Source organism: Dendropsophus ebraccatus, chromosome 8, assembly GCF_027789765.1.
Source record: "Dendropsophus ebraccatus isolate aDenEbr1 chromosome 8, aDenEbr1.pat, whole genome shotgun sequence".
Classification (NCBI taxonomy): domain Eukaryota; kingdom Metazoa; phylum Chordata; class Amphibia; order Anura; family Hylidae; genus Dendropsophus; species Dendropsophus ebraccatus.
In genome coordinates, this window is record NC_091461.1 from 58627262 (window position 1) to 58699350 (window position 72089).

Below are 72089 nucleotides of genomic sequence, written 5' to 3' on the forward strand. Positions count from 1 at the left end.
GGGTGAGAGAGTGCAAGAGAAGAAAGGAGATAGGTAGAGAACAGAGAGCACTCATTGGTGCACAAATCACAGAAACAATAACCCTTTAACATCTAGTGGCAAAACTTGGGTACTACTTCATTACCACTATTCTCAGAAAGAAAAAAATGCTGAATTTGAGTAGCAAAAGTATTACTTATACTTAAAAAAAAAAAAAAAAAATTAAAGAGACCAAACAATAAAAGAACAGTGGCTATAATTACCACTACTACTTTTATGTATAGGCTTTTGTGAGGGGTGTAAAGACAAGTAACACCTGTAATATGGATATGGTTATATGGATGCATTTACTGTGTAGCCGCCTCTTAGCCAAGTGTGTTTTGTTTTTTTTGTTTGGGGGGGGGGGGGGGAGGGGAGGGTTTGAAGCACTGCCAGGTTCCTGCACTCTTCGCTGTTTTGCCGTTCCCGGCTATATGCACTTGGCGGCATTCTTTTGCTGTGCACTGACAATTGGCCTGCTGCCACCCCCCCAGTGTGACCATATCCCCTCCCCTTTGTGATGCAGCTCCAATGATTCTAATGGAGCTGCGTCAGAGGGGATATGGTGGCAGCAGGCCAGTTGTCAGTGCACAGCAAAAGAGTGCCACCAAGCGCAGGAACCAGGCAACATTTCAAACTAATGTGAAAAAAAGGCCATGTACCTCATGGTACATTCACTTTAAAGGGAAAAGATCAATGTTCTATGCATTTTCACAATTTATGATCCAATCTCTTGTATTTTAGGCTGTCAATACAAAGGACAATTACACAAAATAGGGACAGAGTGGACTTCAGGATGTGAGAAATGCCAATGTAGTTCAACTGGAATGTCTTGTTGTTCAACGTAAGTTATAATCTTGTTAAACTTTGGGTTTATTTTGGACTGTTACCATTTGATATGGAGATTATATCCAGGTGGTAATATGCTGCTTAGAGATGAGCTAAGCAAGCTTTGTATGAAGCAGAATGACTTTTGAATCCCACAATATTTACCGTTTTTTAAAGGGGTTAACTAGGATTAGAAATGCTCAGTAGCTGCATTTCTCCAAAAATGGCACTACTATTGTCAGCCTGGGTGTGATATTGCAGCTCAGTTCCATTGAAGTTAATTGAGTAGAGCTGAAATCCCACACACAACCCAAGGACAGGGGAGGTGTTTTTAGAAAAAGAGCTATGTCTTTCTAATCCCAGATTCCCATTTGAATAGAGTCTGGCTGCAATACCCTACGCAATACGCTGAGGACTTTGATGGCTACAACATCTGGTTCAGGTTCAAACTTATCATAGGCTTATAAGGGTACATCCACACATACCAAATTTGCAGTAGATTTCATGCTGGGAGTATCAGTGAAATCTGCAATACTGATTTCTATTACAGTCTATGGCACTCCATTCTTAAGGTGGATTTGTATTCCTCTGGAAGAATGTATAGTGCCATAGACTTGTAAAAGATAAAGCAAACTATTAACCTATTTCTGCCATGATTTACACCTGTTTGCAGGCATAAATCACAATAAACCAATGCACCTGGGACCCTCCAACTACAACAGCTGCAAACACTACAACACCCAGCATGTCCACACACTGACAGTCCAGAATATACTGGAAGTTGAAGTAAAAATCAACAGACACCTTAAGGTGTTGTCATCTCACAAACTACAGTATAACTTCCAGCATACCCTGAGAGCGTCATAAGTGTAGAGCATTCTAAAAGTTGTAGTGGTTATTTAAGGAAGTTGTGCTCCACTCGCTGTTTCCTTCTGAAGTGTCCCCCAGCATCAGCCCTCCCAGGAGTCCAGGACACATGTCCCATATAGAGGCACTCTGCAGTCTGTGTCCCACCCAGACCTCACACCTCGCTTAGCAGTGATTGATAGCTGCCCCCCAATAATAGGTGTGGGGGGGCTTTTTTCAGAGTTGCCAAAATGGCCTAGAAACTGCCCTTGATGTCAATAAGGATTTGGGTCCCCTAATCAGAACACACTGCCTCTCTAAAATCTTCCAGTTTTGCATGTTGAGCTGTGTATGTTTCTTTGCCGTGTCAAGCATACCCCTATATTGACGTGTTTTGGGATAACAATTACTTCCTTTCTTTTCTTTACAGGATTCAAACTCCAATCGTTGATGAGAAAACCTGTGAGAAAATCTTTGTTAAAGCAACCTGTAGTTACAAAGTGGTCAAAAAGGATAACCCATCTGAAACCTGTGAGATCAAAGCGATGGTCGCCTAAAGCATCCGGCATTCATCAGTCCAATGCAAGGGTGTATTTATGTCTGTCGTTTTTCTTTTTTTTTTTTCCTAGAAAATTAGTTAGATTTTAGATTTTGTTTCTTATCAGATATAGATCGAGAAACAGGAAATTATCTTGTTTCACGTGAAAACACTGATGTAGCAATTAATACATGCAATAAATTTCAATGAAGCAGTTTTTATTACTCATTAATGAATGCTTGAGTCTCTGAATGGCTGTGTAGCCATGTGGGCCAGTCCAACACCAAAAGGGAGTGTCACCCAGCGGTGCCCCCTTTTGTTGAAGGGGGGGGGTACAGGTCGCACACATCTAAGGCCAGCCCTGCTTACTGGGTCCAGTGATATTTTATGTAGGCAGGAACTGCCTTATTAAAGGTGTACTCTTGTAACAACTGAATCTAAAACAGTAGGTAATTAAAAGCTAAGAAAATATGCAATATGCAATTTGCCTTATTAGCTGTGTCTTCCTGCTAGGCACAAAGATGTGTATATCATGTCTATATTCCCAACCACCTTTCTGTGTTATCAAGGGGGACTGGGCTGATGACTGCTGATTCCCTGCCTGGCCACCCACCTTATCTGCAGTAATCCATTTTCAAACTGACAGCTTCCAGCCCTGTGGAGGTGTCAGAATGGGAGCCAGAAGAGCCAATAAAGAGGGGTACGTTTGGCAGATACTCCAGCAAAAATAGTTTTCTTTTAAATCAACTGGTTTCAGAAATTTATATAGAATTGTAACTAACTTCTATTTAAAAAGCTTAAAGAGTCACTGTCGTGGTGTGTTTTTTTTTTTTTTTTGTTTTTTTTTTTTTTTTTTTTTTTTTTGCAGAAATCAATAGTCCAGGCGATTTTAAGAAACTTTGTAATTGGGTTTATTAGCCAAATCTGCCATTATCTGCATGTAAAAAGCCTTTTTCCCAGGTCCCCCCCCCCCCCCCCCCCCCCCCCCCCCTCCTTCCTCTTTTTCATACACTCCAAAAAATCTGAAAATTGTGACTTGTTGCAGGAGTCGTACCCTGTCTGCTCTAGGGAGGGGGGAGGAGGAAGGAGGGAGTTAGCCGGCAGCAGAAAGCAGATAACAGAGGATTACAGGCACAGAGCTGGGTGACAGCTGTAATCTGAGCTCAGACAGGTCACTGGTGATGGTCAGAAGAGATAACGGGTGAGGGATTTGTAGATTAACTCTTTGTTGTCCTGTTTTGGTCTTTTCTTTAGGAGAACAATGAAGACAGGGGGGAGAGCTTCAAACTGCTTTTTCATGATAAAAATGCATTTTTCGGATAATAAACCCAATTACAACGTTTCTTAAAATCGCCTGGACTATTGATTTCTGCAAAAAAAAATTTCACGACAGTGACACTTAAGTCTTCAAGTACTTATCAGCTGCTGTATGTCCTACAGAAAGTGGTCTATTTTCAGTCTGACACAGTGCTCTCTGCTGACTTCTCTGTCCGAGACATGAACTGTCCAGAGCAAAAGTTAATCCCCAAAGAAAACCGATCCTGCTCTGGACAGTTCCTGTTTCAGACTGGTGGCAGCAGAGAGCACTGTCAGACTGAAAAGAATACAGCTCTCTTTGCAGGACATAAAGCAGCTAAGTATGGGAATTGAGATTTTCAAATAGAAGTTACAAATCTTTAACCAGCTGATTTGAAAGAAATTTTTGCCGGATTACCCCTTTAATCACCTGCCTTCTGTCACTTAATTGCTTGCACTTGTGGCTGTGCCTTTACAAAGACAGATTAATCTTGACAGATTTTTGAAGCCAAAGCCAGGAATGGGTTTGAAAAGAGAAATCTCAGTCTTTCCTTTTTATAACCTGTTTATAGTCCCTTCCTGACTTTGGCTTCAAAAATCTGTCAGATAAATCTGTGAAAAGGCCCTATTACACCAACAGATCTGACGACAGATTATCTGCCAAGATTTGAAGCCAAACCCAGGAGCAGATTTGAAAAAGGAGAAATCCAGTCTTTTATGACCTGTTCTCTGTTTATAGTCCATTCCTGGGTTTGGCTTCAAATATTTGGCAGATGATCTGTTGGTGTAATAGGGCCTTTAGACACTGCTTTGAACAGATTAAGTTAAAGCTTACATCAACATCTGTTTGTAGTGTCCCAGTACTGGTGTGCAACTAAGTCCTGTATACTACCTGGAAAAAAAGTATGTCAGGTGTCATACTCTGGGATGATGGGTGTTTTTACATTATCACTTGGTGTCTTGCTCTCCCCTATCCTAGATGAAGGTGAAGAGGGTTAAAGGAGATGTCCGGCCTCTGGGTTCTTTTTCTAACTGGCAGGGGCACAGGGGGAAAAAAAATAACAAAGGGCACTAACTTGCCTCTCCCTGTGCCTCCTCGGCTTTGGATGACAGACGGTTGATGGGACTGGTCGCTCTGTCGCTGACTGGGGTTGGGACAATGCTCCAGTCACTTATTGGGTTTTCTGTTTGTGATTGTGCACCAATGAGAGCCCTGTCCTCTTCTCTATCTCTTTTCTCCTGCTTTCGCTGCACTCTCTTTTCACCCACTCACAGCAGGTATTACATACCCTGTAGAAGGTAGTCACATGGGGAGAGGAAGTGTTAGGGAGTCTTTAGTCTGGTTCCTGTATGGAGAGGATGCAAGCCAAAACGGTCCCTACAGCGGTCACGGTGGGCCCTGGTTTATGCCAAGTCCAGTGTAGTCTGAGGTGTGGTAGTGAACAGATGCACATGGGAAACAAGGATACTCTTTTCTTGAAAGCAGCACTTCTACTCACTATGCAGTGCTAAACACTCTCAGAGGACAAGTCAGGAATCATCCCAGCCCACGCCGTTAAACAAGTGTAAAGGTGCAGGACAGTATCCTGAAGGAAGATGAACTGATCCGGATAGAACAAAGTTGCTAGAAGCCTACATACACTCAAAGCGTGTAACCAGGAAAACTTGGCCACTCTGCACAACCCAGGTAACAAGGTCTGGGGCTTGTCACCCTCTAGGGTGGGTCACCAGACACTGGTGAGCAATAGGTGGTTCAAAGACCAAAGGAGTCAAAACACTGACACAAGTGTTCTCTCTACTCAAGTATTCCGCTTCTAAAGTTTTGCAGAGCACAGTACTACATTGGGTTGGGACTCTCGACATCCTCCTCTCTTCTCTTCTGCACTTGCTCTACTCACCACACAACCAAGCCAGCGAGGCTGTTCTACCTCTCAAGCTCTCAGCACAAGTGTTGTCAGCAAAGTCCACTGTATATTTTTAAGTCGGAAGTCCATTGTATATCACTATCAAATATTTCTAAAGTAAGAGTTTATTTATGGTAACAGGACTTGTAATGTAATTATTGCACAGTAATAGCACCTTCCTTGAGTTGTCTCCCCTTTCTGTGGGTGGCAGTACTGAAAGTCCGGGTGGGTCACAACTCCACTCCAGACTATGTTGTCCAATCAATACCTTGGGTACCTTACATCTTCTCACCTCTCACACATTGTTCTTTCTAGCACTTCCCCTCCAATTGGATGTTTATCCCGTTCACCCCTACATAGGATAGCTTATTCCTGGTGGGAGGGTCTTTAGTGAAGAGAGTGAGAGACACAGTCAAAGCAAGAGTTCCTGCTGAAGTTTATACTCAGGTCTGGCCTGAGGGCCAGGACCCTGTCAGGAACCAAAGATTTCAGATTGCTTATGAAGACTTTCCAGTAACAAGTATACAGTGCTAAACCCAAAGGTGGGGTAGCTGTCACTGGAGATAAACCTTTCCTATGCCAGGGATAACAACTCAATCAGGTCAGGACTATCCAAGAAACAGGGAATAGTCTGCAGTGGAGCAAAGAGCATAAGCTAAAGTACTCAATTGGGACCTACTTGGAAAACCTTGAGGGGTTAGCGTTATACCCAGTCATTTAAACCTGGGCCTCATACTACAGCCGAAAGCAATCTAATGGCGAGCCAGGATCAGTGCCATTACGGCGCAGGTAACGGATGTGTGGATTACTCCTCCGGGACAACATCCTGGGAGGGGGGAGGAGGAGGGCATTCACCCCACTAGACACCAGGGACGTGGACAGCCTGCATTTTAAATACAGCTATCAGCTTCTCACAGCTGCGTTTAAAATGCTGATTAGCGGGCATGGCGATCCGACCGTGCCCGCTAATAGCCATGGTCCTGGGTTACATGCCGCATCCGGGACCGCGGTGGTTCAGAGCGGGGTGGCCACGCGGCCCTCCTCTGAAGTCCCCAAGGCGACCACAGGGTGTAAATATACACAGTGTCGTTAAGGGGTTAAATATGTGTATTTTGTGGGGTCTTTCCTATTACAAGTCTTGTGATTCAATATTTATCCATGAACCTGAAAACACCAAAAAAATGCACCATACCAGTAAAATGTGTTTTTGGAACATGGCATAAATGGGCACTGTCATTACCAGTAAATGTTTTTTTCCCTTTTCTATATAGAATACAATACTATAAAATAGCCCACTAGGTGTCTCAATTACTGGAAAACTGCAGTCGAGGCTTCAACACTAATGCCATTTAGTCTTTAATAACAGCAAAAAGGGTCAAAATGCAGTGATGTCAGCTGTTCCTTTAACCCCTTAATGACCCAGGGCACCGATATGCTCATCTAAAAAAAAAGTTGGGACATTCGCTTTAAAGCAAAGATGACTTTTATAAGGAACGAAGTGGGGAAAATGAAGGAGAGAGTGTGGTGTTCCACCACGTGTGCTGTCTATCCTATCTTCCCTCTATTACACACACTCAGCTCCACCACTCACAGGAGGGTTTAGATTTATCCTAGTAGGAGTTAGTTAGTTCCTGGTGGGAGGAAATTAGAAGAGTTAGTAGTTAGTGTGTGATGCTAGCTCATTACAAAGTTATAATACTATATGCTACAGTAACAGCAACTATGCAGTGCTAAGCCCACCTTAGGGGAGAGAAGCCACTTAGGATAACCCTTGCCCACACTGGGAACCTTTCTAAAACATACAGGGCAGTATTTTGACACAAGAGGAACTGACCCCAGTAGGATAAAGCTAACAGGGAAAAGGTCTACGTATCCTACTGTGCAGCGCAGGACGACTGGGGAGGCTCTGCAACCTGCTACACCCAGATAACTGACAACTGGGGCTCGTATTACCCACCTAGAATAAGTATCTTGCAATTGGGGGGCATAGGCGGTTCAGAGCCACAACTAGGCATCCGTGAGTACGAGTCTCACTCTTCTCTCTACACCCTTGTTCTGGCAGAGCACATATACTACATTGGGCAGGGCTTCCCTGGAAACTCCTCTTCCTTCTCTCTGCAAAGTACCAACTCTTACAAGAACTGGTTCTGCCTCACTGTCCACCACAGCGGACAGATCTGTTGCATTAGGTGTACTGTATCTCAAGCCTTCTTCAGGAAAGTATTCTATTTTTATTCTGTCACATCTGTCAGCACCTGCACCCACGCACACCACTGAACACTTGGGTTATTTTTTACCTTTCTGTGAGTGGCGGTCAGTGTCAGACTGGGGTACCTTGGGCCCACCAGGGAATTTAATTCTAGGGGCCCAACCAACATATACCAGATATAACCAAACCTTTGCACAGTGCTGTGTATGTGACCAGCAATGCTGGCTCACTGCTGGTAACTTGTCAGTCACTCTATGCAAACAGTATAGGATGACACATAAGTATCTTGAAAGGAGAAGTCCCATTAAAGGTTAAAAAAAAATGAAACTTCTGCAGAAGCATAAAGCATTACTTACCTATCTATTCCATTTTTGAAACTACCAAAAATCCATTTGTTTTGGGGGGTTTTGTTCTGTTTTGTGTATCTGCACTTCCTGGTTTATCAGTTATCACAGTACTACAGGTTCCAGAATGCAATGCTTTTCCTCAGCTGTTCATCACAGTCCTCCACCCTGCACATTCCCCGCCCAAAGCTGCTACAGAACATCTAGGCTGTGTCCACACATTGCAGTTTAATTGTGTTACTGAATTATTTGCAGTAATTTATGATTTCATTGTGGTCCCACACAGCACACTGTATTCTCTACCTGTAACACCACACAGCACTGTATTCTCTACCTGTAACACTACACAGCACGCTGTATTCTCTACCTGTAACACCACACAGCACGCTGTATTCTCTACCTGTAACACCACACAGCACGCTGTATTCTCTACCTGTAACACTACACAGCATGCTGTACTACCTGTAACACCACACAGCACGCTGTATTCTCTACCTATAACGCCACACAGCACTGTATTCTCTACCTGTAACAACACACAGCACGCTGTATTCTCTACCTGTAATACCACACAGCACGCTGTATTCTCTACCTGCAACGCCACACAGCACGCTGTATTCTCTACCTGTAACACCACACAGCACACTGTATTCTCTACCTGTAACATCACACAGCACTGTATTCTCTACCTGTAACATCACACAGCACGCTGTATTCTCTACCTGTAACACCACACAGCGCACTGTATTCTCTACCTGTAACACCACACAGCACGCTATATTCTCTACCTATAACACCACACAGCATGCTGTATTCTCTACCTGTAACACCACACAGCACACTGTATTCTCTACCTGTAACACCACACAGCACACTGTATTCCCTTCCTGTAACACCACACAGCATACTGTATTCTCTACCTGTAACACCACACAGCACACTGTATTCTCTACCTGTAACACCACACAGCATGCTGTATTCTCTACCTGTAACACCACACAGCGCTGTATTCTCTGCTTGTAACACCACCCAACACGCTGTATTCTCTACCTGTAACACTACACAGCACGCTGTATTCTCTATCTGTAACACCACACAGCACTGTATTCTCTACCTGTAACACCACACAGCACTGTATTCTCTACCTGTAACACCACACAGCACACTGTATTCTCTACCTGTAACACCACACAGCACACTGTATTCTCTACCTGTAACACCACACAGCACACTGTATTCCCTTCCTGTAACACCACACAGCACACTGTATTCTCTACCTGTAACACCACACAGCACTGTATTCTCTACCTGTAACACCACACAGCACACTGTATTCTCTACCTGTAACACCACACAGCACACTGTATTCTCTACCTGTAACACCACACAGCATGCTGTATTCTCTACCTGTAACACCACACAGCGCTGTATTCTCTGCTTGTAACACCACCCAGCACGCTGTATTCTCTACCTGTAACACTACACAGCACGCTGTATTCTCTATCTGTAACACCACACAGCACTGTATTCTCTACCTGTAACACCACACAGCACTGTATTCTCTACCTGTAACACCACACAGCACACTGTATTCTCTACCTGTAACACCACACAGCACTGTATTCTCTACCTGTAACACCACACAGCACGCTGTATTCTCTACCTGTAACACCACACAGCACGCTGTATTCTCTACCTGTAACACCACACAGCACTGTATTCTCTACCTGTAACACCACACAGCACGCTGTATTCTCTACCTGTAACACCACACAGCACGCTGTATTCTCTACCTGTAACACTACACAGCGCGCCGTATTCTCTACCTGAAACACCACACAGCACGCTGTATTCTCTACCTGTAACACCACACAGCATGCTGTATTCTCTACCTGTAACACCACACAGCACGCTGTATTCTCTACCTGTAACGCTGATATTGGAATAAAGAACTTTTTGAATTTTTTTTTTCTTTTCACTTTCACGCACATATTATGATCAAGCATCTTTTATCTTTGAAGTTGAGCCCCACAATAAGGCTCTGATCCTCTCTGCCATTTAGCATCATTTACTTGTGTTACTGCATCATTTTTGTGAATACGCTGCAGTACTGCAATGATACTCCAACATGTGTGAACACAGCTCTAATTTCACTGCACACTTCTGCACAATTAGAGAAATTAGTGCAGCAGCTGCTCCTGGCTGGTCAGAGATGGCAAATCACTCAGGGGATTGGGGGATCCAGCCAAGCCTCCTGGGACATCACGCCCTGCCCCCTGTCTGCATCATCAGCCTGATCTCAGCAAACACACACAATGTGAGACAGAGGCATGGAAGATTTGTCTCCTAAGGGAGGATAGCAGAAGCAGCAGGAGACAATGTGGATTTGCACAGGGGCAATTTTTTTCACTTCCTGGATTTCTATCAGTTACCAGTATGGCAGAACTGTACAGATACGGTAATATATTTTTTTCTTATCCGGAGTGCCCCTTTAAACTGACAAATCTCTGCCAGGCAAGAACATAATAACGAAAGTATACTTACCTGTACCCGTGCCCTCGTATATTTTTGCACTTACGCTGTTTACTGTGCATGATCAGGAATGTGATTGTTTAATAGTTCGGGAGAATATGCAAGCGGCGATACCAAATATGTTTATTTATTTGTATTCATAAAATAGGAAAAGGGGGGTGATTTAAAAAAAGCAAGAATGGGAGGTATTTCAGTATGAATTTTGGGAGTCTATGTAGAACAGATGGTATAAAGTGGCCTCCATCATAACTATATGGGAAGGTATGGAGGTCATGGAGCAAAAAGAATAAAAACGTGGTGTGAACAAGACCCTAATATGGTGCATTCTTACACTGTCTAGTTTAAAGGACAAGTGCCATGAAAAACTTTTTCCCAGTAATTAAAGCACATTACAAAGTTATATAACTCTGTAATGTGCTTCAATCACCTATCTGCCTCCCTTCCCTGTCTTTTCCCCTCTCCACTCCCCACCAGGAAGTGTCCTAACTCACACAGACCTGATTACTGTCGTCACCGTCACCAGGCAGCTCCTTCTTGTGAGTCATCAGCAGGAGGGCTGCTCTAGGTCCTGTTACACCAGCCTCCCCCTCCCCCTCCTTATCAGGTGACTCTGCTTGCTCAGCTTATCTTCTCTAGTGACATGACTCCTTCACTGAGTCCACGGCAGCAGGAGAGGGTATGAGGGGAGGGGGAGAGAGGGTATGAGGGAAGGGGGGAGCTGCCTATGTGCCGAAGTCAGTCTGAGGGAAGATAAGCAAGTGAGATGTGACAAGTGATGGCTTGCAGTTGTTCAGCCAATGGGAGCTGAGCAAGCCTGTCACCTGACAAGGCAGGGGAGGGGGGAGGCTAGTGTAACAGGAGAAGGAGCTGAGAGAAGAGCTTGGTGACGGTGACGGCAGTAATCAGGTCTGTGTGAGTCAGGACACTTCCTGGTGGGGGGTGGAGGGGGGAAAAGACAGGGAAGGGAGGCAGATAGGTGATTAAAGCATATTACAGAGTTATATAACTTTATTTTGTATTTAATTTAAGGAGGTACTCTGGTAAAAACTTTTTTCTTCTCAAACCAACTGGTGTCTGAAAGTTATATAGATTTGTAAATTACTTCTATTTAAAAGTCTTCCAGTACTTATCAGCTGCTGTATGTCCTGCAGGAAGTGCTGTGTTCTTTCCAGGCTGACACAGTGCACAGTCTCTGCTGCCACCTCTGTCCATGACAGGAACTCTCCAGAGCAGTAGCAAATCCCCATAGAAAACCTCTTCTACTCTGGACAGTTTGTGTCATGAACAGAGGTGGCAGCAGAGAACACTGAGTCAGACTGGAGAGAATACACCACTTCCTGCAGGACATACAGAAGCTGATAAGTACTGTTTTTTTTTTTAATAAAAGTTAAATACAAATCTTTATACACCAGTTAATTTGAAAGAAAAAAAAGTACCAATGTGATTCTACTGAATTCACTACAAATGTGAACCAAGATTAAGACTGTTGCACATCTTCCTGCCTTTTGGTGTTTTTTCTGGCACTTTTTCTGCCATGTTCTCATTTTAGTGTAAAGTACTATTAGCATTTTATCCCCTGTGGGGCTTTTTCGGTACAAATCATGTGATTCTTTATCATGTGATTACAGGTTTTATGTTGAAGAACTGGGGAAAAAAACACTTAATTTCCATATAGACATGACAATATTCCCCCCCTATAGAAGCTTGTGGAAAAAGACAAAAAAACGCAGAAAAATGTCCTATGGGTGTTGTGTTTCGATTTTCCCCACTGACTAACATCTGGTCTTTGTGTTTTTGAACCCCAAAAATGCCATATGACATATTTCTGAAAAACGCCTAGTCTGAGTCCAGCCATTAGTACATGAGAACATACCCCCCTCCCAAATTTATTCACAGGATAAGGGATAATAAGACCTATAGAGAATTAATGGAGCAATGGAGTCCCCACTGTTTATTTGAGGGGGATATGTTTCCCACATTCTCATAACCACTGGGACCCCAACCAATCAGCTTGATATCCCCTATCCTGTGGATTTTGCAGGGGGGGGCAGCTACGTAGCCCACACCTGCATGTATGGGTGTGGGGGGCACAATACTCTGCCTTGTATATTTATGGTGGTGTCCGTGTTGCTATGATTGGTGTGACCCTGTCACTTGATAAAACCTTTTGCCAAGCCTTGTAGATGTAGGTATAAGCCTTGTGATACATGTTTTTTCTTCAAGACTTGAGTGTTCCTTTAATCCAGGCACCTACAAGCAGGAGTTCCTCCAGTCACCGCTCCATCCTACTTTTGCACATTGTGCAGGTGATAGATCTGTGTAGCAGGCAGATGTCCAGCTTTATGACTCTGCAATATGTCATGGACCCCCAACTCCCCCAAGTTAAACCAAAGAACGCAAAATGAACACAACACATTGTAATCAGGTGTCAAAGGGGCCCAATTTTATTTAAAATTACATGACACTGAAAATGGCAGGCCCCCGACTCATGAAGAGTCACCCTCCAGCACTCAGGCGAGGAAAAACCCCCTGTGGGGGAAACCTCGAGGGAGCCATGGCTGGAGAGCTGCCCCTCCCCTGGGCTTAGAGGGTAATACCATACTATAAGTATAATAAACTGGATGTGAGAGAGATGAGGCTGCAATATCTGTCACCTTATTGATGGCTAGGCGGCTGTATCTCTTCTCCTTCACAGATCCAGGTCCCCTGCTAGAACCTCCAAATTTCATCAAGGGTAGGGGGCAGTAATGTAGTCAAGCTCAAGGTCCTCTGGCACATCCAAGATGGCACTGATCAGGGCGTGGTGCATTGCTTTATGGAACCTTCTTTATGACATAAGCGCTTGTCATCACAGTGCATGGTTGCCATGGTTACTGCAGGTAAACACATCTGAAGCATTAACCCATTAATGACTGGCGATGTGCTTTACTGCAGAGGTCACTAAACACACTTGTGACCAAGCAAACAGCCTATGGTTAGGCCACACTAAGAACACTAAATAATATGGTTTGATGTGGCCCATAGCAACCAATCAGAGCTCAGCTTTCGTTTCTCAAATTACTCTGGTAAAATAAAAGCTGAACTGTGATTGGTTGCCATGCACAATTTAGACAGTCTAATCTGCCCATAGCAACCAATCAAAGCTCAGCTTTAATTTTATAAGAGCTTGTTAATATATGAAAGGTGATCTGTGATTGGTTGCTATAGGCGGATCAGACTGTGTTTTATCTCTGGCAGGTTGATAAAGCTGCTCCATTGCTGTGAAATCTTATGATGATGATGATGATGATGATGATGACTGAAAACACATGACAGCAAGCTTCCCCATAATGCTTTGCAGTCAGCCCTTCCTCCATACCTCCCAAATTTTTGGAGGGACACTTGTGGTTCATAGACATTTCTATATACAGTTTAGAAAACCACTCGTATACAGTTATGTGGAGAGGGCAGCCAAAGAGTATTACTACATTTCCCAGGCTGTCATAGGAAATCAGTGATCACCCGATTAGTTGATCAATGGAGAAACTGCACTGACTGTACAAAAGGGGCTGTCAAGTTGTTTTAAAGTAAAATAGTCCACAGTATTAAAGGGGTACTCCAGCAAAAATTTCAAATAAACTGGTGCCAGAAATTTGTACTTTACTTCTATCAAAAAAAAATTCAGTCTTCCAGTACTTATTAGCTGCTGTATGTTCAGCAGGAAGTGGTTATTCTTTCCAGTCTGACACATTAATATCTGCTGCCAAAGTAAGTAACTGTCCAAAGTAAGTTCCTGGCATGGACAAAGGTGGAAGCAGAGAGCAATGTGTCAGACTGGAAAGAATATACCACTTCCTGCAGGACATACAGCAGCTGATAAGTACCGGAAGGCTTGAGGGTTTTTAGCAGAAATAAATTAAAAATCTAAATAACTTTGTGACACCAGTTGACTAAATAACTTTGTGAGCACCACCTTGGGCCCACCTGGGAATTTGATTCTTGGGGCCCACCATACCTTACACCAGATATAATAAGCACCAAACCTTTCACATTACTATAGTGACCTTGCACAGAGCTGTGTATGTGACCAGCGATGCTGGCTCACTACTAGTAACCAGTGGCGTAGCTATAGGGGGTCGCAACGGTCGCCATGGCGACTGGGCCCCGTAGCTAGGGGAGGCCCGCCGACGCCCCCCCCACCCCAACACCACTTTCTGTCACTTTGCAGCTCTCCCCTATTGGCTGTGAAAATCCCAGCCATCTGGGAGAACTGCACTGCTGCTCTCACTCCATGCCCGGACTTACAATCTGGCAGACCAGTGGGCTGCCTAGATTGCTATTCGATGGGGGGCCGTCTGGGCTGTAAAAGTAACAGGCAGCGCTGCAGACACCCTCCTTCCCTCCCAGGCCCCCCCTCAGGCCCCATGCTTCCTTAGCAGGCCTCTCTGTGCTGACGGTCCGACCCTGGTGCTGCTGGGGGAGGAGGAGGAGGAACATGCTGCAGGTAGAGATCTGCTGCTCAAGGTTTACTGTGGCTGACAGTCCCAGGAGGAACAGTGGGAAGAGAAGACAGTATACAGGGGGTTAACCGGCAGTCCAGGAGGAACAGTGGGGAGAGAATACCGTATACAGGGGGTTAGGGGGCAGTCCAGGAGGAACAGTGGGGAGAGAAGACAGTATACAGGGGGTTAACCGGCAGTCCAGGAGGAACAGTGGGGAGAGAAGACCGTATACAGGGGGTTAACCGGCAGTCCAGGAGGAAGCTCCGCCCACACACTGCCTGGCAGGAGACAGGAGAGGAGGACTATGTAAGTGCCTCAGTGTATAGTGTGTATGTATATGTCTGTGTATGAGTATATATGTATGTGTGTGTATGTGTCTGTATGAGTATATATGTATGTGTGTATGTGTCTGTATGAGTATATGTGTATGTGTCTGTATGAGTATATATGTATGTGTCTGTATGAGTACATATGTGCCAGACTGTATGTAAGTGCCTCAGTGTACAGTATACAGCATGTGTGTGTGTATGTGTCTGTATGAGTATATATGTATGTGTGTGTATGTGTCTGTATGAGTATATGTGTATGTGTCTGTATGAGTATATATGTATGTATGTGTATGTGTCTGTATGAGTATATATGTATGTGTGTATGTGTCTGTATGAGTATGTATGTGTGTGTATGTGTCTGTATGAGTATATATGTATGTGTCTGTATGAGTATATATGTGCCAGACTGTATGTAAGTGCCTCAGTGTACAGTATACAGCATGTGTGTGTGTATGTGTCTGTATGAGTATATATGTATGTATGTGTGTGTAGGTGTCTGTATGAGTATATATGTATGTATGTGTCTGTATGAGTTTATATGTATGCATGTGTATGTGTCTGTATGAGTATATGTGCCAGACTGTATGTAAGTGCCTCAGTGTACAGTATACAGCATGTGTGTGTGTATGTGTCTGTATGAGTATATATGTATGTATGTGTATGTGTCTGTATGAGTATGTATGTATGTGTCTGTATGAGTGTACAGTATACAGCATGTGTGTGTGTCTCTGTATGAGTATATATGTATGTATGTGTATGTGTCTCTGTATGAGTATATATGTATGTATGTGTATGTGTCTCAGTATGAGTATATATGTATGTGTGTGTATGTGTCTGTATGAGTATATATGTATGTGTCTGTATGAGTATATATGTATGTGTCTATATGAGTATATATGTGCCAGACTGGATGTAAGTGCCTCAGGGTACATCATGTGTGTGTCGCTGTATGGCTATATATGTGCCTGACTATATGGGCCTGTGTATATGTAATTGTATGTGTCTCTCTGTATGTATGTTCATGTCTGTATGTGTATATGGGACTGTATGTATTCACCTTTGTGTACAGCATGTGTGTATGGGTATATATACGGTATGTGCCTGTCTCATATACAAAGACATATTCACATAGAGACACACATGTATACACACACACACACACACGTGTCTGTATATATGAGACTGTGTATATGATTGGCTTTTCATTATTGGCCTTTATATAGTGGGTTTTATGTTGTAAGTATCCATTCACACAGAGCAAAAAAGGCGAAAATGCAAGTGGAGCGCCCTGCAGATGCCACTTGAAATTCTGCCTGTCCCATTGATTCTGTGGGATTAATAATTCACCTCCACTCCCATTCACTTGTCAATTCTTTGAACGGAAAGTGGAGGCGCAGAAGAAATCCCATTGAATCAATGGGACAGCCTATGACTGTGCCTGATCAGGTGGGATCGGGGGGGGGGGGGGGGCAGGGCCCAGGTTAAAATTTTGCACCAGGGCCCATCATTCTTTAGCTACACCCCTGCTAGTAACTCTTCAGTCAGTCTATGCGAACAGCATAACGTGCCACTTAAGTTTCTTGAAAGGGGCAGTCCCATGAAACTAACAAATCTCAGGTAGGCAGGGGGGTGCAGGAACATAATAAAGAAAGTATACTTACCCATCCCTGTGCCCCCGAAGCTCTTCCTTAATGTGCCCGCTCAGCCAATCACTGACTGGGGATGGACACCGCTGCAGTTATTGACTGGCTGAGCAGGCAATCCATCAGGCGAGTATGTGACATTGAGCTGGGGCCATGACCTACACAGAATCTGTTCAAAAATGACTGAAAAACTTCCAGCAGCTGTGGGAGAGAGAGCGGTCCAGGGGTACAGGGACTGGTGAATATAGTTTTTTATTATCTTCCCACACTCCACTGCCTGACTATCATTTGTTACAAGACTTCTGTCAGCTGTAATTCGTGTTCCAAACTGCTGACACTGTTAGATGCTGTTAGGTCAAGAAGACACATGGTACCTTACATATATTTGTCTGTGCTTCTATAGCATAGAAATAGTTTTTATTCTCTGGTAGAAAGAGTCAAACAGGGAGGCCCACCTCCTGCCAGGGGCCCACCAAGGGGTAGGGCCCACTGGGGGATTCCCCTGTTCCCCTGTAGGCCAGTCCGAGCCTGGTGGCAGTTCTAACATCCCGGGTGGGTCTGCTACTACTCCAGAATACCGTGACAAGTGCCCAAGTGGCCCTCAACAAGCCTGGAGGTTACCAACCATTGGAGACAGTAAAGCGGCCTAAGCAGGTACCTACATCACCTGTACAAAAACACCCAATACTGAGTTATCGCAGAAGTGTCCGAGTAACACAGAGAGAGGATAAAGCAGAAACTAGGATATCTGAGGTACAAGATTCACATAAACAACTAGCTAAAGAGGTTCAAATGGTAAAGAATATAGTAGAATCAAATCTGAAAAAATTACTGAAATAAAGGATTAAAAAGTTCTAATTTGGTGTTGTTTCCTGAGAAATGTGATAAAGACTGTACAGTATACACTGGTAACTACTCCTCTGTATTATTAACCCTTTATTGTATTTTCTATTTAATTTTTTTTTGTTCTTGTGTGATATTGTGGCATTTCTACTTTTCTGTATGCTTTTTTACACTCACCTGAACACAGTGTTACCTTTCCTGTGCTCCTGCAGTGGAATGTACAGTTACATCCTCTCCTCGGAGAAAGCTGCGCCCGTTCCATCGGTGGTGGGTCCTTATAGCCACACCTGCCAAGACCAGAGCCAAGCTCAGATAACAGCAGTTAACCCTATAGATGCTGTGATCACTGTGATTGCAGCATCTATAGGACAGATCGCACAGCCCAAATCGTTGTTTTCAGAATCGGCGACCTCCAGTGTCATAGCTACCGTGACTGATCAGGCTTAGCCCTAAGACTGAGTCTGATCAGCTTTGCCTGTGAGAGGCACATTTCATTGTAATGTAACGTGCCTATCATCAGGCAATCAGATAGTGAACTCCCCATGTAGAAAATGAATGTAGAAAAAAAAGTACACATTTAGTATTGCCACATGCATAACAACGTCGGCAATAAAATTATCACATAATTAAACCTGCACAGTGACCGCAGAAAATAAAAAATTTAAAAAATGCTAGTTTTGTTTCATTTTTTTCATGAGATGTGGGCGTTTTCACAAGAACATTGTACCTAAAGTACAATATGTCACAAAAAATAATTTAAATATTGTGTGGATAAGTTATAGCATCACAGAGCTATAACCAAATAAAGTAAGACAAGTCAGACTTCAAAAATGGGCCCCAGCCTTTCTGGATCCGTCTGAGTAAGTTAAACATATTGCCATATACATTTTGGTCACCAGGTGGTGGTAGTTCACCAATTATTGTTAAAGTCTGCCGGGCATTGTACTTTTTTTTTTTACATCCATACCTCCCCCTCCCCCTTTTCCCCATTGTTTTCCTAGCAACACCCTTCCTTCTTTTTTTTTTCTTTCGGCTGTGTGGTTACCTCATTAATTTTTATATTGGTATCTTTGATCAGGTTAACATTATGTAATAATAAGGAATGGCTTTGTATATGATAAAAGTGCATCTCAATAAATTAAATTAAAGTTTTTTTGTTTTGTTTTTTTCAGTAATTCAATTAAAAAAGTGAAACCCCTATATTATATAGAGTCATTATAAACAGTGTGAACTTTTTGTTTCTGTTAATATTGATGATTTTGGATTACAGCCAAGGAAAACCCAACATTCAATATCTCAGAAAATGTGAATATTATATAAGACCCACTATAAATGTTAAAACAGAAATGTTGGCCAAATAAGTATGTACAGAAAATGCGCTCAATACTTGGTCTATTTGCATGAATGACTGCAGCAATGCGGCGTGGCATGAAGGCGATCAGCCTGTGGCACTGCAGAGGTGTTATGGAAGCCCAGGTTGCTTTGATAGCGGCCTTCAGTTGGTCTGCATTGTTGGGTCTGGTGTCTTTCATCTTCCTCTTGACATTACCCTATGGATTCTCTATGGGGTAAAGATCAGGCGAGTTTGTTGGCCAATCAAGCACAGCGATACTGTGGTTAGTAAACCAGGTATTGGTCCATCACCCAAAAAGCTTGTTGGCAGAGGGAAGCATAAAGCGCTCTAATATTTCCTGGTAGACGGCTGCGCTGACTTTGGTCTTGATAAAACACAGTGAGGGAGATTTATCAAGTGAAACTGGCTCAGTTGCCCCTAGCAGCCAATCAGATTCCACCTTACATTTTCCAAGGAGTCTTTGAGGAATGAAAAGAGGAATCTGATTGGATGCTAGGGGCAACTGAGCCAGTTTCACTTTACACCATGTTTGATAAATCTCCCCAATGGACCAACCCTAGCAGATGACATGGCTCCCAAAACCATCACTGATTGTGGAAACTTCATACTAGACCTCAAGCAGTTTGGATTGTGTGTCTCCACTCTCCAGACTCTGGGACCTTGATTTCACAATTAAATTGTCAGGACTGTGCCTCAGTGCTCCTCGGTTCGGGCTGTGCAGCAGAGAAGGCAATGAATTTGGTGTTTCTATGCAGTGCCCTGAACCCTGTCTGAACACAGGTTTATTCAGTCCCACCCACCTTGCTTGCTATGCTTTTGGCAGCTTCAGAGTTAACCCTGCCACTGTTCAGGTGGTCTGTGTTATCACTTCACTAGATTTCTCACCCCTGGCCCAGGCCACAATATATTTTCATACCTAGGGGTGTAATATAGCCTAGGCCATACTATAAACCTGGGAATGGTCTAGTCCAGGCCACAATATACCCTGGGGGATAAACTCTATATTTGGGGGTGTAAAACAGTCTAGGTAAGACTATATTCCTTCAAGTTATCATGTCACTGGTTTTCTCACTTCTGGCCCAGGCCGCAGTATACCCCAGGGGATATATTCTATACCAGGGGGTGGGAAAATAGCCTAGGCCAGAATATATCCCTCCAGGTCATAATGTTATCACAGTTTTTTTCACTTTATTTCTAATTTGTTGAAAAGTGCGCAGATTTTTTTTTTATATCATACTTTATATCATGCTTCCTCTTGTTGGGAAATACAGTACAGTGCTTACACTGAACTGACAGTAGGTGTCGCTGTCCCATCACTGCATCATCTGTACTATTTAACCCCTTTCCTCTGCAGGACGTGCCGGCATGTCCTACGGGGGGGTAGGGAGGTTCAGAAAGGGGCCGCGCTGTGGCCCCGCTCTGAACCGCCGCGATCCCGGCTGCTTACTGCAGCACGGGACCGCAGCTATTAGCGGGTGCCGCCGATTGGCCGTGCCCACTAATTAGGACAGTTAGATGCAGCTGTCAAACATGACAGCTGCCTCTAACTGTCTCGTGTCCCCCTCTCCCTGGTGTCTAGTGGCCGGATTCCCCCCCCCCCCTCTCGGCTCGGCAATCTATTTAGATGGTCTGCTGCAGACCATTATAATAGAGCACTGATCTGATGGATCATTGCTCTATTATATACACAGCATTGATCTCAATGGGAGATCAGTGCTGTGTGTATAGAAGTCCCCCAGGGGGCTTCTAATTACTGTTAGAGAAAAAAAAAAAATGTGTTTTTAATAATAAAAAATCCACCCCCCCCCCCCTAAAAAAAGTTTGATCCACCCCTTTTCCCCATCTTACAAACAAAAATAAATAGATAAACATATTTGACATTGTCGCGTGTGTAATCGCCCGAAATATTAAATGATCACATTCCTGATCTCGCACGGTAAACGGTGTAAACGCAAAAAAATCCCAAAGTGCAAAATTTTGCATTTTTGGTCACATCAAATTCAGAAAAATTATGAAAAGAATCGATCAAAAAGTCGCATATGCGCAAGTAAGGTACTGATAGAAAGAACACATCATGGAGCAAAAAATGACACCTCACACAGTCCCATAGACCAAAGGATAAAAGCGTTATACGCATGGGAATGGAGCGATTTTAAAGAACATTTCGTTTTTTTTGAAAGGTTTTGATTTTTTACAAGCCATCAAATAATATAAAAGTTATTGAGGAAGCGCGCTGCGCATGCGCGTGAAACGGCTGTAGCTCAGTCACTTGTCAGCGTCTTCACTGAGCCGCTCTAAAGGCTTTTTAAAGGCTTTTAAAGCTGCTTTTTGGGGTGAGTGCCAAAATTTCTTTTTTGCATATATGCACAAAAAATAAGGGCTCATGTGGGTCTGTAGGTGAAAAAATGCAACTGCTATGGCCTTTTAAACCCGAGGAGGAAAAACCGAAAATGCAAAAACGAAAATATGCCCAGGAGGTGGAGGTTTTTAAGGGCTGTGCAAAATTTTACGGTTGGATACATCTTGCAAAAGTTATTGCACAATTTATGCCTAAGGCTGTGTTCACACTGGGTTTTCTGCAGTCTGTTTTGTTTTTTTTTCCCCATCCTATTTTGCATAAAAAAAAAACTGATTGAAAAACAGATCAATACGCATCTTTTTTTAAGTGTATACAAAAACGCGGTCAAACACGTTATTTGTGTACACAAAAAAAAGGATGCATTTGTATCAGTTTTTTTTTAATGGAAGTTAATGGGAAAACTGATCAAAATGGAGGCACACAAACACTTCCTTTTTTTGCAAAGAATGGATGGGGGGGGGGGGGAACGGACTGCAATAACACAGTGTGAACCCAGTCTAAAACAGCTGGGCTACAAAGTTACGCTAGAGGTTATAAAATGGCCTGAGGGGTATGAATTCGCCTAGGCCAAAATATACCTCGGGTATAAAATAGCCTAGGCCAAAATATACCCAGGGTATAATCTAGCCTAGGCCATTTTAACCCTTTGTATAGTCTGGGCTGGGGGTATACTCTGGCCTGTTATACCGGGTTTAATTAGCTACCTGATCTTCCCTTCTTAGTTTTAACCCCTTAACACTCTGCACCATCACGGCATTGAAATGGATTACAGACTTGTCAACTAGGTGTCCGGGGCCCAATCGGCACCCTGTAGCATGCTGATTGGTTGCTATGGTTGCCGAGGAAACCATTTATTATAACAAACATAAAATAAAATTATACTAGTGAGACATGAAAAGGGGGAATAATTGTTTATAGTGCATTACATATAAGTGAATACAGTAGACATTGATAGGGCTATGACACCCTCACACTAATTCTGAATGCACTCATGTATAAATAACAGTGCAAATAACCTTAAGTTATCAATCTGCATGCTGTGCGGAGCCAAATCTGTTTCATAGCCAGTTTAATCTTACAGTATTCCACAATTGTATACCAAGAAATATAATCCCATGTTTGACTGTACTTGCCAGCAAATCTATGATGGGAAGAGATTACAATGATGACAACACTGACTCTAAGTGTTGCTATATTAAATATTTGCACTTACAATTCATATACGTGTTTTCCTATCCATTGGCAAGAACGCATATATATATAAATTCTTCAAACATGTCGTTTTGCGTTTGGAGAAAAGACAGTCAGCAATGGTGAGTCTATTTACTACAATGATGAATTTTAACAGATAGGGCTCATGCACACTGAGCAAAAGATGAGGAATTGAAGTGGAAAGATTTCTGCTTGAAATTACTCCTCTAGGGTATGTGCATACTGAGCAATTCTTGAGGAATTGTAGCTGAAAGTTTTCAGGCAGAATTTAAGCCCCCCATTGACTTCTATAGGATTCCTCTAGCAGATATACAGCAGAAAATTCTGCTCGGAAATTCTGCAGTGTGAATGAACAGCAGAGCAGAAAACCCATTCAACACAATGGGACTTTGCTCTGTACATATTTTACGGAAGGAATTTCAAGCTGAAATTCCTCTTCAATTTCTCACCTAATTCCTCGCCTTTTCCTCAGTGTGCACATAGCCCAAAGAAGTAACATCTCACTTCTTTGGGCAGAAAGCGGATCCGCAAAGGAAATTTACGGGCAGAAATTCCACAGTGTGAAAAGCACAGCGCAAAGCCCAGCTCAATTTAAACGGAATCCGCTCGAAAATCCGCCTCTTTTGCTCAGTGTGATGAGCCCATACAGAGCATGTAAAGTGGCAGCATATACATATAAGAGAGCATCACACCTACCTGGGATTTAAATGCTGTGCTGTTTTTATATTATTTAAAAAAATTAAACACTTTATTACTTAAGAAACTCTGTAGGCACTGTTAAAAATATATTGTTCGTGATACTATTTATTTGCACTTGCGCAGTTTACCATGCAAGATCAGGAATGTGATCATTTATTAGGTCGTGCGATTACACATGCAGCGATACCTAATATGTTTGTTTATTTATTTTTATATATAAAATGGGAAAAGGGGGGTGATTTAAACTTTTATTAGAGAAGGGAATTTTTTTTTATTAAGGAAAACACTTTATTTTTATTTTTTACACTTTCACTTTTAGTTCCCCTGTGGACTTTTACTATTTCTGCAGTGATCTCCCATAGAGACCACTGCAGCATACTTAATACATCAATGATCGATAAGATCAGTGCTGTATTACTCTGGTCTGCTGCAGACCAGATACATCGATTGCTGAGTCGGGATCAGGGGCACGTAATACATTTGAATGCAGCTGTCCGTTTTTAATTGTGGTTCTTTTTGAAGGTCAATTAAGTTTAATAGTAAGGGCAGTGTAAAGGACGTGAATAAAAACGTCTGGGAATAATTGTCATGACCATTAATTTGACGTCTGCACAATGTCCATTAGTCAATACACTATGGGGCACATTTATGAAGGCGGACGTACAAGTACAGTCTTAAATTAGGCCCTGCCCCGTTTTCCCTGGCCGGATTCACTAAGACTTTTTGTAAACCCGGCTAGCCCAGTGCCCCAGGCAACAAACCTACAACTGCTTCCAGCAAGGTGTAAATTATGATAAATCAGGCGCGAGAGGAGGCAATGTCTCCTCCCTGTCTGCCCATCAAGTGAGCCTGGGATACGGCTGGCGTACGCCAGGGAGAAGGGGCGAATCTGCGGCGCAGATTTCATAAATGTCCTCCTATGTGTATTGGGCGGTGCTCATTCCATTGACTTCAATGCGTTCTATTGACTTCAGTTTTGATTTGGTAATAACGGACATTATTTAAAAAAAAAAAGACACTTTTTTTTTTACACCAGCTGATTCTGAGATTGTTTTCTCGTGACATATGGTACTTTACATTTCTAGTAAATTGGAGTCGATACTCATAACGAATCTTTATGAAAAACACCAAAATAACGTGAAAAATTGTGAAAAAATGCATTTTTCCAACTTTGAAACCTTTCTGCCTATACAGAAAATGGTTATGCCACATAAATTATATATTAAATAGCATTAGCAACATGTCTACTTTATGTTGGTAGCTTTTATTAAACTATATTTCATTTTTTTTTAGACAATAGAAAGCTTAAAACATTAGCAGCAATTTTCCAAATTTTCAGTAAAATTTCAAAATCAGATATTTTTAGGGACCTGTTCAGGTTTAAAGTGTATTTGAGGGGACTGTATGTTAGAAAGCCCCACAAAGCACCCCATTTCAGAAACTGCCCCCCCCAAACTCTGCAAAAGCACATCCAGAAAGTTTTTTAACCCTTTAGGGGAGTCACAGAAATAAAAGCTATGTGTGTAAGAAATTTGAAAATTTTTATTTTCTGTGCAGAGATTTTATCGTAATCCAATATCTTTCATAATGATAAACCTATTAGCAGAGAAATGCACCCCAATATTGATTGCCCCGTTTCTGCAGTTTATAGATATACCCCATATGTGGCCCTATTGCTCTATTTGACGCAACCACAAGCCTCAGATATAAGGGAGCGCCTAGTCAATTTCAACACCTCCATTATATTTGGTCATTTTTGACCGCACCACTTCAGGTTGGCAGAGGCTCTGGGGTGCCAAAACCTAAAAAACACCCCTAAAGGGACACCATTTAGAAAACTACACCCCCCAAGGAATGTAACAAGGGGTGCGGTGAGCATCTGGACCCAGAACAATGTGGTGTAAAAAAGGAAAAATTTAATTTTTTACACTAAAACGTTGTTCTAGCCTTCATTTTTCATTTTTACAAGGGGATAAAAGAAAAAATAAAAACACGAAACGTGTAGCGCAGTTTCTCCCGAGTACAGAAATACTCCACATGTGGACATAAAGTGCCAAGCGGGCGCAGGACGAGCCTCCAAAGGGAAGGAGCGCCAATTGGCCTTTGCAAGCTGGATTTTACTGGAATGGTCATATCGCATTTACAGAGCTCTCGTGCTGCCAAAACACTGGAAACCCCCCACAAGTGACCCCATTCTTGAAACTACACCCCTCAAGGAATCTAACAAGGGGTGCAATGAGGATATGGACCCCACTGGTGACGGGCACAAATGTGGAACAATGTGACGTGAAAGTGAAAACTTTCATTTTTTCACTTTCACGGCACAAATGTGCCCGTCATTAAGGGGTCCATATCCTCACTGCACCCCTTTTTAGATTCCTTGAGGGGTTTAGTTTTCAGAATGGGGTCACTTGTGGGGGTTTCCAGTGTTTTGTCAGCACAAGGGCTCTGTAAATGCGACATGGAGTTCATCATCCATTCTGGCCAAATCCAACCTCCAAAATCCAAATGGCGCTCCTTCCCTTCGGAGGCTTGCCCTGCGCCCACATGGCGCTTTATGTCCACTTGTGGGGTATTTACGGACTCGGGGGAAATTGCTCTACACATTTTGTGTGTTTTTTTCTCTTTTAACCTCTTGTGAAAACTAAAAATTTAAGGCTAAACCAACATTATAGTGTAAAAAATGTAATATTTCATTTTCACGCCATATTGTTCCACATTTGTGCCCGTCACCAGTGGGGTCCATATGCTCACTACACCCCTTGTTACATTCCCTGAGGGGTGTAGTTTCCATAATGTGGTCACTTGTGGGGGGGTTCAACTGTCTTGGCAACACAGGGGCCCTTTAAATGCAACATGGCCCCTCGAAATCCATTCCAGCCAAATCCAGCCTCCAAAAGCCAAATGGCGCTCCTTCCCTTTGGAGGCTTACCCTGCACCCGCATGACGCTTTATGTCCACATGTGGGGTATTTCCGTACTCAGAGGAAATTGCTCTACACATTTAGTGTTTTTTTTTATCTTTTAACCCCTTGTGAAAATGAAAAAATCAAGACAAGATCAATGATTTAGTGTAAAAATTAAAAAATTTTTACACTATATGTTAGTCTAGCCTTGATTTTTTCCTTTTCCACAAGGGGTTAAAAAAAAAAGTGAACACAAAACGTGTAGGGTAATTTCCCCTGAGTACGAAAATACCCCACATGTGGGCATAATGTGCCATATGGGCACAGGGAAAGCCACCAAAGGGACAGAGCGCCATTTAGAGGCTGGAATGGAGGATGGAGGCCATGTTGCAATTAAAAAGCTCCTGTGCTGCCAGGACAGTAGAAACCCCCCACAAGTGACCCCATTCTAGAAACTACACCCCATAAGGAATCCAACAAGGGGGTACAGTGAGCATATGGACCCCACTGGTGATGGGCACATATGTGGAACATGTGCCGTGAAAATTAAAAATAAAATTTTTTCATTTTCACGCCACAAATGTGGCCGTCACCAGGGGGCCAAATCCTTGCTGCCCCCCTTGTTAGATTCCTTAAGGGGTGTAGTTTCCAGAATGGGGTCACTTGTGGGGGGTTTCTACTGTCCTGGCAGCACAGAGGCTTTGTAATTGCATCATGGCAGTCTCTAATGGGAATGGCGGCCATACCTATTTAGCTGGGGAAAAGGGACAATTCTAATTTATTTGGGGGTATTAGGCCAATTTTTAGTTTATAAGGTTGAAAATGACAGGTGTCCATCAAATTCAACCTGTGTTGATCCAGAGGAAGGCCTTGTGAGGCAGACGACAGTAGCCTCATCACTGGGGAAAAATTCCTTCCTGACTCCACAATGGCGATCAGAATAATCCCTGGATCAACGTGACCCCTGAAATAGGAATAAGGGATAAAATTTAGAAAATGTAGTGACGTGTGGTGCGCCTTGAAGCAATCCAGTATGCAGAGGCCGGGGTGATCAGGACAGGTGTCACACTGGAAAATGGCGTCCTTCCTGATCCACCTGTTACGCCACACTCTGCACTTCTTCTGGGGTCTCCTGTTTTCCAGTGTGGGGGGCGTCACCTGGAAAATGTTTTCCTGGTGCGATACGGGGTCCTTCATATCCAGAAGTGCTGGGTCCGCTCCATGGCTGCTAAATATTAGGGCTTTATTACGGCTTCTGATATTTTCGGATCGTGCCGCAAGCTATAGTAGCTCGGGCAGCGAGGGACCAGAAGAGGGGGTGCTGGTATAAAAGTTATCCCCGTACAGGTGGTAACCTTTATCCAGCAGTGGGAAGATCAGTTCCCAAACGATCTTCCCACTAACTCCGAGGATGGGGGGGCATCTGGGGGCTGGATTCGGGTGTCCCTTCCTTCATACACTCTAAGGGTACGTGCACACTGCGGAATGGCGAAGGATAACCCTTTGTGCATTCCGCAGCTGGCACCCACCGGCGGACTGATGCAGGCATGCGTCTCCGCACATGTCATAGACTCCATAGACTTGCAAAGGAGTCTATGACACGGGCGGAGACGCACGCCTCCATCAGTCCGCCTGTGGGTGCCAGCTGCGGAATGCACAAAGGGTTATCCTTCGCCATTCCGCAGTGTGTACGTACCCTAAATCTGTAAGTGTACCTTGAGGTACGCTCACAGAGTTTGGAGAATTTCACGCCATACCGTGATCTCTTATTGGGACGGTACTGGCGGAAAAGACGTGTCTGGGGGGCAGCGTACACTACGCTACCCCCAGACACGTCACTGGATGATGAGGATGAATGGAGGAACGAAGGATCCCCCCATTCATCCTCACTGGCTGCTTCGGTGTCGGAGGCAATAATAACGTATGTGTCTGACGCCGAAAACACCCTGGGGGCCATCTTTATACGGGGACTAGTATATGGGGTATGTAAATGTGTAATGTAGTGTAGTGTAAAACTTTATTCCATATAGTGTAGTGTTTTTTTGACAGTAAGAAAAAATATCCCTACGCCAAGAAAGGAGCTGCTGATAAATGCCGCACTTATGTGGGGCACTTATCAGCAGACAGTGGCGGTAGGATATAGGGGGGGAAAAAACGCCCCTACGCCAAAAAGGAGGAGTTGCTGATCAGCGGCGCACTTATGTGCGATGCTGATCAGCACTCAGTGGCGTTAGGGCGCAAAAAAATTTAAAAAAAATTTTGAAAAAAAAAAAAAATCTTTTTAACCCAAAGCAACTGATCAGCCGCTAGGGGGCAGTAGAGCAACGCTGCCGGAGATTGCCGAGGCCCGCCGAACCCGAGGACCCGAGCGTTTCCGAAGATTTCCGACGCTGGACGACCGAACCCGGAAGTGACCCGAAGAAGACGCAAGGGCGGCGCAGACCGCAGATCTTCGCTCCGGACGCCCAGATCAGGTGAGTATGGTACACCTGCACCACACACACCTGTTCTGCACCCCTCAGCTACCTAGCTGAGGGGTGCAGAACCCGGCGACACTGTTTTTTTACAGTATGATCCCCGTGATGTACTGGCCGGCCTATCACGGCGATCATGGGGGTGGCACCGCGACCATCTTTAGTGGGGACACTAATGGCGATTGGTGCTATCTCGGACAGCACCAATCGCCATTGCTTTCCGGGTCACCGATGACCCGGAAAGCTGAATTTAGCTGCTATATGCTGATCTGTATTGATCAGCATATAGCAGCGATCGTCGGCAAGGGAGGGGTTAACCACCCGCCGTGCCGACGAGCAGAGATGGCCTGCTATACATTATAGCAGGCCATCTTCCCCGACCGCTGTGTGTGAACACACAGCGATCGGGGAAACATCGGGCGTAAGTATATGCCCGTTTGCGTTAAAGCCCACCCTGCGGGGGCGTATACTTACGCCCGATGTCGTTAAGGGGTTAAAATTTTACATATTTTGAAATCACAATTTCATTTTGACCTTGTTCAAAATTATTTGCATCATAATTTAAAGTTGTAGTGGTCAAACTTTGTATGTCAACAGGATGCTTATGCTTGTGAGGGTATGTTCACACTGAGTAAATTTGTCAGAATTCTGCGGCGGAACCTTCCGCAGCAGAATCCCGCCTGTCTCAGTCTGCCATAGCCCATCTATGGGAGAGCACACGCTCCTCTGCTGCCGGACATGTCACCTCCTTGAACGACAGCAGTGGAGGAGCACAGGCTCTCCCATAGATGGGCTATGGCACACTGAAACAAGCGGAATTCCATCCAATTTTACTATTACACTATTTTAGTGTGAACATACGCTAAGGCAGCATGTCTCCAAATATCACCTACCCAATTCATTGCAACAGTCATAAAACAGCTAGATAAGTTTTTAGTTTATCTAATTTTAGTTTTTAATATTTAATACTAATATTTAATATTAGTAATTAATATTAAATCTAATGTAGTCTATGGGCCATACAGGGGAGAAGGCTAAGTGAGACCTCATTATAATTTTATCCTTTGCAAATACCAGAAGGCCATCCAGGCATGTTGATGTATCCTTTGAAATATCAATACCAAATGCAGCCTCCAATGGTTCCCTCTACGTATCATTAAGACCAGGAAAAACCAACCCTTTTCAGTGCCTAGTGCCTCAATTTTTAACTGGTCTGCTCCCCGCTTGCCAAGTGGGTGGGAAGGGGGTGTAACTTTTCACAATGAAAGGCATGCCAGATTTATTATTTATACTTGCACCCAGGCATAAATTATAGGCACTGTTTCTGGAAGAAATCATCTATGTGTGTTTTTTTTATAACCTTTTAAATTATCTATATTTATATAAAGGGGTAGTTCAGCAAATCTGATATGTCTACCAATACTTATCAGCTGCTGTAGGTCAGGCAGGACGTAGTGTTTTCATTTCCATTTCTGGACAGCAGGGGAGGTTTTCTATGCAGATTTCAAATGGACAGTTCCTGACATGGACAGAGGTGGCAGCAGAGAGCACTGTGTCAGACTGGAAAGAATACACTACTTCCGACATGATATAGGGTATCATCAATGACTGTGTTGAAATCTCCTAGAATGTAGAGGATACAGACAGGTTTACTTAATTATGAATGTTACAATTTCTATCACGGGGACAGATAAAGTGCAGAGAGTTTACATTTCATAACTTACAAAATACAATAAAAACAACTATACCTTACCATTCTATAAATAAAAGTATTGAAAGCATGCCAATATAAACTTTTGTGAACCATTATTGAAACACTGTTTGCACATAAAAAGATCATTAATATTGGTACAGGCTTAAACGACAACTCCGGTGATTTTTTTGTTGTTGTAATGTGCTTTAATTACCCTTCTACCCCACTTCCCTATCACCCTCCCCCTTGATTTCCCCAAAAAGTATTAAAACTCAAAGGTACCTGATCCCTGTCAACCACTGCCAGCGCCATCTTGTTTCAATGACATCTTCCCTGCGCGCCGGCATCACTGTGAGACGTCAGCAGATGACTCACAGCTTGCTCAGCTCCAATTGGCTGAGCAAGCTGTAAGTCATCTGACGCTGCCAGCCAAAGAACAAGGAAGTGCCAGAGAGTAGAAGATGCCGACGAGAGCTCCAGAACCCACGATCAGTGGGAGATTCGAACAGAGATGGAGCCAGGAGTGTGGGTGAGTATAGAAACAGCATCGGCTATATCTTTTTTATTTTCCCTTTGCGCCGGCGTTGTCCTATAATAGACTGTAGGAAGCTTATCTTGAGTGAAAAATGGAGAGAGACCCAACTCAAGCTTTTTCATAACACCATAAATGCTTTTCAGTTCCCTCCATCCCCCGCATTACCAAATAGAAAAGCTGCTTGTCCCCAGTGGCATCTGCCAAAAGCAGACCTACTCCATGGAATATGCGCATGCCGTCGCCTTGATTCATACTGGACAAGGGTCTCTAATCTGATTGCAGAAATTCTTAAATTTCTGCAATCTTAAAGGGGTATTCCACCCCCAAAAAATGAAATTCTTTCAAAGCTGGTATTATTGTTGAGTTTTTTGATGTTCTAGGAGAATTAGGGGGGCGGGGCTTGGGCCAGGTCCCTTATGCGTATCCTCTCTATAGCCCACTTTATGAGGATAAGCAGGCTCCATTGTAGTGCAGTTTACCAGGATTTATTCTGGTATATAGATTAAACTCCAACAGAAAGAAACATCAGGGGTGACAATGATGAAATGCTTCCTATCACCCACACAGTCTGGCTGCTTCTCAATCTAAATCCGTCAGAACCAGGTTATAGCTTATACTAATGTTATCAATATGTCTCTCAAGTATGGCGTCTTGCTATGTAATGGTTTCATTCTGTAAGCTATGTTCGTACCAGTCTTTTGCCATTGTTATTGTATTTTATGAAAAATTGAATAAAACATTTAAACGCTAAAAAAAGACCATTATTTTCTCGGGAGATGGAGACCATTCTCATTTACCATTCTTGTGAGCAATTTCTGGATTCATTTTAATTGTCTTAAATGTTGACATTCTATCAACTATCTTATATTCTTATATTTAAGCCTCCCACTGCCACCCCACCATACTATACAGTATGGTTCCTGTTTTAGTTTTTCACAGAGTTGTAGTCTCACGTTAAAAAGTTTTGATTTACAACGATCATCACAAATTAATAGGGATGTGCAAAGTTTTGAAAAATTCAGTTTGCCAGGTTCGCAAATTTTTGGTGTAAAATTCGAAAACTTGTGAACTGAACCTTAACGAATCGCACTAAAACAGCTAAACAATTGTTTACCTCTTTTAGTGCAGTTTTGGTGCACAACTTACCTGTCCACATTCTCCCGGTGTGCTCTTCCCTGTCTCTTTGCTTCCAGCCCACTCAGCCAATTACTGACTGAGATGGGAAGACTCTGCAGCCAGTGATTGGCTGATTGGGGTGTCACTGTCCAGACAAGAGTGACAGCCTACTTAGCCTATCACAGGCTGTGGTGCTATCCTGTATCAGTCAGTCACTGATTGGCTGAGCGGGCTGTCCCTCTAGAGATTAGATGATTTTGAGGCATGGGGACACAGAAGAGGACACCGTGGGAGTGTGGACAGAAGAGCACATCTTTTTTTTAGCAGAAAGTCACTTAGCCAACTAAGCACATTTTTGCAAACATTGTAGCAAATGCCTACAAAGTAATATTTTAACTAGTGGGACGTCCCATGGCTATACTTATGAAAGCTGATGATGCAAGGCTTGTGTCCTTACTCCTATGTATTTTTTTATATTAAACACAAATCAATCAATCTATCTATCTATCTATCTATCTCCTATCTATCTCTCTACCTACCATAAGTGGACCATATTTCCACTGAGATTATGAACATATAAGTGAGAAAAATCTAGGTCAACACCCCAAGATAACTAGTATATTTAATGTTGTTTTCCAGACTTTCATTCTTCACGTGGTGGGAGCACTTGGATTCTTTGTAATACTATGTCACAGCGATTGCAATTGGCAAAAGAATACACTTACTAGAGGAGCCAAAGGTCAGCTGACTTTTAATTTCAATACAATACACTGTATGCCAGCTATATTCATTTTGACATAGGCCATGTTCACACAGTAAAAACCTGTATTAAAAAAAAGTTACCCTAAGGGTGCAAACACACAGGACGTATATGCAGCGAGTTTCTCGCTGCGTAAACGCAGTGAAACTCGCTGCATATCCCGTCCCTGTGTAGTCAATGGCGGGAAAAATCGCAGCAGGGATGAACATCCCTGCTGCGAGTTTGTCTGCAGCCCGCCCTTTTAACCCCCCCGGCTGCCGGAGCTGATACTTTACCTGATCCCGGCTCCGACGGTTCCCAGTGTCTTCAGCAAACCGGAGCGGGGACCAGGTAAAGTATATGCTCCAGCCAGCCGCCGCCCGCAGCCTCCTTAACACATCCTGCAGCCCCGGTAGCCCTGATCATCCCCCCGGCAGCCCCGATCGGGGCTGTGGGGGGGCGATCGGGCGCCCGTGGGGGCGATCAGGGCTGCCGGGGCTGCAGGATGTGTTAAGGAGGCTGCGGGCGGCGGCTGGTTGGAGAAATGGGCCAATGGACCAGAAGTAAAAAATGGTTAAAAAAACAAACAAAAAATACAAATACAAAAAAGTGATATGCTGATATGCCCAAAAAGTTCTTTACCTGATGAGTGCAGGGCTGTGAATCATTCTCCTCTGCATTCCTAAGATATTCTCTAATTGCCCCAATGCTAATCAGGGGCATAGGAGCATTTGGGGTGTCACCCAACGGCCCGCAGCACCAGCCTGCCCCCGCCCAGCACGCCTCCTCCTGTGCCGCCCACTATGCATAATCATAGGAGGTGGCGGACTGGGCTGCTCCTACTCTCCTGATTAGCATTGGGGCAATTAGAGAAAAAATGCAGAGGAGAAGAGGAGAATGATTCACAGCCCTGTAGTCATCAGGTAAAGAGCTTATGGGGCATATCAGAAGGTTCATTGGGCAGAACCTGCTTATAGTGCCACTGCAACCCAGCCTCATTCTCAACTGCACGCAAACAATGGATGTGGTGTGTTTAAAGGGAACCTGTCACCCCCCGTGCCGGGGTGACAGGCTCCCGACCCCCCGTTAGAGCCCCCTATACTCACCTAATCCCGCCGAGTCCTGCTTCTGGAGGTGGTCGGGTGATGAAGATCTCAGCCGCTGCAGCCCAGCGTGCGCCCTGAGAGATGAGTCCAACACCCATAGAGAATGACAGGAGAGTCCAGCGCTCCGTCATTCTCCATGAGCGTTGAACTCATCTCTCAGCGCGCGCGCGCCGGGCTGCAGCGGCTGAGAGCTTCATCACCCGACCACCTCCAGAAGCGGGACCCGGCGGGATTAGGTAAGTATAGGGGGCTCTAACGGGGGGTCGGGAGCCTGTCACCCCGGCACGGGGGGTGACAGGTTCCCTTTAAGAGCTTCCTTCAGGTACAACTGAATTTTTGGAGGAAAAATAGCATTTACTAGTGAGAGAATAGCCAGAACTAATGCTGCTCTGCCTATACAGACACACAGCTTCTCCTAAAAAGTCACCAGAAATTACAGTTAAACTTTAACATATATTATTTTTAAACACAGCACTCATGGTTTGTGTGCAGTTGAGAATGAGGCTGCAGTACATAACATAAACTGTAGACAGGGGGGAGGGGGGGGGCACTGTTTTTGAATAAAGCAGGCACATTTTTTTAATCCTCCAAAACATGTTCTTGAAAGGGCTTTCTGGCTAAATAAATTTAGTATGTATTGTGATACTCTGACATCCACTAGTGGCATTGTGTATTTTCTGCTATGTTTTGTCAAATTGTACTGTGGTACTGTGGTGCTATTGCTTACAAAGGCTGGTTCCAGAGTTTAGGCGGTCCTGCTCAGATGGCATAGAAGAGAAGAAAATATATCTCCCATGATTCCTCTTGAACAGTTTTAAAAAAGCTATTTCAGTATATTAGTACTTCTGGTCACTCTGTTATTTTTGGATGGGGGGGAATAATGAAGATGAATTTCTATACCACCAAAGACAAAAGTAGAATCTTCTAGTTTTGAAAATATTACAGAATACCAAATTCACTACATGCAAACATGCTTATAATATTCTGTGTCTTTAGGAGGCTGCTTGAGAGATGGCAAACTGCAAAACTATACTTCCAAATGGTCAACAGACAATTGTGAACAATGTACTTGTTACAAATTCGGAATAAAATGCTGCACCCAGTAAGTGTCCACATTGATAATAGCTCTTACCTTACATGAAGGATATACATTCAAGAAATCAGATGTGTCATTACCAGTGTTAATTATTAGAAAAGCAGTCTGGCTATGTTCACACACCTTCACCATGACGGACGTTTTTAGTGGACAGCCCCCATTTAACAGCAAATAATGGCCATTGTTTCAAAAACAACGGTCGTTATTTTGAAAACAATAGCTCTTAAATGATGGCTGTCATCTAAAAACAGCCATTATTATTAGGGTGTGTGAACATTTATTATTAGAAAAAGGACCCTACCAGCCAACTAATATGCAAACTTTACTTCAGCAAATAGAAATGTAACTTTCTATTAGTTTGTCTTAACCTTAGGCTATGTTCACACAACGTTTTTTCAGCTCTGTGTAAAATGACGTCCGTTATTTTGAGTCTAAAATAACGGACATTATTTAGCTGTCTGGCCTCCCCTTAGTGCAGTTACTGGTGTTTGCACATTATTTTAGTTTGGGATTACTAACTGGACTTTGGATGCGGCTTAAATGAAAAGTCCATTGAATTTAATAGTAAAAACGAAGAAAGAACCGTGACAAAAGAAAAACTGTGTGTGAGCAACTAATAAAAAACGTCCACTGTTTGCAAAAGACGTTCGAAAATAATGATCATGTTCATTATTTTGACATCCGCGGTAAAAACGTCCGTTTTTCAATACATTGTGTGCATTGGACATCCGTCTTCCCTTATCTCTATTTTTGATGTTGTGTGAACATAGCCATAAAAGATCTTTTTAGATTTCTTCCCCTTTATTGGTACTGCAAATGCTGTGAATTTTCTGCATGGAAAATCTGTAGTACATATGCCACAAGTGAAGTCAGCTAAACAAATAAGCCTGAGACCCACAAAAGCCCTGATAGTAAGATCTGACAGCGGCATGTAAAGGGTTAAATAGAATCTTTTAACACTCAGCCTGACTTGGGTACTTTACTTGGCAGTCCCCTGGTGAGCATGTTACCTTTTGGTAATTTGTCTGTGGAGTGGATTATGCACAATCTCCGTTCTCCTACTGAAATGAAGAGTCAAAGAGAAGTTGTGGCTCAGCGTTTGTGCTGCACTCTGGCACACCTCTCCTCCCTCTTCTTTATGAATAATCTCTGCTGTCCAGCCACCTGCCCGCTCAGCGGTCTCTGATTGTAGATCAGTTCTCTGTAGGCAGCTTATGTCTTAAAGATATACTATATAGTTGAATCTCCTGCCCAAATGTGTTGGAGCCATGGTCTAGGGGTAAATCATCTGTGTAGAGAACAACAATGTTTATTTTCCCTTGGTTCAATTCCTCTGATGGAAATTAAATATAGGTACATATTTTTTCTTTATTCTTATTATTGTATCATTTTTAGGCTGCGTTCACACTACGTATATTTCAGTCAGTATATGTATATTTCAGTCAGTATTGCAACCAAAACCAGGAGTGGATTAAAAACACAGAAATGATCTGTTCACACAATGTTGAAATTGAGTGGATGGCCTCCATTTAATGGCAAATATTTGCTGTTATTTTAGAACAACGGCTGTTATATTGAAATAATGGCAGTTCTTTACTGTTATATGGCGGCCATCCACTCAATTTCAACATTGTATGAACAGAGCCTTTCTGTGTTTTTAATCCACTCCTGGTTTTGGTTGCAATACTGACTGAAATATACGTAGTGTGAACGCAGCCAAAGTGCAAATATTTCCCAGCTCCAAATTAGTTTTAAAATTCAGGGGATTTTTTAATACAATAATGAGAAAAAAATTAAATTAAAAAGCTGTACTTCATTTCCATCAGGGAAATCGAATCAAGAAAAAATTTACATTGTTGGTCTCTTAGATTATTCTCCCCTGGACCATGGCTCCAATATATTTGGGTAGGAGATTCAACTATATCTGAGCGTTTTTTTCAGATGAGTGTTTCTGCCTACAGAGGTCTGATCTGCAATCGGAGACACTAGCTGACATCTGAGCGGGGAGGAGACAATGCAGCAGGGATTATCCATGAAGAACAGGGAGGAGAAAGCAGTGTTTATGTGTGCAACAATGCGGCACAAATGATGAGCCACAACTGCTCTTTGACTCTTCATTACAGTAGGAGACCTGAGATTTTGTATAATCCACAGATTCCCTTTAATCTACAGTAGAAGCCCATCTGCCTTATTTTAGACATGAAAAGGTGGTGGCCTAGAGTAAGGACCCTTAGTGACCACCGTTAAAGAGTGTATCAGTGGTCAAGAGGTTAGACATACAGGCTCAGATATACAGGCACAGCAGCAAATATACAAAAATTCTTCAAACTGTGTGTAACTTTTGATGAATAAGTGTAAGGTGACACATGCACTTACTTCTTAAGCAGAGCAGCACATACACTGCAGATGATGAATTCCCCCCATACATATGCACTATGGGAAAAATTATCAATGCTACTTCTGGTGTACGTCAGCACATATCTGTGCCTTCTTGTCGGAGTTCATCCTGTTAACCGAGAGGTGGACAGTAGGGCGTGACAAGATAAGCATGACTGATTTATCATGATATAGACCTGGTATCAGTTCGACCACTGCTTTTAGAGCAGAGTGGTAGTCGGTAATCTAGACAAAAAGCTGTCAATAATGGGAAAGAAAGAGCAGCATATCAGAAGGAGGCAAGTTTGCTAAATCAATGTATTTGCAAAAATATTGAACTTGACGAGTTCTACAAGTATAACTATGTTATTTGAGATGGGAATACCCCTATAACATAGGCCACCTTAAACCTAGTGACAGATTCACTTAGAAATACTAATAATAAATATAATATTTTTTTTTACCAAAACATTATAGTATTAATGGTAAAAAAAAAATCACTTTTCCATATCTAGCCACCAAAAGAAACCCTAGATTGCACAATTAATGCAGGGCCATATTAACAGCTGCTGCTGCCCTAGGCACTAAACCTGAGGACGCCCCATTTTCACTTACCAATTAGCATCATGATTTTCTAGTTTCTGAACATCATATTGATATCTGAGTCCTAGGCTGCGATCCCACATTTACTGTACGTCCCCACATGCAGCCGAAACCAGACCCTCATGTGGTAATCAATAGGCGTATGGCCACTAATCCTGGTAACAGACTACTGGGGAAGAAATGGGAGCGTGGTTTTGGCCACATGCATTTCTCTACATGTAGAATCATTGAATCAATGATTAGAGTAGTTTGCATATTGTCTGAAAGAATTCTCACCACAGGACTGGTAGATTGGTAGGTAATAGCTCCAGGGGTCACATTTAACACTGCCAAACCAGACCTGAACAATACCGCTATACTGTGACTGGATAACACCGCCACACCAGACCTGATCAATACCACCATACTGTGACTGAATAACACTGCCATACCAGACCTGACCAATACCAACATACCCCCTCGCCCAAAAAAAGACGTCAGATTTACTGGCGAGTCTGAACAGGAGGTTGTTTTCTTCTTACTTATATTGTAAGTCAATAGAAAATGAATCCTAATGTATGGTGGATGACATACAACTGCATCCGTTTTTACCATCTATTCTGCATTATTCCCCCTCAAAATGGATATGTTAAACAGACAGCAAAAATGTAGTGTGAACCTAGCCTAAAGCCATAATTGCCTGCCTCATTATATGGTTTCATTTACAAATAAACAGCATTGCATTGTCCGTGTTGACTCTTTGTCATGTTTTTGCTTCTGCAGGGATGCAATCTTAGTAGGATTCAATCCAAGGATGTGCAAGGCCATTAAAGTAAACTGTACTTACAAAGTTGTGAGAAAAAGAGATCCCTCCATTCCGTGCGCTTTTAAACTACTGGAATTAGATAGTGACAGTAGTGACAATAGTGAAGGCACCTCAAGCGATGAAATTGATATGAAGGAGTACTTAAAGTTACTTTCACAATACGAAAACAATGAAGACTGTGACAAAACCATTGAAGACTGTGAGGAAAACATTGAAGAAGAAGAAGAAGAAGAAGAAGAAGAAAACAAAAAGAGGAGTAAACTTAATGACATCTTAAAATAATAGATACCTTTGTTTCTGGTCTGACAAATGATAAATGATTATTTTTGCAATAAAGTTGGTCTGCCTGACAATAAAAGATGATTATTATCCATCCATCATCTGTTGTGTCTCATTCAATAATCAAAGGCAAAATATTGCAAACAAAATGCAGGGAGTGTGGTATAGTGTAAAATGGTTGTGCATTGCATGCGCTGTATTTACTATAATATAAGCTGCACGCGGGCATAAACTGTAGCGTAGATCTACACCAGCTCAGAGTTGGTGCTTATGCTGGTTTAATAAGTTTAACCCAAAATAGTGACCACTTCCTCTATGAGGTTGATATGTGTCCCCCTTCAGCAAACCTGTGATGGCATCAATGGTAACCATGGCAGTCAGGTTAACTGTGAGTGGGAAACTAACAGGTATAATACACAGCAGTGCAGATGAACAGCTATATACTATACTAGGGATCAGTTTCAAGTACCCTTTCAAAAAGTGAAAAATTCTGCATAGTCAACTTTATTTAAAAAAAAAAAAGCTGAATAAAAATCATGAAAATATATAAACACAACATAATAAATGTGAAACCAATTAAAATAGTGTTTTCCTTTTGTAATAAGCATAATGGTCATCCTTTGCTTGTTACTGGAGACTTTAATGCAGTTATGTCCGAACAGCTTTATAGGAAAAGAATAAGTCCATCAATACGTGGAGTCGGTTGCTCCTTCCTCCCCTAATTGGTTGGGGAGCTAGGACTGATTGACCTATGGCGGGTGAGAAACCTGGAGGTGCAAAAATGTTATTGTTGGAATAGATCTAGCAACACACAGTCCATATGGCCCTAGTAAACACTGGTATGGTAAAATGGGTTAGGGATATTAGTTATTTATCATGTTGTTTGTCTGACCACGGCCCATTGCTGGTGGACATAGATACTCAGGGGAGTAGAATTGTCCGTACTTACAAATTAAATGCACATTGCTTTACTTAGAAGACATACACAAAATTGATAGTGAGTTGTAAGAAATTTTGGGATTAAATTTAGGCACTGCACCAATGGACATAGTTTGGGATACAGTTAAAGGACAACTCCGGCGTTTTTCTTTTTTAGCTTATTTAACACACATTACAAAGTTATATAACTTTGTATCGTGTCTAAATAATCGGTCTGGCCCCGATACCCCCCTTTCCGACCCCTGAATCCACGCACTTGCGCACCAGCAGCCTTTTCGCGGGTGGCGGGAGATTCGAGTGCCGATTGTCACCGAAGGGATGGTGAATATGAACTGTGTGTGTGTCTGTGATTTTTGTTTTTTTTCTTAGGTCCCGCCGGAGTTGTCCTTGGGGGCTAGGTTCACACTATGTAACTGTGCGGCTGTATTTTTTATGCGGCTGTAAATGTGCGGATGAAACTCCGGCCGTGGGAAAAAATAGACATGCGGCTGAAAACATACGGTCATTTACTTGGAAATCTGGTTCAACTAAAAATAACAAATAAAATCTTAAGAAAGTGATGCAAACACCTCTGGATGCATCTGGGAAAGCAGGGAACACAGTTTACATGAATTGCTATTACCGGGGTTTGCGATCCTCTGCAGTATGCCGATGTCTCTCATGGTTAATCTATTAAAATAATAAAACACATTTTCGTTGTAATAAAGTGCCTTTCGTTGTTCAATAATTAAATTTAAACTAATCCATCATTTTGCAATTAAATATACTGTTAAAATAAATAGATATATAAATAAATGTATATTTATATATATATTTCCCTTACGTCCCATTGGCATCACAACATATGGGGTATTATCGCCCCTGCGAGCCCCTGGGACGAAGGAATATTTAATGAAGTAATCAAAATAAATTTTATTCCCCTCCTCCAGGAAGTATAAATAGGCCCCGCCTCCCTTTTTTTTTTCTTCGAGCTATGATCCCCAGAGTGTTAGTGAAGATCAGACTGGATCAAGCATCAGTGATCATGGTGACACCCTTCTGGCCGAAGAGGTCTTGGTTTGCCCTGCTCATGAACATGAGCAGGGGAGACTTCTGGAAACTTCCTCTAGATCCGGATCTGATATCCCAGGGACATCATTTGTGCAGGGATCTAGCCAGTCTCGGCCTAACGGCTTGGAGGTTGAAGGGTCCATTCTAAATACTGAGTATTCTGAGAAGGTTTTGCATACTCTTTCTCATGCCCGTAGTGAGGCCACTAATAAATCATATACTCGTATATGGAAAATTTTTCAGAATTGGTGTGTTCCTAAGAATATTAACCCGACCAAACCATCCACTCCACAAATTTTGGAATTTCTGCAGGAGGGGTTTGACAAAGGGTTAAAACCTAATTCCATTAAAGTACAGATATCTGCCCTTTCAGCTAACTTAAACTTACGTTTGTTTCAGTTTATGGAAATTAAAGCCTTTGTCAAAGCTGTAACCAGGTTAAGACCTAACCTAGTGAGGACTGTGGACACTTGGGATTTATCCTTTGTGTTGAGACAATTGTGTCTTCCTCCATTCGAACCACTGGAAGAGACGGATCTCAAATTTCTTACCTTCAAGGTCACCTTTCTCGTGGCTATCACCTCCGCCAAGAGAGTGGGAGAACTCCAAGCCCTTGGATCTTCTCCACCGTATGTAACCTTCTCTCAAGATAAAGTCATATTGAGATTTCTTCCGGGGTTCCTACCTAAGGTGGCTTCCTTTTCTAACATAAACCAGTCAGTGGTCTTACCTGTGTTTTCTCCCGCAGCATCTTCTGAAGAAGAGTTGGACCTTTCGCTGCTTGACGTTGTAAGATCTATCAGAATATATCTAGATTGGGTAGGTGCATTCCGAAAAGAAGAGAATTTTTTCATCCTGTTTGCCGGGAACAATAAAGGAAAGAAGGCATCTAAGCCCTCTTTGTCCAGATGGATCTGCGATGCCATCTCCCTGTGTTACTCTACCGCCAACCAAACTCCACCGGAGTTCACCAAAGCACATTCTACCAGGGCGGTGGCTTCCAGCTGGGCTGAAAGATCATCTGTACCTCTTGAGGATATTTGTCAGGCTGCCACCTGGTCCTCTCTCTCTACATTTGTAAAGCATTATAGATTGGAGTCCATTTGTTCTACAAGAACAATGTTTGCTAAATCTGTACTTAATGTTGCTGTGATCAGTAACCCACCCGATGGGAACAGTACTTGCTAATTCCCCATATGTTGTGATGCCAATGGGACGTAAGGGAAGTGAAAATTATTATGTTAATTTGTTTTATCTAAGACCCATTGGCATCACAAGACTCCCTCCCTATTGTTACTACTCTTTATAATTGACTGATGATCTAGGGAGGCGGGGCCTATTTATACTTCCTGGAGAAGGGGAATAAAATTTATTTTGATTACTTCATTAAATATTCCTTCGTCCCAGGGGCTTGCAGGGGCGATAATACCCCATATGTTGTGATGCCAATGGGTCTTAGGGAAAACAAATTAACATAATAATTTTCACTTATTTTTTGACAGTAAATTTAATTGCACAATGATGGATTCGTTAGAATTAAATTATTGACCAACGAAACTGAATTTATTTCAACGAAAATGTGTTTTATTAATTAAATATTAATTAGTACAGGAAGCTCCATAAGCCGTTAATTCATATGCCGGCAATAGAGCTTTCTGTACTAATCATCACTTTACTTTAATGAAAACATCAAATGTTTCTTCTAATTATGTTATCACAATAGCATTATTAGAAGAAACATTTAGAATTATATGTGCGCTCAGCTGATTGGCTGATCGGCTCAGCGCACATATAATGAGCCGGTCCGCAGTACAGTGACTTCATTGTGCTGCAGACCAGCGAAGAGGACACATCGGGGTGAGTATAGAGCTCTCCCCACCCCCTCCCCAGCACTGCACCCCTGCCAGCAAGGAAGGGGGGGTGAGTTAACCCCTTACTTGCTGGGATGGGTGCAGTCTGACATCAGTCTGGCCCCCAAGGGGTTAAGGGGGATGCAATACATCCTCCCTTAACCCCTTGGGGGCCAGACTGTAAGCAGCGATCTGTAAAGATGCTGCATACTGTAAGGAGCACAACACCGCTCACAATGATGGGTGTTGTGCTCCTGTTTGTGGGTTTTTTGTGTGTTTCTCCCTTTTTGTTTTTCAGATATCGGTATCCTGTGGATTACGTCGGATTCCGTGGACGTCGATGACCAGCGTTTTTTTAATGTTTTTTTTTTATAAAATGGTCAATGAGGGGTGTGGGGGTGTTTTTATTTGAATAAAAAAAAATTTTCACTTGTGTCTTGTCTTTATTTCTTTACTTTATAGACTTAGTAGTGGAAGCCGTCTAATAGACGGAATCCATTACTAAGTTGGGGCCTTAAAATGGCTAACACTAACCCCCTATTATTACCCCAGTACCCAATGCCACCAGGGGTACTGGGAAGAGCCGGGTGCCAGTGGTCCCGGAGCGTCAAAATTGGCGCCCGGTCCAGGAGCTCCAGGACCCTATGCGTTTTTTTTAAAATAAATAAATAATTTAAAAAAACCGCATAGGGTCCCCCCTATTTTTATAACCAGCCAGGTTAAAAACCAAACGACAGCAGCCTGGTAACACCAGGGTGGGAAGAGCCATTGGTTTAGGCCCTCCCCAGCCTAAATCTTACCAGCCTGCTGCCGCCCGGTCCAGGAGCGCCAATTTTGACGCTCCGGGACCACTGGCACCCGGCTCTTCCCAGTACCCTTGGTGGCATTGGGTACTGGGGTAATAATATGGGGTTAGTGTTAGCCATTTTATACCGGCTAACACTATGCCCCGACTTAGTAATGGATTCCGTCTATTAGACGGCTTCCACTACTAAGTCTATAAAGTAAAGAAATAAAGACAAGACACAAGTGAAATTTTTTTTTATTCAAATAAAAACACCCCCACACCCCTCATTGACCATTTTATTAAAAAAAAACATTAAAAAAACGCTGGTCATCGACGTAGTCCACGGAATCCGACGTAATCCACAGGATACCGATATCTGAAAAACAAAAAGGGAGAAACACACAAAAAACACACAAACAGGAGCACAACACCCATCATTGTGAGCGGTGTTGTGCTCCTTACAGTATGCAGCATCTTTACAGATCGCTGCTTACAGTCTGGCCCCCAAGGGGTTAAGGGAGGATGTATTGCATCCCCCTTAACCCCTTGGGGGCCAGACTGATGTCAGACTGTGCCCATCCCAGCAAGGAAGGGGTTAACTCACCCCCCCTTCCTTGCTGGGAGGGGTGCAGTGCTGGGGAGGGGGTGGGGAGAGCTCTATACTCACCCCGATGTTGTCTCTTCGCTGGTCCGCAGCACAATGAAGTCACTGTACTGCGGACCGGCTCATTATATGTGCACTCAGCCGATCAGCCAATCAGCTGAGCGCACATATAATTCTAAATGTTTCCTCTAATAATGCTATTGTGATAACATAATTAGAAGAAACATTTGATGTTTTCATTAAAGTAAAGTGATGATTAGTACAGAAAGCTCTATTGCCGGCAATATGAATCAACGGCTTATGGAGCTTCCTGTACTAATTAATATTTAATTAATAAAACACATTTTCGTTTAAATAAATTCAGTTTCGTTGGTCAATAATTTAATTCTAACGAATCCATCATTGTGCAATTAAATATACTGTCAAAAAATAAATATACATATAAATATACATTTATTTATATATCTATTTATTTTAACAGTATATTTAATTGCAAAATGATGGATTCGTTAGAATTAAATTATTGACCAACGAAAGGGACTTTATTACAAAGAGAATGTGTTTTATTAATTTAATATATTAACTATTAGAGGCATCGGCATTCGGCATCATTGCCGGCTATTTTTGAAGTACTCCGTACGGACCGCCTGTCAATCCTCGGCCGCATGTCCAGCCGCAAACAATGGTCTTGTTCATTTTTTACGGGTCCGTTTACGATCGGGCCGTAGATTCATACATAGTGTGCACTGTGCAGCCGTATATCCTATAATTTCCAGCGTACGCATGAACCACCAAAAATACCGCCGCACAATTACAGCCGCAAATACAGCCGCACAGTTACAAAGTCTGAACCTGGCCTAAAGCTGTAAGTAGAATATTTTGAAATTATACAGAGTAAGAAAAGACACTATAGAATGATAGATAGGAAGAATTGGACAAATATCTATTGAATAAAGCTAAAGCACAGACGGATTTTATATCTAAGAAAAAATATGTCGGCACCCCAAGCAAAGGACTTATGAGATTGGTCAAGAATCGGGGGGGGGGGGGGGAGGAATAGAGAGATTCATTCAATCCAATCTGCAAGAAAGACTATAGTAAACTCTTCTAATTACATCTTGCGTGAGTTTAAAGAATTTTTTAGGGAGATCTACACTTCTGGCTGTAAAGAGGAGGGTGGAGGGATGGGAATGCTGATTAAGAGAGCCAGGTTACCCACAGTGTCACCAGAACAGAGGGAGAAGTTGGGGGCGCCAATTACCTTAGATGAACTGGAACAGGTCCTGGCTGGTACCCTGGGTGGATCTTCCCCCGGACAGGACTGTCTCCCCTTTGAGATCTATAAAAGGCATAAAAAGGTATTGCACTCTTCCAGGTATTGGAGTAGGAAGGGAAGTTTCCTAGTTCCCATGGGGGAGGCAGAAATTATTCTGATCCTAAAAGAAGGTAAGGACCCCCTAGAGAGGGAATCATATAGGCCCATCTCATTACTTAACACTAATGCAAAGATATTTGCAGGAGTGCTGGCCAGTAGGTTAAATAAAGTAATCCAGGATATTATAGGGGAAGATCAGACTGGGTTTATTCACGGACGTACGATTATAACCAACCTCAGAACACTATAAAAGAATATACAGCTGGCTGGATCAGGGGGCTCCCTCTCCATCCTGTCATTGGATGCTGGGAAGGCCTTTGACAGGGTGGAGTGGGCTTTCTCTGGTCAGTAATGGAAGAATTTAATTTGGGGAAGGGATATATAGATATGGTTAAGTTGTATGGTAATGCAAGAGCTACTGTTACGGTGAATGGATTACACTCTGACCCATTTGGGTTGGGTCGTGGCACTAGGCAGGGATGTCCCCTCTCCCTCTTACTCTTCACCCTTAGTATTGAGCCTCTGGCTAACCTACTTAGATTAGACCCAGGTATTATTGGTTTCGGGGCAGGGGGTGAGGGGGACAGGGTGTCCCTTTATGCCAACAACATTCTTCTGTTTCTTCAAAAGCCAGTAGTGGCCATTCTGAGGGGTTATTGAGATTAAATTAAAAAAAAAATAGGGAAATTCTCAGGTATGGATATAAATTGAGGTAAGTCGGTCTTAATGCAGGTAGGGTCTGAGAAAGAGTTGATCTTCCAGCCATTACGTATGCTGGGGGTCGGCGATGCCTTTAAATACCTTGGGATTCAGGTATCTCAGAATATAGAGACCTTTAGTGAGTTGAACCTCACCCCATTGATAATTACAGAGTAAAGTAGAAGTTTGGTTGAGACTACCTATATCTAGAATAGATAGGCTGGATTTCTTGAAGACTGTATGCCTTCCCAAGCTTTTGTATGTGTTCAGAGTAGCCCCATTGTGGGTTAAGAGGAAATATTTTAAAAGAATTAAACTTGTGCTGAATTCCTTAATTTGGGGGCGCAAATACGTTTGGATTAAACTATAACTGTTGACCGCCCCTAAGGAGAAAGGTAGTCTGGGTCTTCCATTAATGGAAAGCCTGGCCTCCCAGGCTTTCTGGCTCATTGACTGGAAGGATAATAAGTTCTTTTCCCAATTGGGAGCAGTTAGATGCAGGGCTCCAGGAAAGTGGTTCTTTATCTGATTGGCCCATGGTTAAAACCCTAGTTAGAACTTGGGGGGAGCTAAAGAAATTATTGAGTTTGAAGTTGTTGTTTTTTATTTCACTTCTCTCTGGGCCCATGTTCGTTTGGTAGAGGTCAGGAAGATGGGGGTATTACACAATTTATATGAAAAAGGTTTGAGATTTTTATCTGATGTGGTGGTCCAGGGTAAGATCAAGACATGGGAGCAGATTAAAGTTGAATATAGTGTTCAAGAGAATCAGTGGTTTGAATATACGCGGTTGTCCAGTACCCTAAAGGCGGATTTGGGTAGTTCAGAATATAGATCTACGGCACACCCGATCCTAGATAAAATTAGAGGGATGGGAGTAAGTGGTAAGGGTGTGTTGTTTTTGTATAAGTCCTTCCAGTTGGAGAGGAAATATGATTTTAGGAGCCAAGGGGCCTGGGAATCAGACCTTGGAGATGTGGTGAATAGAGATGAGCGAGTAGTGAAATATTCGACTTTCGAGAATTCAAATCGAATAGGCGCCGAGATTGGACTATTCAAACGAATATTCGATCCCATTATAGTCTATGGGAAAAAAATTCTCGGCATTTGGAAATCCAAATTCGACCACTTGGAGGTCCCCAAGTCCCCCATGAAACCTCCCTAAACGATGCCAACACCTCCGGAATGACACTGGGACATTAGGGGGAGCATGCCTGGGTGCACCCAACACCCCAAAATCGCAGTATAATGCCACTCTCCGCAGTTGCGAAGGAAAAATATTTGCGAATGCTTTACGGCATTGTTCACACATTTTGTTCGTATTTCTTGCGCAGCGTTACATGCATGATTCCAATGTGCGTCTGTAGAGCGTCATGTTATTCGCGCGTATCATGCTGTACAAACGTTTCTGGAACAGTATGTATGACGTGCCTTTTTCTGGGCTACTGGAACAATATGTATCACGTGCCTTTTACTGAGCTACTGGAACAGTATGTATGACGTACCTTTTACTGGGCTACTGGAACAGTATGTATGACGTGCCTTTTTCTGGGCTACTGGAACAATATGTATCACGTGCCTTTTACTGGGCTACTGGAACAGTATGTATGACTTGCCTTTTTCTGGGCTACTGGAACAATATGTATCACATGCCTTTTACTGGGCTACTGGAACAGTATATATCAGGTGACCTTAGTGGGCTACTGGAACAGTATGTATAACGTTAATGTGCACTTAGTGGGCTAAACCAGGGACACTATAAGTCACTTGTACACACAGGGTACTGGAATGAATACATCTGCTGCTACTGCTGCTGTTGTTATCACCTATTTCTTAGCACTGAGAAGTGCTTTGGATTCAGAGATGACTTTTTCGCTGGATCTTAGCCCTGAAAAGGACTTTTGGATTCTGTAGTAAGCCTGCCTAACCAAAACGCTACTAAAACCTATCTCTCCCTGCTCCAAGATCTTTCCCTGGCTAGGTTGAAAGCGCATCTGCAGTCGAGAGGCGGGAGCAAAGTATTTAAGATTCAAGGTCATGTGGTTCAGCCATCCAATGAGGGTAGACGCCGTTTTCGCGCGGCGTGCGTACTCCCAGGGTCCCTCACGGCCTCCCTTCATGGTGATTGGATTAAAAAAAGCGATGGGAGGGCTTTCAAATGTTTCCCAGGTATTCGCCACACTACTGGATTGAATTCGAATCTTGTGAATACCGCAATATTAGATCGAATATCATCTCAATCGAATCGTATTCGCTCATCTCTAGTGGTGAACTGGGGTGTAGTTCATCGTAATATAAAAGAGGTGTCAGTGTCTGGGAAGCATCAGTTGATACAATTCAATATAGTTCATAGATCGTATTACACACCAGCCTTTCTGTATAAAATAAAAAAACAGAGGGATGCCTTCTGTAATAGATGTTTGAATAATGTAGGGGATTGTAGACATATGCTCTGGTTTTGTGGTAATATGAATACATTTTGGAAGGGAGTGACCCGGGGGTTAGTTCGGTCATAGGACAAAAGATTGAAGATGATTTTGGATTGATCATTTTGGGAGACACATCTAGACTTACTTTTGGGGTCACCAAGAAACAAAGGCGGACTTTGTTGAAAATGTTTTGTAATAATGATAAAATGGACCTCCTCTAACCCCCTTGCTTAAAGGAATGGGATAATTGTGCTAGTTGTTACAGGGTTGATAGATAAAGAAATGTTTATCTAAATTAACCTTAGTAAGTACTAAAATATTTAATGTGGATTTTTTTTTCTCAGTGTGTTGGGGACAGGGCAGGGTGGGGGTTATCCGGAGAAGAGTTGATTTAGAATATATGGCAGCACTGTATTTGCTACATTGAGTGTGAATAATAATATTTGGCTGCGTTGTTTTTGTATATATTATGGATAAACTGGTGATTGTAATTTTTTATTACTGAAAATAATAAAAAGATTAATATATATATATATATATATATATATATACTGTATATATATATATATATATATATATATATATATAAAGGTAAAACCAATTACTTTATTATAAACATGTTGTCCAACATAAAGACATCAAAAGCATAAAAACAGACAGGGAGTCCGTTATAAAAGAGACGGTCCCGTACAAAAATAATCAAGAACAGGAATAAAGTACAGGACAGGGTACAGCCATGTTCACACATGGCAAAACAGCGGCTGTTCTGTGACAGGGCTGTGTCACAGAATGGCCACTGTCTGAGATGTTCAACCGGGTGAACATCACTTTAATAGAAAAAATACATAGTTCGAACTTGGCCTAACATTGCAAATAAAGTCTCCCAAAGTGTACCAGCTAGAGATGAGCGAACATGCTCATCCGAGTTTGGTACTCGTTCAAGTATTAGGGTACTCGATGGTACTCGTTACTTGGACGAGCATCTCTCGATACTCGAGAAAATCTCATCATCCGTTTCCTGTAAGTTTCTCAGCCAATCAACATGCAGGAGACTCTTTGGTACATCCTGTGATCAGAAGAACCCAACAGCCCTTGTAAGGGCTTAAAATCTTTATTTTTTTTATTACTCCAGACTGCTGGCTGGGACTTGCAGTGCAGCTACCACGATATTAGCAGCACACTGTGGTGATCGGCTGCTGGCAGAAAGGAAACAGCAGGTGTTGCATACAGACCCATAAGAAGTCCTATTATATTATTTTGTGGCTGGTGCTGCTGTTGTACATTATATTGCTGTAATTTGTAGTATGGCTGCATATAACCTCACTGCTCATTGTCCTGTGTAACAGGTGGCATAGACCATATACCACCACCACATACACACAGACTATACGACAGCCTCCAAAAAACTAGTGTGAGCAGTATATGTTCTTATTTCTTAGTGCTGCCATATCCAATCTCACTGCTAATTGCCCTGTGTAAGAGGGTGGCATCCACTATATACCTCCATTTACCAACAGATTGTATACCACAGCCTCCAAAAAACTAGTGTGAACAGTATGGGGGACATGTATCATCCAGCGCACGGATGATTTTCGGCGGCAAGTGCCGATTTGCGTATTTTTTTATTCGCAAATGGCCGATTTGCGAATAAAATATTCGCAAATCGGCACTTTCTGCCGAGTACGCCGGGGGGGCGGGGGGGTGAAGGGGGCGGAAAGGAGGGCGCGGACTCAGTCCGCGCGATTCACCATCCGTTCCGCTAAAAGATACGCCAAAAACCTACTCCAGTCCTCAGCTGGCGTAGGTTTTCGGCGGTGCGCACCGATACGCACAGGATTTATGTACAGGCAGTCCGCCTCTACATAAATCCCCGTAGCGCCGGAGATGCGGGGACATTTATAAGTCCGGCGTAAAAACGCCGAACTTAATAAATGTCCCCCTATATGTTCTTATTTCTTAGTGCTGCCATATCGAATCTCACTGCTAATTGCCCTGTGTGAGAGGGTGGCATCCACTATATACCTCCATTTACCAACAGATTGTATACCACTGCCTCCAAAAAACTAGTGTGACCAGTGTATGTTCTTATTTCTTAGTGCGGCCATATCGAATCTCACTGCTAATTGCCTTGTGTAAGAGGGTGGCATCCACTATATACCTCCATTTACCAACAGATTGTATACCACTGCCTCCAAAAAACAACTGTGACCAGTATATGTTCTTATTTCTTAGTGCTGCCATGTAACGCTGGGAGTTGTGGTTCCCCTGTGCCACCACTGCGATGACGTAAGTCGCACCAGGGAGCAGAGTCTAAGGGGCCGCTGGTCTTCACCAGAGCCCGCCGCCAGACAGGACGGATTTGCTGCGGCAAGCGACCCCAGCGACCCCAGGTTGCTACCCCTGGTTTGGTTTGCTAGTGGTGGTGGTGAGGTGCAGCTGGAGACTAGCAGGCAGATAGGCTGGAACTGAGACAGCAGTGAGATGGCAGGAACCAGGAATGGCTGGAAACACTAGGCAGGATACACGGACAGGAGTATACAGGCAGGATACAGGGCAGGATCCACAGGCTGGATACAGGAGAGCTGGGCCACACACTACTGGGAAGCATGTAGAGGCTCCAACACCTGTGGTGGAGCAGGGCTGCAATTTATAGGAGAGCTGCAGAGCAGCAGCCAATTAAAGGCACAATGACCCCTTAAATTATAGCAGAGCAGGTGGGCGCGCTCCCTAGGAGACAGGGACGTGCACGTCGAGCTGACAGGGAGCCGGAGGAGGAGACTGAGGAACGAGCCCGGCTGCCTTTAGGGAAAATAGCGCAGCCATGGGAAGAGGCACGTGCTGCGGCCATTACATGCCATGTCGAATCTCACTGCTAATTGCCCTGTGTAAGAGGGTGGCATCCACTATATACCTCTGTTTAACGACAGATTTTATACCACAGCCTCCAAAAAACTAGTGTGACCAGTATATGTTCTTATTTCTTAGTGCGGCCATATCGAATCTCACTGCTAATTGCCCTGTGTAAGAGGGTGGCATCCACTATATACCTCCATTTACTAACAGATTGTATACCACAGCCTCCAAAAAACTAGTGTGACCAGTATATCTTCTCATTTCTTAGTGCTGCCATATCGAATCTCACTGCTAATTGCCCTGTGTAAGAGGGTGGCATCCACTATATACCTCCATTTACCAACAGATTGTATACCACTGCCTCCAAAAAACTAGTGTGACCAGTATATGTTCTTATTTCTTAGTGCGGCCATATCGAATCTCACTGCTAATTGCCCTGTGTAAGAGGGTGGCATCCACTATATATTTCCATTTACTAACAGATTGTATACCACAGCCTCCAAAAAACTAGTGTGACCAGTATATGTTCTTAATTCTTAGTGCTGCCATATCCAATCTCACTGCTAATTGCCCTGTCTAAGAGGGTGGCATCCACTATATACCTGCACATTCACACCCAGACTCTATACCACTACCTCCAAAAGTAGTCTGAATAATATATTTTCTTGGCTTGCTGTGATCTTTAGTGCAGCTATCTCAGTCTTGACTGTGCAGTGTCCATAAAATGGTGAACCCCAGGGGTAAGGGTCGAGGACGAGGGCGTGGGGTTCCAAGCGATGCAGTGGGCAGAGGCCGTGGTTCTAGGCAGGGTGACACAGCAGCACCCATTGAGGAGGGAGCAGTGGCACACCGCAGTGGCACACTCAGCAGAGTGAGGAATTGGAGGAAGAGCTGGTGGATGAGGACGAGTTGACTGACCCGAGCTGGGTGGATAAGCCTAGTGAAGACAGAGCTTCTGAGGGGGAGGCAAGTTCAGTCACAGGACCGGTTGGAAGAGGAAGAGGGGTGGGCAGAGGCAGAAGCAGGGCCAGAGCAAGTAGATCAGATTCAGCTACTGTTTTTACGGAGTCAAACTCCTGTGGCCAGACCTAGATGTTCGCAAGTCTGGAGGTTCTTTAAAGAAAGTGCGGATGACCGACGGACTGTAGTGTGCAACATGTGCCACACGAGGATCATCAGGGGAGCCACCACTACCAGCCTAACCACTACCAGCATGCGCAGGCATATGAGTGTTAAACACCCCACTCAGTGGAACCAAGGCCGTTCAGTGACTCCAAGTCACACCCCTGCTCCTTCCCCTGTGTCACGTGCTGGCTCTGTCAGTCCAACCCCACCCCCCCCCCCCGCCCAGGCCCCAGGCACGAGTGCCTCCCGCCCCGACAGCCTCCAAAAAACTAGTGTGACCAGTATATTTTCTTATTTCTTTATTTCTTAGTGCAGCCATATCCAAGCTCACTGCTAATTACCCTGTGTAATTAGCAGTGAGCTTGGTTGCGTGTGACAACGGGCAGAACCTGGTGGCGAATTTGCAACTCGGCAGCCTCACACATGTAGCATGCCTGCCTGGCCCACATGTTCAACCTAGTGTTGCTGCGGTTCCTTAAAACCTACCCCAATTTGGATGACTTGCTCACCAGGGAAAGTTACCCCAACTTCTAAAGTCAAATTCAAAGTCAAATTCAAACTCAAATCAGTGGTGGGGAGAAGTGATGAGTCACATGATGCAGGGAAAGTTACCCCAACTGCTACAGTCAAATTCAAAGTCAAATTCAAACTCAAATCAGCAGTGGGGAGAAGTGGTGAGTCACTTGATGCAGGGAAAGTTACCCCAACTGCTACAGTCAAATTCAAAGTCAAATTCAAAGTCCAGGCTGTTGCCCATTTCAGACCACTTAATTTGTGGATGAAAACACGCTGGGGGTGTGCACTGCCTAACCTTCATCCTTTCAAGTCACTGTTTAGCAGGCAGGATCAATCAGGTTGGTAGAGGCAGTAGTAGTGGGTGGGTTTTCCATCAAATTCAATTTAAATTTGGCGTAATGTTGTGATTAGCCAGCCCAAGCCATACATGGTTTGGGGGGGGGGGGGGGGTCAGATTGTGGGTACAGAGTCGCTTTAAAGCGTAACTATAAAATATTTTGACCTTTTTTAGTTTTAGTTAGCTTAGGTCATGATAAGAATTTTTGCAATATACATTAAAAACCTAAAATGAACAGTTTTTTAAATACATAAGGCTGATTATGCCCTGACAGCTCTGTCTGGCTCTGACTAATTTCTGCATTCCTGCTGGACACGCCCCCTTCCTGGAGATCCGTCCTGAGTGTACAGACTGTGACAGGAGGATCAGATAACAGCCCTGACACAGAGAGAAACATAAACAAAACCTCCTCCCCCCTCACAGAGGTGACTAAGCAGAGCTGAGGGTGTTGTGTGTGAGGAGCAGCGCAGGGGAAGAGCTGTATGGAGGGACAAATACCCAGTGCTTCACCCAGGGGGAACATGCCACCATCACTCCAATGTACTACATGAGGGAGAGTGGGTGAGTCACTGAGGGAAGGACTACAAGTCCCAGCACAACACAGCTGTGGTCCTTTCATAGTACATATAACATTTACTATCAGATGTCTGCAGAAGGGGCCCCCACCTCCATGGCTGACATTATCCTACAGTGTTATGAGAGCAGATGACTGTATCTAATCCCACTGTGTGTGATACCATCTGCTGGAGCTCTGTATCTAATCTTACATTGTGATACTGTATGTTGGGGCTGTATCTAATCCCACTTTGTGTGATACATCTGCTAAGGTGCTGGTCAGTGAATGGAGGGACCCAGCCAGGGAGATGAGGGACAGGCCACGCCCACTTTCTCTCAGCCAGAAGAAAAATTCATTTATTCTTCTGAGCCAAACAACTGGGGGTATCTCAGCGAGCGTACACGCTATCAACACAGTTTACGGCTCTTTTTAAAGGGTAACACATGGGCTTTTTATTTGAGGAATTTCATTTTTTGGCTACTGAAATTATAGTTACACTTTAAAGGAGAAGTCCGGCGAAAATTTTTAATAAAGTATTGTATTGCCTCCCAAAATTTATACAAATCACCAATATACACTTATTACAGGAAATGTTTATGAAGTGCTTTTTTCCCTGCACTTACTATTGTATCAAGGCTTCACTTCCTGGATAACATGGTGATGTCACGACCCGACTCCCAGAGCTGTACGGGCTGTGGCTGCTGGAGAGGATGATGGCAGGGGGATACTGAGGGACACTGGGCAATGGAGGGACACTGAGCATCCCTCTGCCATCATCCTCTCCAGCAGCCACAGCCCGCACAGATCTGGGAGTTGGGTCATGACATCACCATATTATCCAGGAAGTGAAGACTTGATGCAGTAGTGAGTGCAGGGGAAAAAAAGCACTTTATAAACATTTCCCGTAATAAGTGTATATTGGGGATTTGTATAACTTTTGGCGGGCAATACAATACTGTAATAAAAAAATTTCACTGGACTTCTCCCTTAATTCTCTATAGGTCTTGTTATCCCTTATCCTGTGAATAACTAGGAGAGGGGTATGTTCTCATGTACTATATGGCTGGACTCAGACGAGGCATTTTTCAGAAATATGTCATATGGCATTTTTGGGGTTCAAAAACGCAGAGACCAGATGTTCGTTGATAGTCAGTGGGGAAAATCGAAACACAACACCCATAGCACATTTTTCTGCTATGGTGGTTTTTTTTGTGTTTTGCCACAAGCTTCTATAGGGGGGAATATTGTCATGTCTATATGGAAATTAGTGTTTTTCCCCAGTTCTTCAACATAAAATCACATGATAAAGAATCACATAATTTGTACCGAAAAGCCCCACAGGGGATAAAATTAGAACTAAACTTTACACTAAAATGAGAACATGCCAGAAAAAGTGCCAGAAAAAACACCAAAAAGCAGGAAGATGTGCAACAGTCTTAATCTTGGTTCACATTTGTAGTGAATTCAGTAGAATTAAATTGGTCCTTTTTTTCTTTCAAATCAACTGGTGTATAAAGATTTGTATTTAATTTTTTTTTTTTTTTTTTTTTTTAAACAGTACTTATCAACTGCTGTATGTCCTGCAGGAAGTGATGTATTCTCTCCAGACTGACTCAGTGTTCTCTGCTGCCACCTCTGTTCATGACACAAACTGTCCAGAGTAGAAGAGGTTTTCTATGGGGATTTGCTACTGCTCTGGAGAGTTCCTGTCAGGGACAGAGGTGGCAGCAGAGACTGTGCACTGTGTCAGCCTGGAAAGAACACAGCAGCTGATAAGTACTGGAAGACTTTTAAATAGAAGTAATTTACAAATCTATATAACTTTCAGACACCAGTTGGTTTGAGAAGAAAAATGTTTTCTTTAAATTAAATAAAAAAAGTCAATTAGCTTGACAGTGGAAACTTAAATTAGGCAGTGTAAAAATACACTATATTAAGGTCTCGTTCACACCACGTTTTTTATTCTTTTTGCTCCATGACCTCCATACCTTCCCATATAGTTATGATGGAGGCCACGTTATACCATCTGTTCTACATAGACTCTCAAAATTCATACTGAAATACCTCCTATTCTTGCTTTTTTTTAAACCCCCCTTTTCCTATTTTATGAATACAAATAAATAAATAAACATATTTGGTATCGCCGCTTGCATATTCTCCCGAACTATTAAACGATCACATTCCTGATCATGCACAGTAAACAGCGTAAGTGCAAAAAAAATACGAGGGCACGGGTACAGGTAAGTATACTTTCGTTATTATGTTCTTGCCTGCCTGAGATTTGTCAGTTTAAAGGGAGACTCCGGATAAGAAAAACTTGTTTTCTATTAAAAATACATTAAAAGTTAAATATATGTGTCTATACAATGTATTACCGTATCTGTATGGTTCTGCCACACTGGTAGCTGATAGAAATCCAGGAAGTGAAAAAAATGGCCCCTATGCAAATCCACATTGTCTCCTGCCCCCACTGCTCTCCTCCCTTAGGAGACAAATCTTCCATGCCTCTGTCTCACATTGTGTGTGTTTTCTGAGATCAGGCTGATGATGCAGACAGGGGGCAGGGCGTGATGTCCCAGGAGACTTGGCTGGATCCCCCAATCCCCTGAGTGATACACCATATCTGACCAGCCAGAAGCAGGTGCAGCCTTGATTTCTCTAATTGTGCAGAAGTGTGCAGTGAAATTAGGGCTGTGTTCACACATGTTGTCATGAGTGTGTGTCATGAGTGTCATTGCAGTACTGCAGCGTATTCCCAAAAATGATGCAGTAACACAAATAAATGATGCTAAATGGCAGAGAGGATCAGAGCCTTATTGTGGGGCTCAACTTCAAAGATAACAGATGCTTGATCATAATATGTGCGTGAAAGTGAAAAGAAAAAAAAAATCAAAAAGTTCTTTATTCCAAAAGTACTTTATTCCAATATCAGCGTTACAGGTAGAAAATACAGTGTGCTGTGTGCTGTTACAGGTAGAGAATACAGCGCGCTGTGTGGTGTTACAGGTAGAGAATACAGTGCTGTGCGGTGTTACAGGTATAGAATACAGCGTGCTGTGTGGTGTTACAGGTAGAGAATACAGTGTGCTATGTGGTGTTACAGGTAGAGAATACAGTGCTGTGCGGTGTTACAGGTATAGAATACAGCGTGCTGTGTGGTGTTACAGGTAGAGAATACAGTGTGCTATGTGGTGTTACAGGTAGAGAATACAGCGTGCTGTGTGGTGTTACAGGTAGAGAATACAGCGTTGTTCTGTGTGGTGTTACAGGTAGAGAATACAGCATGCTGTGTGGTGTTACAGGTAGAGAATACAGCGTGCTGTGTGGTGTTACAGGTAGAGAATACAGCGTGCTGTGTGGTGTTACAGGTAGAGAATACAGCATGCTGTGCGGTGTTACAGGTATAGAATACAGCGTGCTGTGTATTGTTAAAGGTAGAGAATACAGTGTGCTGTGTGGTGTTACAGGTAGAGAATACAGCGTGCTGTGTGGTGTTACAGGTAGAGAATACAGCGTTGTGCTGTATGGTGTTACAGGTAGAGAATACAGTGCTGTGTGGTGTTACAGGTAGAAAATACAGCATGCTGTGTGGTGTTACAGGGAGAGAATACAGTGCTGTGCGGTGTTACAGGTAGAGAATACAGTGTGCTGTGTGGTGTTACAGGTAGAGAATACAGCATGCTGTGCGGTGTTACAGGTATAGAATACAGCGTGCTGTGTATTGTTAAAGGTAGAGAATACAGTGTGCTGTGTGGTGTTACAGGTAGAGAATACAGCGTGCTGTGTGGTGTTACAGGTAGAGAATACAGCGTTGTGCTGTATGGTGTTACAGGTAGAGAATACAGTGCTGTGTGGTGTTACAGGTAGAAAATACAGCATGCTGTGTGGTGTTACAGGGAGAGAATACAGCGTGCTGTGTGGTGTTACAGGTAGAGAATACAGTGCTGTGTGGTGTTACAGGTAGAGAATACAGCGTGCTGTGTGGTGTTACAGGTAGAGAATACAGTGTGCTGTGTGGTGTTACAGGTAGAGAATACAACGTGCTGCGTGGTGTTACAGGTGGAGAATACAGCGTGCTGTGTGGTGTTACAGGTAGAGAATACAGCGTGCCGTGTGGTGTTACAGGTAGAGAATACAGCATGCTGTGTGGTGTTACAGGTAGAGAATACAGCGTGCTGTGTGGTGTTACAAGTAGAGAATACAACGTGCTGTGTGGTGTTACAGGTAGAGAATACAGCGTGCTGTGTGGTGTTACAGGTAGAGAATACAGCGTGCTGTGTGGTGTTACAGGTAGAGAATACAGTGTGCTGTGTGGTGTTACAGGTAGAGAACACAGCGTGCTGTGTGGTGTTACAGGTAGAGAATACAGCGTGCTGTGTGGTGTTACAGGTAGAGAATACAGCATGCTGTGTGGTGTTACAGGTAGAGAATACAGTGTGCTGTGTGGTGTTACAGGTAGAGAATACAGTGTGCTGTGTGGTGTTACAGGTAGAGAATACAGTGTGCTGTGTGGGACCACAATGAAATCATAAATTACTGCAAATAATTCAGTACCACAATTAAACTGCAATGTGTGAACACAGCCTAGATGTTCTGCAGCAGCTTTGGGCGGGGAATGTGCAGGGTGGAGGCAATGGCGGATTATAATGTAGGCGGTTTGGGCGGCCGCCCGGGGCCCGAGGCTCCGGGGGGGCCCATGCCTTGCCGCCCACATTATAATGCCGCCCGGGAGGCCCCCTTCCCCCCGCCACTGCACTCTTGTGACCGCAAGCATTGTTTCGCTTGCGGTCACAAGAGTCTCCGGCTGCCTCCGGCTGATGCGCGGCTGCCGGGGGTGTCCCGTCCTCTCCCCGGCAGCGCGCGCATCTCACAGCTCCTAGTGCCGCCTGGGGCCCTGACTTCCGGTACTGGGAGCGCACGTACCGGAAGTCAGGGCCCAGGCGGCACTAGGAGCTGCGAGATGCGCGCGCTGCCGGGGAGAGGACGGGACACCCCCGGCAGCCGCGCATCAGCCGGAGACTGCAGACGGAGAGAGGATCGACGGGGGAACGCAGGGTAGGTGAGTTATATTTTGTTATTTGTGTGTTATTTACTGACTGGGGGGGCTTCTATAAAGGGGAGAAGAGGGGGACCAGCTATAAGGGGGGGGGGGGAAGAGGGGGACCAGCTATAAGGGGGGGGGGGGAAGAGGGGGACCAGCTATAAGGGGGGGGGAAGAGGGGGACCAGCTATAAGGGGGGGGAAGAGGGGGACCAGCTATAAGGGGGGGGGGGAAAGAGGGGGACCAGCTATAAGGGGGGGGGAAGAGGGGGACCAGCTATAAGGGGGGGGGGGAAGAGGGGGACCAGCTATAAGGGGGGGGGGGGGAAGAGGGGGACCAGCTATAAGGGGGGGGAAGAGGGGGACCAGCTATAAGGGGGGGGAAGAGGGGGACCAGCTATAAGGGGGGGGAAGAGGGGGACCAGCTATAAGGGGGGGGGGGAAGAGGGGGACCAGCTATAAGGGGGGGGGGAAGAGGGGGACCAGCTATAAGGGGGGGGGGAAGAGGGGGACCAGCTATAGGGGGGGGGAAGAGGGGGACCAGCTATAAGGGGGGAAAGGAGGACCAGCTATAAGGGGGGGAAGAGGGGGACCAGCTATAAGGGTGGGGGGAAGAGGGGGACCAGCTATAAGGGGGGGGAAGAGGGGGACCAGCTATAAGGGGGGGGAAGAGGGGGACCAGCTATAAGGGGGGCGGGGGGAAGAGGGGGACCAGCTATAAGGGGGGGGGGAAAGAGGGGGACCAGCTATAGGGGGGGGAAGAGGGGGACCAGCTATAAGGGGGGAAAGGAGGACCAGCTATAAGGGGGGGGGAAAGAGGGGGACCAGCTATAAGGGGGGGGGAAAGAGGGGGACCAGCTATAAGGGGGGGGGGGAGAGGGGGACCAGCTATAAGGGGGGGGGAAGAGGGGGACCAGCTATAAGGGGGGGGGAAGAGGGGGACCAGCTATAGGGGGGGGGGAAGAGGGGGACCAGCTATAAGGGGGGGGGAAGAGGGGGACCAGCTATAAGGGGGGGGGAAAGAGGGGGACCAGCTATAAGGGGGGGGAAGAGGGGGACCAGCTATAAGGGGGGGGGAAGAGGGGGACCAGCTATAAGGGGGGGGGGAGAGGGGGACCAGCTATAAGGGGGGGGGGGAAGAGGGGGACCAGCTATAAGGGGGGGGGAAGAGGGGGACCAGCTATAAGGGGGGGGGGAGAGGGGGACCAGCTATAAGGGGGGGGGAAGAGGGGGACCAGCTATAAGGGGGGGGGAAGAGGGGGACCAGCTATAAGGGGGGGGGGAGAGGGGGACCAGCTATAAGGGGGGGGGGGAAGAGGGGGACCAGCTATAAGGGGGGGGGGAAGAGGGGGACCAGCTATAAGGGGGGGGGGAAGAGGGGGACCAGCTATAAGGGGGGGGGGAAGAGGGGGACCAGCTATAGGGGGGGGAAAGAGGGGGACCAGCTATAAGGGGGGGGGAAAGGAGGACCAGCTATAAGGGGGGGGGAAGAGGGGGACCAGCTATAAGGGGGGGGGAAGAGGGGGACCAGCTATAAGGGGGGAAAGGAGGACCAGCTATAAGGGGGGAGAGGGAAGAGGGGGAAAGGGAAGAGGGGGACCATCTATAAGGGGGGGAAGAGGGGGACCATCTATAAGGGGGGGAAGAGGGGGACCATCTATAAAAGGGGGAAGAGGGGGGACCATCTATAAGGGGGGGAAGAGGGGGACCATCTATAAGGGGGGGAAGAGGGGGACCATCTATAAGGGGGGAAAGAGGGGGACCATCTATAAAGGGGAAAAGAGGGGGACCATCTATAAGGGGGAAAGAGGGGGACAATCTAAAGAGGGGGACCATCTATAAGGGGGGAAGAGGGGGACCATCTATAAGGGGGAAAGAGGGAGACCATCTATAGAGGGTGAAAGAGGGGGACCATCTATAAGGGGGGAAGAGGGGGACCATCTATAAAGGGGGGAAAGAGGGGGACCATCTATAGAGGGGGAAAGAGGAGGACCATCTATAAGGGGGGAAAGAGGGGGACCATCTATAAGGGGGGAAAGAGGGGGACCATCTATATGGGGGGAAAGAGGGGGACAATCTATAGAGGGGGAAAGAGGGGGGCCATCTATAAGGGAGGGGGAGGGGGACCAGCTATAAGGGGGGAAAGAGGGGGACCATCTATAAGGGGGGAAAGAGGGGGACCATCTATAAGGGGGAAAGAGGGGGACCATCTATAAGGGGTAAAGAGGGGGACCAGCTATAAGGGGGAGAGGGAAGAGGGGGACCATCTATAAGGGGGGAAAGAGGGGGACCATCTATAAGGGGGGAAAGAGGGGGACCATCTATAAGGGGGAAAGAGGGGGACCATCTATAGGGGGGGAAATAGGGAGACCATCTATAAGGGGGAAAGAGGGGGACCATCTATAAGGGGGAAAGAGGGGGACCATCTATAGGGGGGGAAAGAGGGGGACCATCTATAAAGGGGGACTATCTCCTATAGGATTAGCACCCTCCTCTCCTGACATCCTCTGTGCTGCTGGGACCTCCCCTATAGATCAGCACCCTCCTCTCCTGACATCCTCTGTGCTGCTGGGACCTCTCCTATAAGATCAGCACCCTCTTCTCCTGACATCCTCTGTGCTGCTTGGACCTCTCCTATAAGATCAGCACCCTCCTCTCCTGACATCCTCTGTGCTGCTGTGACCTTGGGGGGGGCAACATCAGGGGACCAGGTGAGGTGGCGATATGTTTATTGGGGGCAGTGGAGGTGGGGTGGGCAATGCTTACTGGGGGTAGCAGCAAGGGACCAAACATTATGTTTATTGGGGCCAGCAGGGAGGGGAGCCAGGCAGGCAGTGTTTATTGGGGACAGTGGGGGGGGGGAGGCGCAGTAGCAGATTATAATGTGGGCGAATTGACTGGGGGGGGGGCCCAGGTTGGGTGGACAGCCCGGGGCCCAGGGTACATTTAATCCGCCACTGGGTGGAGGACTGTGATGAACAGCTGAGGGAAAGCATTGCATTCTGGAACCTGTAGTACTGTGTACAACTGATAAACCAGGAAGTGCAGATACACAAAACAGAACAAAACCCCCCAAAACAAATGGATTTTTGGTAGTTTCAAAAATGGAATAGATAGGTAAGTAATGCTTTATGCTTCTGCAGAAGTTTCATTTTTTTTTAACCTCTACCTGTGGTTCCCCTTTAATGGGACTTCTCCTTTCAAGATACTTATGTGGCATCCTATACTGTTTGCATAGAGTGACTGACAAGTTACCAGTAGTGAGCCAGCATTGCTGGTCACATACACAGCGCTGTGCAAAGGTTTGGTTCTATCTGGTATATGTAGGTTGGGCCCCTAGAATTAAATTCCCTGGTGGGCCCAAGGTACCCCAGTCCGACACTGTCTGCAGGAGCTCAGAGAACAGAGGTCAGAGGTTATCAGAGCAGCAGGCAGAGAGCTAATTGTCTTTAGCAAATTAACCCTTTTTTGTGCAGCATGTAAGAGAACACTGGGTCACTTACACACTGCAGTACATGAGGGGTTAAGCAAAAGGACACAGGAGACTCGTATCTTCCCTGTGCATCCCCGGGCCCCCTACCTCCACGGGCCCCATAGCAACCGCCTTCCCTGCCTCTATGGTAGCTACGCCACTGACTGGCAATATAATTATCACATGATTAAACCGCACGGTCACTCCAGCAAATTCAAAATGAGAAAAATTGACATTTTTCACAAGAAAATTGTATGGATATCGGCTAAAATTTACCATTTACCTAAAGTACAATCTGTCACGAAAAAACAATCTCAAAATTGCTAGGATAAGTTACAGCATCAGGCTATGTTCACACAACGTCAAAAATAGCAAAAAGGCATCCGATTATGATATTTAAAATAACGTCAGTTTTTGCAGCAATTTAACTGACTGCAATGGCAATGCATTGAAGTCAATGGTAAGACGGACGTCCAATGCACACAATGTATTGAATAATGGATGTTTTTACCGCGGACGTCAAAATAACGAACATGATAATTATTTTTGACGTCTTTTGCAAACAGCTGACGTTTCTTATTAGTGGTTCACACACAGTTTTTCTTTTGTCACCACTCTTTCTCAGTTTTTGCTATTAAATTCAATGGACTTTTCAATTAAGCCGCACCCAAAGGTCAAATTAGTAACCCCAAACTAGAATAATGTACAAACATTATGGTCCATTTACACAGAAAGATTATCTGGCAGGTTATCTGCCAAAGATTTGAAGCCAAAGCCAGGAATGGATTTGAAAAGAGAAGAAATCTCTGGCTTTCCTTTATGACCTGATCTAGTCTGTTTCTGGCTTTGGCTTCAAATCTTTGGCAGATAATCTGTCAGATAATCTTTCTGTGTAAATGGACCCTTAGTCATTGCACTAAGGAGAGGCCAGACAGCTAAATGACGTCCATTATTTTAGACTTAAAAAACGTTGTGTGAACATAGCCTCAAGTAGCTAAAACCACATAAAGTGAGACAAGTCAGATTTCAAAAATGGTCCTTAAGGCAAAAGTTAGCCATGGTCCCCAAGGGGTTAACAGCTCCTTTAATAAAACAGATTCCCTCTTACAGGGTGCCTTTACACAGAGATTTATCTGACAGGTTTTTGAAGCCAAAGCCAGGAGCACACTATAAAGACAGAACAGGTCATAAAGGAAAGACTGAGATTTTTTTCCTCTTTTCAAATCCATTCCTGGTTTTGGCTTCAAAAATCTGTCAGATAAATCTCTCTGTGTAAATGCACCTTTACACCTGATGGTCATACCATTGATTGAGAAACACTAATTTTGACTTATTTGACTTTGAATTATCTGCTAATCCTAAAGATTCACATAATTTTTTGCCACACACAAATATGTGATATTTGATAATTTTCCTCAATAAATGTCTAATATTTTGACTTGTTTCTTGCATTTGGTTTTCTTTATGTACTTAAAGGGATTTTCTAAAAGATTTTACAAACTTTCAAGCACCCCTGTATGGGTATCAGAAAGGGGTTAAGGTGGGTCAGTCCTGAAAAACAAGACTAAAGGTTAATTTCTAGATTAAATAAGGGTTTATTAGGAGATACAAGACAAAGCCTATGTTAGCAGAGTAGATTTAGTGTTTATTTTTAAAAAAAATTTCAGTGTACTTTAGTGCTCAACGTGGAACAGTAGTTTTCACCAGTAGGATTTTCGAGGATTTTGCAAAAGATCAAGCCTGTTGAAGCATTAAGGTAAACAAGAGAGCTGTACCTTTTGTGAACCTACAATAACATATTAGAAACCATGTATTCACCTTTTTCCTGATACAGTGTTATTAATATAATTTCTGTGCTAATAAATACAAGTGTTATAGTAATAAAGCAGGGCTGTGATCTTATGTAAAAAGAATATATATTATATATACACCGGCTGATTTTAAATACATTTTTTCGCCAGAGTTCCCCTTTAATTAAAGTACTTACAACTCCTACCAAACATGATGGAACCACAACACTCCCAAAGGTTAAGGGAGTCTGCTGAAGTGCGAGAAGATTGTACCTTAAGAGGGATTAATAAACTAATGGCTTTATAGCATCAAAAACTGTTATTTGGGTTCATTGATATATGACACTATTAAGCATACCTTTAAAGGGGTTTACCAAGCTTACAAAAACATGGCTGCTTTCTTCCAGAAATAGCACCACTCTTGCCTTCAGTTTGCATGTGGTTTTGCAGTCAGTTCCATTGAAGTGAATGGAGTTGAACTGCAATACCACACAACCTGAAGACATGGGTGGCCGTGGTTTTTTTTTCTTATCCGGTTAACCCCTTTAATTATTGCTACTTACCCTGTTATTTCAGTTTCTGTTATTAGGTGGTAGGGACCAATCTCATTTTGATTGAAGCTCTATGAATAGTGTTGAGTCGACCTGTCAAAATGTTTGGTTCTGGCAACAATATCCAAATCCGAACACTCAGCATTTGCTTCCCCATGGCTGCAGAAGTTGCATGCCACCCTATGGAGTCCATACAGCCTATGGAACATTTTGCCAGGTTCTCTCAACACTACCTATGAATTCTACTTACACCTACAATGGTCACCTTAACCTCTTAACGACATATGACGGGTATACCCATCATGATGTTGTTAAGAGGTACAGAGAGCGCTCACAATATGAGCACTCTCTTTACCGCACCACTCCTGGCTATGATCAAAACTGACAGCAGCATTTAAATGCTGTTAAAAAGCCTTCCTCGGCAGTCTAGTGGGGGGATTGGCTTCCTGTGATACTTACAACCCTAGGCCTTACCGATGTTCCGATGCTGGTCCCAGCTTGGCAATAGCTAGAGGCTGACTTCAGCAGCCATCAGTAATTGAGCACAGATATAATAGGTCAATGCAGTAAATTTGTACTGCATTGATCTCTATGAGCAGTCAGTGTATTGCTCATAAAAGTTCCCTGGGGGACTACAAATTAGTTTTAAAAAAAAGTTTTATCATGAATAAAAAATCCCTTCGCATATTAAAAGTTTAAATCATACCCTTTTCCTATTCTTTAAATTAAAAAACAAAAAACAAAAACATATTAGCAATGTGTAATTGCCTAAACTATTAAATTAGAACATACTTGATCTCACCCCATACAAAGTAGAAAATAACAGACTTTTGGTCACATCACAAGCAGAAAAATAAAAAAGTTGCATATATGCGAGCAAGGTACCGATAAAAAGAACAGATTGTGGCACAAAAAATTACACCTCAAATAGTCTCATAGACGAAACAATAAAAGTGTTATATAAGGATCATAATAGATTATTTCGTTTAAAAAACCTTAATTTTTTTTTAAAGCAGAAAAATAAAATTAAAGTTATATAAATTGTTGTTGTACTCTGAATTACTTGAGAAACATAGATAACATGTCAGTTTTACTACAGGGCAAATGGCATATACACAAACTACGGCCGCTGAATTACATGTTCCTGCGGCCAATACTCCAATATCAGCCACAGGAACATTATCTTTTTCCCATGTAGATTGCGGGAACCTTTGGGTGTGCCCACAATCCAATTAAGCATTGAAGACAATGTAAAGTACCATTGGCAGCCATACTTTACATTGTGTGCACAATGTACGGCTGCAGTTCACCGGAAAATACGGTATTTAGAGAGAGGATCAACAGAATGTGTAAATTAATTATTTTATTCAGGCTGTGTTTGCACACTTGCACACTTTTTTTTGCATTTTTCCCGCTATATGCTGTAAAATAGAAGAATTTTTGCCGCAATTCCTTCAAAATCGTTGAAAAAATTGTGCAACAATTGTGCAAAATATCAGGAAAAATGCTGCATAAATGAATAGAAAGCGCAACAAAAATGCCATATGTGTACACAGCCTGAATAAAATTCACCTGAAATTATCTTCTAGAACTGTAACCTCTGTTTTCCCAAAGAAACTGTTAGGGCTGAGGTGGCAGCCTGTGGCCTCAGCCACGGCCGCACCCGCTCTTTTCTCTCTGTCGGCTGCAGCCGACGGAGCCCGCGTGCAGGGGCCCAGCGCTGCTGTGGTTTTGGCCCCTGGGGGCATCTCACAGTGCCTCGTGCCTGCTCCCCACTGTCCCACGCGCTGGCTGGCGCGCGCGTCCCTGTCTCCTAGGGCACGTGCACCAGCTGTCACAGATTTGTCATGACAGATCGTCCCTAATTGGTAGTTGCACCAAACACGTTGACACTATAAATATCCACACCTGTCCTGCCCTTGCCTCGTTGGAGCCTCTGCATGCTTCCATAGTGTGTGGTCCCAGCTCTCCGTGTTTCCTGCCATCTGCGGTTTTCAGCGTTACTGCTATTCCGGTACTACTGTGAGTCCAGCTGCCTGCCTGCCTAACTGTTCCTGCTACACCTCGTCCGCTGCCACTAGCAAGCCAAGCCAGGGGTAGTGACCTGGGGGTCACCTGCTGCAGCAAGTCCTTCCCGCCTTGCGGTGGGCTCTAGTGAAGACCAGTGGCCCCTTAGACTCCGTTCCCTGGTGCCGCTTACGCCATCGCTGGTGACGGTCCAGTGGATCAACGACTCCAGTCTTTACAGAAACCTGTTTGTGAGGACATTCGGAAAAAAATTTTTGTTTGATTTGTTGGCTTCATAACTAAATAGAAGACAAAGTTTTTAAAACACACAAAGAACAAACAGTTAAATGAAATGGACCTGTGTTAATTTTGCTAGTTAAAAATAAAAATAGCCATAATTTATATATAATATCTATTTAGTAAGGCCTTCTTGACACAGGGATTCTAATTCCTTTACAAAGTAGGTCATGGGGTCACTTTTTATTTCTTTGGCTTTTCAGAGCCTCTGTATGGTATACACTCTTGCTTACAACTATTATCCACCCTCTTTTACAGCTAGTCATATTATTATATTCATTGACAAAAAAAATTATGCACTAAGAAGATGATTTTGGAAAAGAATGAACTTTTTATGTATGAAAGTAATGATAGTAAATAGTAAAAGAACATCTTTATTGGGAAAAAAGATGAGATGCAATAGGGGCATACAGGCTTACGTGGCATCCTGGTGCACATTAGCCCTCGGGTTTTGTAGTTGGGCCTGTAGATCCTGCACACTTGTAGTCTGCCGAAGCTTGCTTTGCATAAATGCTTATTTGGTAATAAATCTGGCATCCAGTCAGATTGAAGCGACACAAGTGGCTTCAGAATGTCCAGTACATATCACTAAGATGTTTGTGTCCCTCATATCACTACTAGGGGTGACCGGCTGTCAGGCAGTGTGTCGCTCCACAGCAAAGGCAAGATTAAAGCAAATACACCATCGATTAGAATTAGAATCAATGGAGCCACGTCACAGAGGGGTGGAGGTTTCCTCCCACTGGCGGCGGGCCAACCTGCCTCCAGTGCTTCAGCCCCGGCCGGTGCCTGGCTACAGACTGGCGCCGTGCGCAGGAACTGGGCCACAGATCAAAATAAGGACCACCGCACCGGCTTCCCCGTGCCAGCACTGTTCTATTGATAAGCAAAACTTAAAGCTAAAGCACCTGATGGTATATTTGCTTTAAATCACTTGTCAAAAGTCACCAATACCTAAACCCGACCTTTGTCAGATACCAAAACAAAACCTGGATTTGTTGTTAAAAATAATACAGTTCCAGTCCATAGTAGTCAAGGTTTCTCACTGACGACAACACCACGAACAAAGGTGATGGTATCTGTCTGTCAATTGCAGGATACATAACTAATGCTGTGACATCAAATTTCCTTCTGCTAATCACCTGAGAATGGTAGAAACAGGGGTGTATAGTGAAGGGGCCATCTGTGTCTAAATGATGAATAAGGAAACTGAGAGCCACTCGGTTTTGTCTGCAAATCAAACAATCCTCTCTACTGATGGTCAGCCTAAGGCTCCGTTCACACGGAGTAAAACTGGTGGAATTCGCAGAATCACACCAGCCTCCGTGTCATACTGGCAGTCTATGAGAGGCTCGCACGCCTCCTCTTTCCGCGCGGAAGAATAGACATGTCCATTACGCTAGTTTTACTCCGTGTGAACAGAGCCTATGCCATTCAGAGCCTGTTCACCATGTGTGAGTGCCCTCACGTAACCCATGCCCCCAACACCACCTAACAGCTTTGTCAGAATTCCTAGATGGTGGGCAGTTACTTCAAACAACCATCCAGCTTTTCTCGGTCTAATGTTGCACCCCCTCTCAGAGTCTGTTAACTGGGCAAAATGTCTTTGAGTATGTATATCATAGAGGCAAATCTAGCAGTTAACAATCTCTCAATAAGATACACTACCCAAAAGGAGCCTCTGAGAGCTTCAATAAGTAACCTCTTTTTATAAGACAGTGGGGAACAGCATTGTAATGCCCTCTTCTGGCAAGATCCAGTCCCTAACCACACAATACTTGTAACCATTTACATATCTTTCTAAGACATAACTACATGCCGAGTTGTGCGGTATCCTTGCCATTGTTGGATACGGTAAGATTACACATACATTTTTTGATGCAGATGAAGGCATCAACATTATTTAACCTGTAGATGGACCCAATCAACAAAACACAACCACAACAACAATTACAGTCAAACAGTTTATAACTTAACTGGCTGAAAAAGGATTTCCCTGGTACACTCCTACTAGGTAAACAATTTACTTTGCCATCTTGAGATGTTCCCAAAGCTAGTTATGGAGGGATTACAGCAACTAGCCGTATCTGAAACCGATTTACTGTGTCGTCTCCTAAAACTGTCTGTACATATTCCTTAGTCTCTTAAAATGCAGTGTGCCAATAACGTATCCCAGTGTTGAAGATTGTGTTTGCATAACTCGGCAGAATATAGTCACATGGCCACCAGCCAGTATATAAATTGATAAAAATAAGAATATCTGGGCACTGAGCTCAGCAGTAATACGGGCAGCAGCTATGGTAAGTTTCATGCTTTATTTACAAAAAAAAAAAGTGTTTTCTAGTTTTAGTCCCTATAGTCAGACAACTGTATATATTGCACTAAACATTGGCATTGTCTACATTAAAAGGAACATAATTGCAAATTGTGACGTGCACTGATTTTGAGACAATGTCTACATTTTCAGAACATTTCAAACAACAGAAGAAGTCGGCATTATGAGCCCCCCTGTTCTCCTTCACATAGTTCACATTCACATGAAGGGCAGCATGTGATGCCTGTATTATTTCAGATTAGACCAGCATTTCTAGAGATTGTTGGGGGTTCCAGGCACTTAGACGCACCAAATTCCCTTAACTACATCATCTGCACTGAGATCTGTCAGCACACATTAGATGTCTGTAGGGGAGGCGTCCAGGCAGAATCATATTTTTAAGTACAAGGGAAGCAAAAAAAAAAGAATTCAGCTTACCTTGCTCTTCTGGATACAGTATGGTGTATGGTGCACCATAGTGCAAGATGTGTAAAGACCAAAAAACGAAATATCCAGGATCCAGCAACTCAATGTTAAAAACAACATAACTTCCAAGCTAGAATTTCTGTATTAAAACTATGTTATTTAGACTGTGGGTTACAGAAGGTTTATACAGTTACATGCCCTTTAAATGTATAACACGTTCTTAAAGTGTCACTGTCGTTTAATTTTTTTTTGCAGAAATCAATAGTACAGGTGATTTTAAGAAACTTTGTAATTGGGTTTATTAGCCGAAAAATGCATTTTTATAATGAAAAAGCAGTTTGAAGCTCTCCCCTCTCTAGATAGGGGAGGGGTGGAGGGAGATGAGGCTACAGCTACCGCTACATCACTGGGCTATCTCCTCTAAAGTCAGCACTGACCTCTGAATAGCCGCTTTCACACAGTTCCACACTGTGTAATCCTTTGTTCTCTGCTCTTTGCTGCCGACTAATCTCCCTCCTTCCTCCTCCCCCTCCCCTCTCCATAGAACAGACGACTGATGTAAAAGAGTCAAGATTTCCCGATAATAAGCAGTGGATGAGAGAGAGGAGGGGAAGGGTGGACCTGGGGAAAGTCTTTTTGAATGCAGATAATGGCATATTTGCCTAATAAATCCAATTACAAAGTTTCTTAAAATCGGCTGTACTATTGATTTCTGCAGAAAAATGAAACGACAGTGACACTTTAATCAACACTGAATTACTGGATTCCCAGTTTTTTGTTTCTTGTTTAAGTTAAAGAGCCCTTTAAGGGTATGTTCCCACTACAAAATATGCAGCAGAATTTCGCCTGTCCCATAGTCTCAATGATACTCTCAAATGAAAGTATCGGGCCTCCACTTGAAATTCCGGAATGAGAACATACCCTTATTATGGAAGTCAGTTGAGATCACAGATCACAGATCCCCCTAGTACAAAAGCCTATATCTGGGCCCTAACTAGAGCTAACTTTATTTTTGACAATTTTTGTATTGAAACTATGTGTAAAACAAAAATCAAGGATTCAGTTCTATAATGAGGCACCCTCTGAATATAGCATGATAATTATGATAGGTCCCCGGTTAAAACTATGGTAGTTGTAAATTGGACCCAGACTAGATGCTATTGTAACACTTTCAGTAGGCGACTAAAATGTTGAATGTGACTGTGTCTCTGCCTGCGGAATAAAGTGAATACTCCTGCCTCTAAGTGAAGCAATTCATTAATAACTCCCATTGGCTACATGTTTCATAATATTGTTTAGTTATGTCTACAACAGTATTGAAAGATAAATGTTTTAAATAAAAAGAAAGAAAAACATATAAAAAAAAAACTATAAAAAGGATCAACTGTCAAGACAAAGCACAACCTTGATTCGCAGTGACGTGTACTTCTTACTATCCACAGGCGTACCTGCTGCGTATTCTGGTGGCAGTGACCATGATATCTTTATGTAGTGCTCAGTGTGTGATGGAGCAAAATGCCAAAAGTAATTTTAATAATCATCATAAACATACAAGCTATCTTCCTCACAAACAAGGTGAGTAGTGAAGTGTTGTTTGGTTTCACTTCTATAAATTGAACTTTTAGTATAATATGTTTCCACTATCTTGTCATCTAGGTAAAAGTGTTTTGTATCACTAGGGTATATGATGACAATAAGCTAGGCAGTACTAGTCTGTAGGGTTTGATACTGCCATGTGGAAACAATCCATGCAAAAAGTGGTAGTGTTGTGATAATGACATATAGCTGTGTGGCCCTGTTGACTGTAGGGAGGTATATTAGCTGCACAGGCTATGTGATACTACATGGCAGTTATAGCAGCTATATGGCAGCATGGAGGTTACATACTACTGCAAGCAATACAATGCTAC

The 72089-nt window shown here is 43.6% G+C and overlaps 2 protein-coding genes and 1 long non-coding RNA gene across 6 annotated transcripts in view; all 3 read left to right on the forward strand.

Moving 5' to 3' along the window:
* The window catches only part of LOC138798610 (beta-microseminoprotein-like), a 16995-nt gene extending 14663 nt beyond the window's left edge, over positions 1-2332 (forward strand). For all 3 annotated transcript variants that reach the window (XM_069979140.1, XM_069979141.1, XM_069979142.1), the window contains exons 3-4: positions 763-862; positions 2123-2332. In XM_069979140.1, the coding sequence (XP_069835241.1) occupies positions 763-862; positions 2123-2249 (227 nt within the window). In that variant the 3' untranslated portion in view covers positions 2250-2332. The remainder of the gene's footprint in view (positions 1-762; positions 863-2122) is intronic.
* A 20080-nt stretch (positions 2333-22412) lies between these two features.
* On the forward strand, positions 22413-39180 carry LOC138798611 (beta-microseminoprotein-like). 2 transcript variants are annotated; one of them, XM_069979145.1, is made up of 4 exons: positions 22413-22837; positions 32798-32897; positions 35000-35105; positions 38841-39180. In XM_069979145.1, the coding sequence occupies exons 1-4, from the start codon at positions 22835-22837 to the stop codon at positions 39163-39165; spliced, it is 534 nt and encodes a 177-aa protein (XP_069835246.1). In that variant the 5' UTR covers positions 22413-22834; the 3' UTR covers positions 39166-39180. The 2 variants fall into 2 exon arrangements, with proteins under 2 accessions (XP_069835246.1, XP_069835244.1); XM_069979143.1 differs by lacking the exon at positions 22413-22837 and adding an exon at positions 30982-31036.
* Positions 39181-71669: 32489 nt separating this feature from the next.
* Positions 71670-72089, forward strand: part of LOC138799945 (uncharacterized) — a 7259-nt gene continuing 6839 nt past the window's right edge. The window contains exon 1 of the long non-coding RNA XR_011364333.1: positions 71670-71754. This is a non-coding gene — a long non-coding RNA (uncharacterized lncRNA). The remainder of the gene's footprint in view (positions 71755-72089) is intronic.

What these genes read in the sequence shown, in the direction of transcription:
- LOC138798611 (XM_069979143.1), top strand. An exon ending in ACTTACTAGAGGAGCCAAAG is followed by an intron (nt 32,898 to 34,999) that starts GTCAGCTGACTT and finishes CTGTGTCTTTAG; the next exon opens with GAGGCTGCTTGAGAGATGGC. An exon ending in GGAATAAAATGCTGCACCCA is followed by an intron (nt 35,106 to 38,840) that starts GTAAGTGTCCAC and finishes TTGCTTCTGCAG; the next exon opens with GGATGCAATCTTAGTAGGAT.